Source organism: Ochotona curzoniae, unplaced genomic scaffold (assembly GCF_017591425.1).
Source record: "Ochotona curzoniae isolate NIBS_2020 unplaced genomic scaffold, NIBS_Ocur_1.0 contig_3527, whole genome shotgun sequence".
In the NCBI taxonomy this organism is placed as follows: domain Eukaryota; kingdom Metazoa; phylum Chordata; class Mammalia; order Lagomorpha; family Ochotonidae; genus Ochotona; species Ochotona curzoniae.
Window position 1 is genome coordinate 137,645 of NW_024465897.1, and position 72,089 is coordinate 209,733.

The window sequence follows — 72,089 nt, forward strand, 5'->3', positions numbered from 1 at the left end:
CTCATTGGCTTGGCCAGCTAGCCAGTGATGGGTAAGACCCTTGGAGGAGGGCAACGTATGCCAGGCATGGTCACCCAGGGTCCTGTGAAGCCTGGCTAGCCAATGACGTGTAATACTCTCAGAGGAAGGCAACCTAAAACAGGCACAGCCGCTATGGAACCCTGGCCCATTTAACAAAGAAAGGGGGAGATTTGGGGCTCAGGGGCAAAGAGGTCACTAAGTCCAGGTCACTGGCAGGCAAGATGGTGGCCAAGGACAGAGCTCTGGGTGCGAATCAGGGCAGGAGTCACATAGCTCCAAGGAAATACTGATTGGCCAGGGCCATCTCGCTCACTTACCCCTGGCCTATGGGAGGTGGCTTCCACAGTCATGCTCCTAGCAATTAGCTCCTAGTTTCTCCACTTCTGGAATTAAGTTTTTGACATTCCTGACCTGAGGCTAATCCTTACCCTATATAAGAAATTGAATTTGCCCAATAAATTGGAACTGCTTAGACAGAACCCCTGTCTGTCTGTCTGTCTCTTGCAGGCTGGGAGGCTGGGTGGTGGTCAGCAGGCTCACTCCCTCTGGTAACGGGGTACTAGAGGAATCTGTGGGGGAGACCCCACAGAATTTTGGCCCAACCCAGCCTGTCCTGCACCCTGTTTTGGCTCTCAGACCTGCCAGTGGGTATTATGAATTGGCTCAGCCTGGCTTGCCCTCAGACCTGAGCCACACGTACATTGGAGAATACTGTAACCTGGGCTGATCTGGGCTGCTCCCAACCTTGCACTCACCTGCAGAGACTGAGTTCTGACAGAGGAGTGCTCTAAATTCCTCTATCAGGTCTCCTCCCAGTGGCAGATTTTGAACACACTAGTGGGTCCTTGGCCCAACCTAACTTGGATAACATCTGTTCCGGCAACAATAGTAGTCTTGACTGATTGGCCCACAGCCATCCTGGTTCTTATTGTTGGGTGCTACAGCTCAGCCATATCTGGTCCACGCTCATACCCAGCCCTCACATAGTTCAGTGGATGCCAAGATCTAGCCCATCCTACACCCGCCCTGGCTCTCTTGAGTACCAGTGAGTGCTGGAGTCTAGTCTAATCTGGCACACCGCAGACCTAGCTCACACCCTTGCCTAGGGACACTGTGTCATGTCCAGGAATTTCTGTCTCCATTCTGGCTCTCACACTCACCAGTGGGAACTACAACCCAGTTGGCATGTCTCCTTAACTCCCCAGCCAGGCCTGTTCCCAGCCACAGATCTTGCATATGCCAGTGGTTGCTCTGACCCAGCCCGGCATAGCCCATCCCCAGCTTGGCCTTTGCCATTGCATGCTGCAGGCTGGCCTGACCAGCCGACACCCTATCGCAACACTCGCTGATGCATCCTGCAGCTAACCCTACCCCGTCTCCAGTTGGCCTCATCCATGGCTCATGCAAACCAGGAGGTGTGATAGCCTAGCCCACATGACTTGCACTCCATCCTGGCTCCTGTACTTGCCAGTGTGCTGGTTTGGCCTGGCCCTGCCTGGTCTGCTGCCTCTTCCCTTTTTCCCTTCTCCCAGCTTCAGATACCAACCCACACACTTGGCTACAAGTGGAGCTGCCTTGCCTGATCTGACCAACATCCAGACCTGAATTACATGCTCATCAGTGGGCCAGTGGAAGCTATAATCCACAAGAGGAGTTTCCCAAGCTCCCCCACCAGGCCCACTCCCAAACAGATCTCATATGAGCCAGCAGGTGCTAAGCCCTTATGTGGCATAGTCTGCCTGTTCTATCTCAGCCTTTGTGTGTGCTGTGTGCTACTGGATGTTGCAATCCAGCCCACTCCACACCCAGTTCTTGGATGTACCTACAGGTGCCCAACCCCAGTACCCATGAGTGTTTTGGGGTTCTATGGTCATGCCTAGCTTAACCCATCACTATTCCCAGCTCTTGTGCAAACCAGCAGATATTGCACGTCCACAGGGGTGAGCCCACATATTCCCCACAGGATCTGCCCCCAGACCTCTCTCTCACATGCCCAGCCTAACATTATCTGTCCCCTGTTCCAACACTCACTAACTGGTACTGTGATCTAACCCTTTCATCCATGACTTTGGTGTGCACTAGTGGGTGGTGATTGGCAATGTGCTATGCTGACTAGCCCACCTCAGGTCTTCTACATGCACAGGTGCATTGGTCCAACCTGGAAACATCCTCCCAGCTTCTGCCCTCCAAACTGCTCAGTCTCAGCCCCCTCCTTCACCTGCAAGTACAGTGACCTTGCTGATGGTAGCCCCTCAGAAGTCATTCCTTACCTGCAGCATACTCCCTCAGTGGTCCTTCCTCCCACACATCTCTTTATCCCTTTCTGATCAATCTATAATCCCTGGCAACCCAGCAGTGCATGGGTTCTCTAGCCTAGCCTTGTGAGGCCCAGTAGTCCAGTGATGTGGTGATTCTGGTCTGTAGCTGTCTGACCATTAAGGACTTAAGCTAACTGGCTCACATGCTGGCCCAAAACGCTATTCCTCCACACACCCAAGATTTAGGCCTTTTCAAAGTTCCCCGAGCCTGGTCCGTCCATCAGCACACCAGGCCTACACGATTACCTAGGGTTGTCCCTTCTCCCCCATCCCCCTCTCTTGTTTGGGGCCAAGCACATGGGGGGAAATTCCCAGGCTTGCTCCACCTGCCTGTGTGTGAGTCCCCAGGTCCCTGCACACCCCTGCCAGTGCCATCCCCAGACCTCTCAAGACTGCCTATGCCAGCGCAAGGCAGGCTTCCACACCAGCCAATCCCCAAAGTTTTATGTTAATGGTTAATGGTTAATGTTAATGGCTAATCAGTTAGGAGTAGAGTCATGATCTACTTATGGTGTCTTGGAGATGGGCTGTGGGAGACATTTTGGTCATTGGGGTGTGTTCTCAGAAAGTGACTGTGACAAAGGCATTGGCTTCTTGAGCCCAGTTGGAGTTAGCTTCTCGCTGTGCCTCCTGATCAGCTCTGTGCTGTGTCTTTTGCCTGTGTCTTGCCATCCACTGCCCCATCAGACACCAGACTGAAGGGGCTGCATCATCCAAAACTGTAAGCTGGAATGAATGTTTTGTCCCCCAGTGCTCCTATCAGGTATTTTAGAGAAGATAATGAGAAACTGGTTAACACGCATCCCTCTAGCTCCGCTTATATTCCGCATGTGCTTGGTTCTTTTCCCATCACAGTCTAACACATTCTCAGTAATTTGGAATGTGTGCTGATTGTCCTATCTGAGCTGATCTCTGATGCTCCCCTTGATTCTTCAGATTGTGTTTTTTTTTTCTTCCCCTTTTGGCATAACTTGCAACTTCTTGTAGCAAGTTATGTGATGATGTATTGGATAAGTGGATACCTCTTAGTGTGAGATATAATGTTTATCTAGCCAAGAGGAAGGCTGTTTTTCTTAATGTTTTCTGCAGCTATGGTTGTTAGGAGGGTCAGCTTCCTATTGTGAATTTGATTTTTTTCCTTCCCTGTATCTTTACATATCTGTAAAAATTAATTATTCAGTGAAATCTGTGTCTTGTAGCGCTCAGGAAATTACCGTTACTAGTACTTGGATGTGGTGGTATGTTGTTAGGGAAGGAATGTTCCCCATATTGCCATTATATATTTATCATTAAAGTCTATTTTTTGATGGGCTAGATTAGAAGAGTTCATCTTTTCTCTATTCCTTTATGTGAGACATAAAGTCTGGAAGGGGCTGAGGAGGGCAAATTTCCCTCCCTCAGGTCAGATAAAATGTCTGCTACTCTGGTTTTCTCCAGGTAGCTAAATGTCTTTGCAGAGATTAGGAACAAGACTAGATCCTTCGGTTCTGGGAAGATTACACCACGCTTGCATTTCCTGTGCTCCTCCAGAAAGCCACAGGATATATTTTTTTCTGATCTTTACAATAAGAACATGGCATGTCACCATGAATGTGTGGGGTCCACCCCTAAAACTTTTTCATTTCCCCCTCCCACCCAAGTGTTTAATCCTTAGAATGGTCTATAGGGTGTTCCCAGTAATTAATTATAATTTAAGTGGTTCCATCTGCACCAACTACATCTGGTTAGCTGTGTTTTTCCAGAAGGCACTGTGTCTTCACATGCAGGGATCATAAGTATTTGTCTCTTGAAGTTCACATGTTGAGGGGTTGGTTCTAAGCAGAATGTAAACCTCTCTGAGGTGTGGTCCAGTATAACAACCAGGTCATGGAGAGTGGTGGCCCTGAATGGGACTAATGCCACACTGGTGGGGTGCGTTATTTCTCATGAAAATGGCGGTTGGTGAAGAGCAAGACTGGCCTTCCTGACTGCAGCTTCCCATCCCCCACGTGTGTCCTTGCCATGATGTTATCTGCTCAGATGCAATGCAGCCATGGAGTTCCTCATGAGAGGCTGAACTGAGGGAGCCACCTGATCTTGGGCTTACCCTCCAAAACGGTGAGCTGAATCATCCTCTTTATAAAGCATCCAGCCTCAAGAACTTTGTTGTAGCAATGGAAAATGGATGAATACACATGGGCTTTAATTTTTTTGATAATTATTGTTTTATTGTTCTGCAGTTTGTTTTTACCAGATGTGCAGGTTTTATTGTATTGACAACTTGCAGAACCTTTACAATTCAGAGAAAAGTGAAGTCTTCCCTATTAATCATGTTAGAGTAAGTCCCACAAGTATGATTGTGGGTCAGCGCATGTGAAATTCAAGCTGTGACAACTTTAAGTTACTATGTTGCATTATATAAGCAGAAGATATGATAATAATCATCTTACACTGAACAAAAATGCTTATTTTTAAGTGACATCAACCTATATACTATTCCTTTTGCCAAGTGTTGACCACCAAAATTAAAACAATAGTATTTACTAATTTCCACTTTAGAAATGGTCAACATCAACATAATAAGAAAAATGATTCTGGAATGTGTGAAATAAAATTATGCATTGTCATCTCTTAAAAATATTATGCGCAACGTAAACCCTAAAATACTTCAGTGTAACTGTCAGGTGGAATTTGTGATACAAACAAAAGCCACCCAACTTCTGATTTCTGTAAGTACATTTAATAGATGAACAAAAGGAAGGCGAATAGGCTATAAGAGATAAAAGCAGTCAACTAGTGGGATTTTAAAATGCTTGCATTTGCCCATATCTCATGTGTTTTCCCTGTTTTACTCCAGGAATTTCGTGGTTTCAGGTTTTGCATCTAAGTCTTTGGCCCATTTTGAGTTGAATGTTGTGTAGAGTGAGAAATGTGTGTTTGGGGCAAGGGGATCAAGTTTCAAAGATCAAGTTGCACAGAGATAAGCAGTTGTCAAATCATCACTTATGGAAGAAGTTATCCTTTTCCTAGTATAAATTTTTGGCTCCTTTGCTCACTGTTGACTGTAGATGTTTTGACTCATTCTCAAGATTTCTAGACTGTCCTTTGGTCTATGTGTGTGGCTTTGCATGCCAGCACCATGCTGTTTTGGTTACATAGTTCTGCAATATGTTCTGACATCTGGTGTTGTGATGTCTCCAGCTTTTTTGATTGCTCTATTTAGATTTTTGTGTGTGTGTGTGCTTCTCTGTGCAGTACTTAAAGACAAGATCCTATAAGCACACACAATAAAACAGAACTAGATAGATGAGATTATGTCAAAATCAGGGGCTCCTAGACAGCAAAAGAAAAAAGAAGCAATGAGCAGAGTTGATTGGATGGGAGGAAACATTAGCAAAATACTCATCCAACAAAGGATTAATATTGAAAATATAAGAGAAAGTAAAACAGCAACAAAATCCAGTCAAGAAATGGGCTAAGGATTTGAAGAGACATTTCTCTAACAAGTATGAGAGATTAGCAAATAACAGCAGCCACGAATGAAATGTATATCAAACATGCACTAAGGTATCATCTCATTCCAATTACAATGATTATTATCAAAACAAAGAAACAAAGAAAAAAATGCTGGTGGGGACGTGGGGTAAAGGGAAAGGTTATGCATAGTTGAGAAGGATGAAAATTAGTATAGCCATTTCTGAGAACAGTATAGCAGTGATCCAAACAAAAAGAATTGATCTGTTGAGCCATGCTCTGGCTTCCCGAACAAGAAAAAAATAAATCTACTTATATGAACCAGCTATCCCGCTTACGAATCTATAAGCAAAGGAAAGACATCTACCTTCTGTGTTCATTGCATTATTAGCAATACCAAACATATGCAATCAAACTAAGTGGCCATGGTGAATAAATCTGTGAAGAAAATATGGTATATATATATATATATATACATACAAAGGAATATTATTCAACACTCAGTAAATGAGATTCTGACACCTGCAACAGCTGGAATTCATTATGTTAAGCGAAATAAGCCAGAAACAAAAAAATCCCCCAAAAAACAAACCCCCCCCAAAACAGTTCATGTTCTTTCTCACACAGGGAAGTGAACAACTAGTTGGTCTGAACTTCAAATAGTGATTACTGGAGGCTAGGAAAGGTGGGATACAGGAAGGGGTGGTTGGATAATTGGCACCAAAACCAGTCTTGTGGAAGTAATGGGTTCTGGTGTTCCTAGCATGATAGGGTGATTGTAGCTCTTAATAATGTATTATGTAGTTTATGAAGATTACAGTAGATTAGCTGGTAGACTCTAAGACAAACCAAAGACAAACCAAAGAAAAAGAGATGTGACCAGCTTATTCTATGTGTTGAAATATGCCACTATGCTGTATCAAATGAGTATTATCTGGATAATTCAAAAGGTTTTATAAAAAAGTAATACAAATAAAATGTCTTTGGGGGATAGGCATTGGTTAAACATCAAGTTAGGGTTGGTGTGTGAAGATGGTGTGACAGTCCTGCTTCACAGGGTAAGCAGATCCTCTGGCTTTTCCCTTACTGGTCTGGCTGTGGAATGACTTCTTGTGTCTCTGCATCGCCCCTCACCCCATTTGTTTCCTGGTGAGCTGCAGGACCTGTGTGGAGGAGGACAAGCTCTTCTACTCCATGGCATGTCAAGCAGCCTCTGCTCCTTAATGATGTACTTACTCTCAGAGCACATTTTAGGAAATGCGCCTCCTGGAGCTGGTGATACTGAACTACAACCCGATCATTGTTGACCCCATGGTTTTAACAATTTCTTGATTTCAGCCTTTCAATGTTGATTTCCTTTTAGTAACCACAGGCCTCAATAGTCATTTCTTTTCTCTTTTTCTTTTTTTAATTAGAAAGACAGCTATACAGAGAGAAAGAGATAGAGATAGAAAGCTCTACTCTCCATTGGTCACTCCCCAAGTGGCCACAACTGCCAGAGCTGAGTTGATCCGGAGCCAGGAGCCAAGAGCCTCTTCTGGGTCTCCCATGTGGATGCAGGTTCCCAAGGCTTTGGGCCGTCCTCTACTGCTTTCCCAGGCCACAAGCAGGAAGCTAGTTGGGAAGTGGAGCACTCAGGATATGAACTGGCACCCATACGGGATGCAAGGTGAGAGTTGAGTCAATAGGCTACTGTGCCAGGCCCTAAGCGTAATTTCTTTTCCCTATGTACATTTTCTTTAGAGGGCAGTTTTGAGTTTCAGATCACAGAAATCTGACATTGTGCTAGCATCAAGTTCTAACCTAGCAATCTCTTATCACTTCACGTTAGTTATTACAGGTAACAGTAACCCAAAGACTGAATAAGCCAACACGTCGGGAGTTCCATCAATACCTTTACACGGATAGCAACAGAGATGTACATTACCACCTAAGAATCAGAAGCTGCTCATTCTTTTGATGCTTTTTCTTTCCAAGTCACGTGTATCTATGAGGCACGTATACTCTTACAAACCCCAACTAATTAACATCAAGTCTTAAGGAAAAACAAAACAAAACAACTTTTCCCTGAGTTCTCAGCCTCAATAATCAAGTCAGGTGACATCTGTGGTTCCAAATGTCTGGGGATTTCTCCCCAAGAACAAGCAAGCCATCAGGTTCTGCGATGGACACAGCTGGGTGTTCTCTAATTCAGGGCAGTTTTAAGACTATCCCCATGGGGAGGAAATCAGATGCCACAAATTGTGAGCTCAGTTTCCAAGACTTTCTGCTACTCACTTCATTGCCATTCAAAAGCTCCAGGTGCGTGTACCTGTACTTCTGATGTATGGGCTGAAAAAAAAAAAGCTGAGGTTCTTACAACCCCCTTCTCAGGTTTGACGAACGTGCTAAGTGGCTGATAGGATGCAGGGAAATATTTATGTTTACTGGAGTATTACTGTCAACTTTGAAAGCAACTCCCGGCACTCTTCATATGAGAGAAAGGGATGAAGTGAGCCCAGTCACTGCCAGGCATGGATGCCGATAGCATCTGAGCTGTCAACTGTACCGGTTTAAAACGAAGCAGGAAGAGCAGGCGCTCCCACAAATTGCTGCTGGCATTTAGGCAGTAAAGTGGGATATGGGTCCCAGCTCTCTGCCTTGCAAATACAATAAATAACAAAGAAACTAAAACAACAACAACAGCAACAAACAAGCCAAAAAAAAAAATAACATCAGCCACTGTAAATTTCTGTGGCCAGAACATGAAGAGAGCCAGCATTTATAAGGGAGTTTGATATAGAAGAAGAGGAGGTAGAATTTTAGGAGTTTATGCAGCAAATGGAAGCCAAGAACTTGGTACATTTCTTTTCAACAAGGACACCAGGACTTCTCCATGTAGCAACGAGTGGTTTTTCATTCAATGACATGGGAACTGCATGGGATATCTATATGTGAAAGAATAAATGCCAATACTATCTCATTTATTTTTCACATAGTTACCCATTTTTGAGATTTTGTGTTAACAGGTGGGCACTTGGCCTGGTGGTGAAGTCAGTACCCCACATGCCACACCTGAGGGCCGGGATGGGCGTGCAGGTTCCGTTTGTGTTCCAGCTCCCTGTGAAGTGCGCCCTAGGGGCTGGTCAGCCATGTCAAAGAGCCGGACTGAGCGAGAATGAACCAGTGCACACGATATCTGTCTCTGTGCCTCTGTTTCACTTTATTCATCTATTTCAAGAAAAATTTAAAAATAAACTTAAAAAAACCCCACATAAACCAGAAAGTCTCATGTTTCAAAATGTAGTCTGTAAAAAATAATTTTTAAAAACTACAGACATTTAAGTTGGACCCCAGATTCTTGGCTGGACATTTAAATCACAAGCATCAAAAGGAAAAACAAATAGGCTTTGTACAGTTAAGCAAGTTAAGCTTTAAGATACAGCAGAGAAAGTGTGACCCTACAGGGCATTGTGCTAAGTTAAATAAACTTAACCTAGAAAGACAAACATTACACTGGATCCCATTTGCATTAGGAATCCAATGTAGTTGGTCACAAATAAACAAAAAAAAGATTTCCCATCTTAGCAAAATTTTGAATATTCAGTGCAAAAGTGCTCACCATAGGAATTATGCAGTACAATGGGTCTCTAGAACAACCTCATCTTAGATAACTAAAGCTTTGTACCCTGGAGCAGTACCTCCCCGCTTCCTACCCAGAATTTATAACAATTTTATCCATAATGACAAAAACGATGGAATCAGCCCAATATTTACACATTTTTAGATCTAAAAATTTAGTTCAATTATATAACGTTTGGCAATGCGAAAGGAGCAAGTTAATAATACATGTTGCAATATGGGTGAGGTGTCAAAACAACGCTGTGTGACGAAACCCTTCCTCTAAAGACCAACTAGTGGAACCACAGACCCACATCAGCCAGCAGCGGGGAAGAAAGTTAGCTTCATTCTCCACTACAGGATACAAATCATGTCACAAGATTCCCAGCCAGAATATCTCAGGTCTTAGGACAGAGGCTGAGTGCATCAGGTGCAGAGCTCTGAAAAGCCATAAAGAATAGCAATTCTGAAAACAGAGACTAGAGAAGTGGGGCTGTAGATCTCCAAGTCGGCTAACAACAAAAGCAGAGTGGGCCCAGAGAAAGCCTGGCTGGAATTCGGCGGACTGCGTCCCAGCAGGGGATTGGAGGAATCCTGGGAGTTTGTCCAAACAGGCGCCATTCTGTGGGAGATTTGCCACCTTATTCCTCCAGGAGCAAATCCCATACGAACTTGACCATTCTCAGGTCCCAACAACTTGGCCATCTTGTAAACTGAAAATACTATTGCGGGACCTATGGGCTTAGGCTGCCATCTAATGCCAAAAAGGAAGCAAGGAAACCTGGTGGTCCTCACAAACTCACCAGACAGGCCAGACTTCAAAAACAGACTCCAAACAAGATAGCAAAGACTGCAAAGGGCACCATTTGTTCAGTGCAAAGATACAGACTCATGCCCCAGGAGCCGGTGGGATGCACCACCTCAGCAGCCGCAAGCAGCCAGACGCCAGACACGGATCTACCGCAGAAGAATTCAAAACAGCCGTTAGGGGAAAGCTGAACAGAATCCATGAGAACGCAAGAATGTGATTCAGAAATTTATCAGAGAAATTAAAAAGAGAGAGAGATTGAGATAACAGAAAGAAGATTGTGGAACTGAGGGGCTGGTCGGAGACATAATAAACTAATCCCATATGGGCACCAGTTCTAATCCCGGCAGCTCCACTTCCCTTCCAGCTCCCTGCTTGTGGCCTGGGAAAGCAGTCCAGGACGGCCCAAAGCCTTGGGACCCTGCACCGGCATGGGGGGAGATCCAGAGAAGGCTTCTGGCTCCTGGCTTTGGATCGACTCAGCTGGGGCCATTGTGATCACTTGGGGGAGAGAACCAGCAGACTGGGGACCTCTTTGTTTCTCCTAAGCTGTAAAATCTGCCTTTCAAATAAAAATAAACAAATAAAAAATGCACTTAGAATCAAATGGCTTGATGAAGGTGCCAAGAGCGCACATCCAGACAAGGATCCTGTATTGAATAAATGATGCAGAGAAACCTGCTTGCTCACAGGTAGAAGAATGAGGCACGACAAAGATTTGAATGTTAAACCTGAAATTCTAATGATACTAGAACACTTGGTGGCGGGGAATATGGCCTTGATTTGTGTAATGATGTTTTGAACAAGTACATAAATGCAAGGACAGCAAAATAACATATAGGGAGATGGGATTACATGGAACTACAATTTTTGCACAGCATAAGACAATAAGCAAGTGTGAAAAACAACTATAGAATGAGAGAACATGTTTGCAAGCCACCTGATCAGGGATTAAGATCTGTAATATAAAAGCAAACAACAGCAGGCAAAGCAAAATAAAAGAAACCCTAACGATCTGATTTAATTATCTGAATAGTTAGAGGAGATGTTCAAATGGCCCACAAATATGTGAAAAAAAAAATGTTCTACATTCCTAATAAAAGACAAAAAGAAAGTGACAAATGGTGGCATAGATGTGGAGAAAAAGGAGCGCTTAATATTGACTTTTGGGGAATGTAGGTGAGCACAGTAGCTATGGGAAGTAGTATGGGTTTGCTCCAAGAAATTAAAAATAGGACTACTCTGTGTTCCAGAAATCCCACTAGTGGATCTGTAGCCAGAGGAAATAAAATCCATATACCAAACACCTACTGTACCCCGTGTTTGCTGCAGCACCATGTGTGATGGCAGGAAGTCAGTAAAGCGTATTTCTCACTTCCTTTTTTTTTTTTGCTGTATCCAACAGACTTGGAAACGTTAGGTTTTTGCTTTCATTTGTTTCAAGAACTATGTAAGACTCCTTTCAAGTGTCTTTAATGATTCCTTGGTCATTCAAAAGCGTGAGATAGGATCCACGTGTTTAAACTTTTCCATGTTGTTCTTGCTGATTTCTAGTTTTATTTCACTGCTGTCTGTCAAAATACATGATATGATTTTGATTTCTAGAAATCTATCAGGACTTGATTTGTGACCAAATATACCTTCTCTCCTGGAGAGCATTCTGTCTACAGATGAGAGAACGTGCACTTTACAGCGGTTGGGTTAAGGTGTTCTTATCAACGCTCATTTGAGTCAGTTTGTCCTATCGGATGGTTCAACTTTGATGTATCTTTGGTGATTTTTCCATCTGGATGATCTGTCTTTGCTTATAGTGGAGTGTTAAATTCCCCAGATAGCTTTGCAGTTATTTGGTTAATTTGATGTTGAATGTGTGTGTATTTACTCTTTCGTCTCTTCTTGCTGAATTAATACTTTTATCAATATGCAATGACCGTCCTTGTAGCTTTTTAGTTTTTGTTTGAAGTCTGTTGTTTTCCATTTGTATGGAAAATCTTCTTCCAACCTCTCAGCCTAGTGAATTGGATTTCTTGGTGGCAGCACATCATTCAGTCTTTAAAAAAATCAATTCAGTCTGCCTATACATTTTGATTTGGAAAATGAATTCACATATATTTGTTAAGGTTATTACTGATAAGAACTTTCATTCTCTTCTTTCTCTCTTTACCTTCATTTTTTTTCTTTTTAAAAAGATTTATTTGTTTTTATTGGAAAGACAGATCTGCAGAAAGAAGGAAAGACAAAGATTTTTTCTTCACTGGTTTACTACCCAAGTGGCTGCAACAGCCGGAACTGAGCTGATCCGCAGTCAGGAGCTTCTTCAGAATCTCCCGTGTGGGTGCAGCGTCCCAAGCCTTTGGGTCACCCTCTACTGCTTTCCTAGGCTGCAAGTAGAGAGCTGGATAGGAAGTAGAGCAGCCAGGACATGAACACACGCTCATATGGGATCCTGGTGCATACAAGGTGAGGAACTAGCAACTAGGCAATCACTCCAGACCCTTCTCTTCTTTTTGTAAAGATTTATTTCCTCGAAAGACTTACATAGACAGGGAGAGAGACAGATAGATACAAGTGTCATCTGCTGATTTACTCCTCAAATGATCACAGTGGCCATGGCTGAGCCAGGCTGAAACCAGGAGCTTGGGACTCCATCTGGTCTCCCACATGGGTGGCAGGGGCCCAAGTACATGGGGCCATCTTCTATGACTTTTGGTGTGGATTATCAGGGATCTGGATCCGAAGTGGAGTGGTCGGGACTTGAACTGGTGTTCATGTGGGATGCTGGCATTGCAGGTGGCAGCTTAATGTGCTGTGCCTTTCCTGTCATAGTCGTAACTACTTATTGTTTTATAATTCCTTGTGGCCTCTGTTTCTCTCTGATTTCTCTCTGCTTCTCTTACTAACATTTGTGTTCTCTGTCATTGTAAAATGTAATTCTTTCCTCTTTCTGTTGATGATCCTCATCTGCTGGTATGTTTGAACGCTCATGGATTTTCTTGTAGTCATTAATTTTTTTCTGATAATAAATCTATTTTGGGGCCCGGCGCGGTGGCGCAAGTGGTTAAAGGTCCTCGCCTTGCACGCCCGGGATCCCATATGGGCGCCGGTTCTAATCCCGGCAGCCCCGCTTCCCTTCCAGCTCCCTGCCTGTGGCCTGGGAAAGCAGTCGAGGACAGCCCAAAGCTTTGGGAACCTGCACCTACGTGGGAGACCCGGAAGAGGCTCCTGGCTTCGGATTGGCATAGTATCGGCCCGTTGCGCTCACTTGGGGAGTGAATCATCGGACGGAAGATCTTCCTCTCTGTCTCTCCTCTCTGTATAATCTGCCTTTCCAATGAAAAAATAATAAAAATAAATCTTTTAAAAAATAAATCTATTTTGTTTTTGAGGATGTTTGCACAGTTAAGAAGGAGGCATGCCCGTGTGCACTGATTAGGGTGTGGAAGGTCAAGGAATGGGGAAAGTGGATAAGACAATTGTTTCCACTCTCCTTTTTACTTCCTGCGTCTAGGGAAAGTGAGGAAAGAAGGGGAGAGGGCTGCTCACAGTAGCCCAAACACATTAGTACCCGCAAATAGGGGATGTCCACCCAGTATCATCTCAGGGTCCCTGATGTGGAGTGTGTTCAGAGGGTACTGCTTAGGTAGTTTCAATAGTTCTGAGTTGCTGTTAATTTTGCTGCTCCAAGGATGAGGAAATCCTTCCAAGGTCCATTGGCTGACATAGTCCACCTTAGAGTCTCCACTTGCCTACGATATTCACTATCAAAGCACAGCCAGGAGAGCTGCCCAGCTTATTTTTTCCTTCGTGGTACTAGACATCCTCTACAGGCTCCAATGAAGTGGTTGTCATATTTCTCATGTGCCTCTGGGCCTGACACTTGCACTCCACAGTCAAGCCACACACCATGTGATTTTCCCCATGGTTGGAGTTGTAAGTCCAGCAGTTCAGTTTGGGGAGCGGGTACGCAAAGGCATCTCACCAAAGGTGACCCCAGACCTGACTCGTGCTTATCCAGCCAGTGCAGGGTCTGGCTCAGTTCATCACCCACATTAGCCTACACACATACTGGTGGTTGCAGCCACCCAGTCAGTCTGCCCCCAGCCCCGTCTCATACACAAATCAATGAATGCTATGATTCAGGGCATCTCTTCTCACCACTCATTCGGCTCTAATATGCATCAGTGGGAATTGTGGCCTGGTTGGAGCAGTCATCAGTAACTCCTATCAGGCCCACCTCCCACCCTGGTTTCTGTGTAGGCCGGTGTGTACTATAGACTGGTCTGGTCTGTCCCACATCTCATATGGCCCTTGTACACACCAATGGGTTTTGGTGTGTTTTGCTCACCAGCAGGAGCAGTGGCCCAGCAGCAGATTCCTCACAGCCTCCATACCTGGCTCCTCTCCCCTGGATTTTATGTGTGCTGGTGGTTGCTGCTACCCGGTCTGGCATGTCTTGCATCATATCAGCATACACTAGCGGGTGCTGCAGTGTGGCTTGGTCTGGTCTGCCTCCAGACCCAGCTCATGTTGGTGGTTGCTACAGACTAGCCAAGCCCAGGCAGCCCCCAGTCCCAGGCCTAATGTGAACTGGCTATTCTCCATCCCTGATTCTCACATTTGCCAATGGGTGTTGTGAGCTGGCCTAGCCTAGCCCACCCCTAGACCTGACCTAGACATATGCCAGAGGGTAGTATAACCTGTCCTGGTCTGGACTGCTCCCAGCTTTGGTTCTTGTGCTCACCTGCAGGGATTACATCCTGATAGAGGAGTTCTTCAAGCTCCTGTATCATATCACCTCCCAGTTACAGATCTGACACACTTTGATGGGTTCTTGGCCTAACCTGACTTGGCCCACCTCCTGTCCTGGCAGGTACAGTCACCTTGCCCAACCAGCTCACCCCCATTCCAGTTCTTACTGTTGAATGCTACAGCCCGGCCCTGCTTGTCACACCCCCAGACCCAGCTCTCACGTGGTTCAGCAGGTACCAAGACCTAGCTCAGCATGTCCTATGCCCACGCTTGCTCTTGTGACACAAGTAGATGTTGGAATTTAGCTCAGTCTGGTACACCCCAGACTCAGTCCACATCCATGCCGAGGGATGCAACATTCATGTCCAGTCCAGTTTGTCACACCAATTCAAGCTGTTGCACTCACTAATGGGAATCACAGCCCAGCTGAGGCTTGCCCTTAGCTCCCCAACTGGGTCTGCATCCAGTCACAGATCCTGCATGTGCTGGTGGTTGCTCTGACCCAGCCAGGGATAACCCAGCACTAGGCTTGGCCTGTACTATTGATGTTGCAGGATGGGCCTGGCCTGGCCTGCCCCCTGTCCCAACTCCTGCTAGTGGATGTTGCAACTTAGCCCTGCCCAGCCTGCCCTCTTCCTTTTTACATAAATCAGTAGGTCTGATAGCCTAGTCTACCCAGCATGGTCCACACTTCATCCTGGCTCCAGCTTGTGCCTGTGTGCTACTGCCTGGCCTAGCCCGGACAAAGCCACACCCCCATCCCTAAGCCAACCCACACACCCACTGACAAGTGCAACAGCCCTGCCCAGCCTGACCAATACCCAGCCAACTCACATGCTCACCAGTGGGAGCAATGTACCACCAGGGAAGTTCCCCAAGTTCCCCCACCAGGTTCATTCCCAGACCCAGATCTCATGTGTGCCAGGGGGTGCCAGGCCCTTACCTGGCACAGTCTGTCCCTCAGCGTCAGCCTTCGTGTATGTGATGGATGTTGCAGCTCAGCCTGTCCCACGCTCGGTTCTTCCATGTACCTGCATGTGCTACAGCCTGGACCAGTCCAGCATTTTCCCAACCCCAGTATCCACGATTGTTGCTGAGTTTTATGGTCATGCCCAGCTTGTTGCATCACCGTTCCTAGGCCTTGAGCAAATCAGCTGGGGTGGCAGTCACAAGGAGTGAGCCCACAAATCTCCCACAAAATTTGCTTTCAGATCTGGTTCTCTTGCATGCTGGCTAGTGTCATGGCCCAGCCTGATGCAGTCTACCCCCTGCCCTGACACTCAATGCTGGGTACTGTGGTCAAGCCCTACCATGCAGGTCCCCAAGCCCTAACTTTCATGTGTACTGGTAGATGGTGTTTGAGACCAATAGGCCCAGCTCAGCCTTCCACATGGGCGGGTGTATTGGTCCTGCCCTGATAAGTCCTCCAGTTTTCCTCCTCCAAACCACTTGGTGTCAGTTCCCTCATTTACTTGAAAGTGCAGTAGTCTGGTTGGTGGAAGTCCCCCAGAACTCTTCACCTGTCACAATCTCCCCCAGTAGTCCTCCCTCCCGCACACCTGCAGACTCCCATCCCTGAGCAACTCACAACTCCCCATGCCCACTAGCACGTAGATTCCTAAGCCCAGTCCTCTGGCGGGGTACCGTGCCAGCCTGGGGCTTTGTCTGCCTGCCTGGATCACACATACATTCTGGCCTGGGTTCCTAGCCTCATGCCAATTTTACCCCCTACATATAAAAAAAAACAACAAAAAAACCCCCAAATGAACAAACAAACAAACAAGCAAGCAAAAATAGACAACTATGCTGGCACACTGACATGGCTAACACGAATTTGGCATTAACCAGGCCCAAAATGCCCCCGGCTCTTTTCTGCTTTTCTTCCAGCAACAATGTAACAATGCAATCTAGGTAATTTTTTACTGCTGGGGAATAGTCATTAATTTAAAAAATTCCTTTATCAAAAGGATTTATTGGGCCTGGTGGCGTGGCCTAGCAGCTAAAGTTCTCACCTTGAACGCGCCAGGATCACATATGGGCGCCGGTTCTAATCCCGGCAGCCCCACTTCCCATCCAGCTCCCTGCTTGTGCCCTGGGAAAGCAGTCAAGGACAGCCCAAGGCTTTGGGACCCTGCACCCGTGTGGGAGACCTGGAAGGGGTTCCTGGTTCCTGGCTTTGGATTGGCACAACACTGGCTGTTGCGCTCACTTGGGGAGTGAATCATTGGACTGAAGATCTTCCTCTCTGTCTCTCCTCCTCTCTGTCTATCTGACTTTGTAATAAAAATAAATAAATCTTAAAAAAAGGATTTATTTATTTGAAAGGCTTCATTACAGAGAGAAAGAGAGAGATTGGTAGAGAAAGAGAAAGGGCTCTTCTATTCGCTGGTTTACTCTGCGATGTACAGGGCTGGGTGAAGCCAAAGCCAGGAGCCTGGAACTTTCTATCTGGTGGTAGGGGTACTGTTCCAGGAGCATTAACAGAGAGCTGTATCAGAACTGGAGCTGGTAGGACTTGAACCCACACTCGTACAGGTTGTTGGTGTTGTGGGTGGTAGCTTACCTTGCTGTGCCACAATAGTAACCCCCGATCTTTTATTTCTAGTGTAGGACTCCCTTAAACATTTCTGTATGCTTGCTCTGGCGGTAATGTATTCCCTTAGGGTTTGCTTGTCCGCTGTTTTTGAAGGGTGGATTTCATTCTACTTCCCATCCAGTTCCATGCTTGCAGTCAGAGGCAGCAGTGCAGGATGGTCCAAAGCCTTGGGACCCTGCACCTGCATAGGAGACCCGGAAGAAACTCCTGGGTCTCAGCTTCTGATGATCTCAGTTCTAGCCATTGTGACCATCTGGGGAGTAAACAAGTGGATGGAAAAATCTTTCTCTCTGTCTCTCCTTCTCTCTGCAAATCTGTCTTTCCAGTAAAAACAAACAAATCTTTTAAGAAAGGTCAGAAATGTGGAGTTGTGCAGCGACGTATCAGGCTAATCATCCACTCTGTGGCACCAGCTGCTCCACTCCTGATCCAGTATTCTGCCTATGGGCTGGGAAAGCAGTAGAGGATGGCCCAGTGTCTTGGGTCTCTGCACTCATGTCGATGACCCAGAAACAGCTCCTGGTTCCCATCTTTAGATCAGCTCAGCTCAACAGGTCTTTCTCATTGTGGCTATTTGGAGAGTGAACCACCAGATGGAAGACCTTCTCTCACTATCTCTCCTTCTCTCTGTAATAGCTACCCGGTGTTATTTCTCAAGTATGTTGTGGAACCATATTTGATGCACCTGCTGCAGAGGTGAGGTAGGACCCATGAAGAACAAAGCAGGGTCAGGATCCACACCTTCTGCTGTTACCAAGGGAAGGTACTCTGTCTCTGAACATCCCTACACAAACCTGGGCCTTTGATGGGACTCAGCTGCTCATCCTCAGGAGTCTTTCAGATCCTTTTGGAGCAATCCAGCAGCCCAGAGAAGTTCCATGTCCTCACAAGGCTTTTCTTTATACTCAGCCCTTGTATCCAGTTGGAATTAGTTTTCTGTTGGGGAGATGCGCTTCAGCTTTCCTGGGCCAACAATGCTGGCTACTCCTCCTGGACAGCGACCTGGCTCTGACCACAGCACAGAACTTCTCAGCCAGGACGCTCTCCTGGGAATTTCCCTCACCTTGGACTCAAACCTGAGGCCAGAGAGGCATCAACACTTCAGTCAATCGTGGTGACAGCCGCTTCACCTCAACAGGTCTTTCTTGAACATGAGTAAGCCAGACACATTCTGACTGGGTGTCAACCATCGTGACTGAGACAGGAGCCCTCATCTTCCTCTCGTGAGTATGGTCCTGGGAACTTAGAAATAACACAAGTGCTGGGCATGCTCTAAATCTTTATCACCATGTAGTTGCTTATTCTACATTCAGGAAATATTAGTTGCTTCCCTATTTGATGTCAGCACATACATATTTAATGAGCCCTGTGAATTAAAAATCAGATAGAACTTAACCATCATAGCACTTTCATTTCTGGGAAGATCAGAGTTTAAGCAGGTAATTTACAGAAATTGTGATAAATGTCCCAATTCAGTAAGCTTCAGCCTGATTTCAAAATAGAAACATCTAGGAATTGATCAAAGCCCCAGAAAATTCACAAGAGTGGTTCTGCAGTGCTATTTAATACTCAGTATATTCTTACATGTTGTCAAAGCATTTCACTGTGTGACTAAATTGGAAAACCACCATTAAAACCTGTGTTTGTAGAGAAAACATTCTAAAGACAATCATGCTTGAGCTGGATGGGAATGGTAGGATACAGAGAATGTAGGTAAATGTTTATCACCTAACATTTTAAGGGGAAAAACCCCACGGAGCTCAGGTTTGTGATACATATCAGTTTTCCTGGTGTGATTAATTGCACCATAGTTGACACTGGCTATCAAGCACTTAGCAACTGCCTTGTAAACAACCACCAAGTTTGAAGGACTCCTCTGAACTTGTGCAAACTAACTCCAGAACACCAGAGGGTATGATTTCAGGAGCATGATGTTGCATGCTTTTTGCACACGGTGGTATGGTGATGGATATGTATACATTTGCTTTAGAAGCAAGGCAGGTGAAAGCCATAGAGAAAATGCATCAGTAAAAGTGATGATCCAACAAGCTTCCATTTAAAAGTGAAGTTCCCATTTCCTGAGTAAGGATTCTACTATGTAGGAGGAGCTCTTTGAGCTCCATTATGCTCTCTGGCACCCCCTTACATATATTAAAAATATTTGGTACCAAAATACCTTCATATTGTCTGTGATAATATGTTGGAATAGGATCCAAATCGAGGCACTAACAATCAGGCATCAGCTTGAAAAAAACAATGTGAACTCTACTAAAATTAAATCAGAAACAAACATCAAATTTGTGGTGAGCCTTGGGCAGATGAATCATCGGTACTTTATGAAAAGTACAAAGTGAATGAATAAGTATAGAAAAACAATCCTGAGTTCACTGCTGATTTACTCCTTGACCTGATCTCAGTTCTCTCTTTTCCTTTTTCCTGTTTATTTTAAAACTGGGGAGAGACAATGATGAAAGGAGAAACTTCCCATCTTCTGATTCACTCTCAAAGGCCTGTCATAGTTAGAGCCGAAAACTCAGTCTGGGTCTCTCACATGGGTGGCAGACACCCAATCACTTAAGCCAACATCTGCTGCTTCCCAGACATTGCACTGGAAGGCAGTTGGGATGAGAGGACAGTGTTAGGATTTAACCCTGCACTGTGCTGCTGGATGCGGGCATCCCAAGTGGTACCACTGCCCCAAGCACTTGTCCCCACACGTAATTTAAGTTTGCTCTTGTTCTGACTTAACCTCACTCAGAAAATCGGTTGCCAAAATAAAGACTATACTGTTTACTGGCCCAACATTGGCTCAAGATTATTTCCTTGGGGTCAGAAAAATAATAAAATAATAATCAAATAAATAAAATAGTAATAATAAAATAATAAAACCACTGTCTGTGACTCTGGTATCTGATTTGGGCACCAGTTCGTCTCCGGGCTGCTTTACTTCTGATCCAGTCCCATGCCTAGGAAAAGCGGTGGAGGACAGCCCAAGTCCTTGGGCCCCGCTATGCACTTGGGAGGCCTGTAAGGAGCTCTGGGTTCTGGCTTTGGCCTGGCCTGATTGGCTGACTGGGGAGTGAATCAGCAAGAGAAGAGCTCCATCTCTCTGCAAATCTGATTTTCAAATAAATGAATCTTTTATTGAAAAAAAAAAAGATTATTTCTTTCTCGCTATTTCAATCAAGCAGCAGCACTAAACAAGCAAGCAGGTTACCACTGGTACTTTCTACAGGTGAAAATGGCACTTCGTATTTTATTTTCAGAAACTACTTATTCCCCAAAGCACTACCATATCAAGTCCACATTACTTGCTTTTTTTTTTTTAGTTTTGTTTTGTTTGCTGAGAATGGGGAGATTAAAGTTCAAGCCTGATTTTGGCCACTGCTGACAACCTGAATTTTTACAAAGTAGAAATTTAAACAGCGGTGTTTGTGAGCCATTGGTAATAATCCAATCAGAATGTTTCCCCGCCTGCTTCCTTGGAACTTTGAGGCATCACCGTTCACACAGACCTGTCCGGGTCAGGAGGAGCATTGACTAAGGCCATTTAGTGAAACCACACACTTTCTGTCTTTGCTCTTGATCTGCCTCACGTCCCTGAGCCAGTCCTTGGAAGCACAATGGCCTTCAATGACCTCCTGAAGCAAGCTGGAGGCATGGGGAGATTCCAGATCCTTCAGTTTCTCTTTCTCACAGGCATATTCACTATAACTTTCATTCATGTCCAGATGGAGAACTTCACTGCAGCCATCCCTGGGCATCGTTGCAGAGTTCCCCTCCTAGACAATCACACTGTTTCTAACGACACTGGGATCCTCAGCCAGGACGCTCTCCTGAGAGTCTCCATCCCGCTGGACTCAAACCTGAAGCCAGACAAGTGCCGTCGCTTCACCCAGCCCCAGTGGCAGCTCCTGCAGCACAATGGGACTTTCTCAAACACACACGAGCCAGACACAGAGCCCTGTGTGGATGGCTGGGTGTACGACCGCAGCACCTTCGTCTCCACCATTGTGATGGAGGTAGGTGATCCACCTTCCTCTCTTTGAGTGCCTGGCTGTGATGTCACAAGTGGCACAAATCATGAGCATGCTTCAAGCCTTCAATTGCCATGCGACTGCTTAGTCTTCGTTCTTTCCACGCATGGTAATTGCCTTTCTATTAATTGCTGAACTCCTGTACAAAATAGAGAGAACTCCAGTATCACAGTGCTAGGATTCATGAAGCAGATCGGTCACTCACACGGTGTGTTACAAATGTTAGGCTGAGTCAGTGATCTAAGCCGTGATCTGCAGTTAGAAGCCCCAGGGAACTGAATAGAACCGTGATGCTCATTCAGGTCCCAGGACACAGCATCTCAAGTGAAACTCAGGATTCAAGCTATTCTTAAATGTCCCCAATCAGTTCTCTGTGCGAGCTTTTAACTTTTTTTCTCTTTTAAAAAAAGAAGTGACTATTTTATTTATTTGAAAAGCAGAGTTACAAAGAGAAGGGGAGAGAGGGAGGGAGGAAAAGAGAGACACGAGAGAGAGAGAGAGACTGAGTTTTCCGTCTGCAGATTCCTTCTCCAAATCACCTCAACTCTGAAACTAGGAGACGTGAATTCCATCCGGTTTTCCCATGGAATGACATGGGACCAGGCACTCGGGCTGTCTTCTGGTGCTTTTCCACACATTATCTGGGAGCTAGATTGGAAATGGTGCAGGAGGCAGCTTTAGCGGCACTCTTCCTTAGAGTTTGAGGGCAGACTTTCTGTAGAACGATGCCCAATCTGAGACCTGAATGGTGAAGTGGAGAAGATACGAGTCTGACTTACTGATACTTGCAAGTGAAATCAGGGGTTCTTGATCGGGTTATTCTGAGGGATCCTAAAGTCAGCTGTGCCGGTTCCTTCTCTTACAGTGGGACCTGGTGTGTGAAGCTGAATCAATGAGTTCAATGGTTAGATTCCTACTCATGGCTGGAATGATGTTGGGAAACATCATATTTGGTCGTTTGACAGACAGGTGAGTGTGTGGTTCACTAATGGGTGATTTCATCAGCACGTGAGCCATTCATCCATCGTGAATAATCACTGCACATTATGCTACCTTAGAGCTCCCTGCTGTTCAGGAATCCACAAATACCACTCAGCATTGGCAGCTCACTGTGGTGAGCGCTGCTTGTAAAAGTGTGAGTACAGGACACAGAAATGATAGCTCTGCAATACATGGGTGGGTTTCAATAGAGGCTTATGGAGAGACTGAGAATAGCACACAGAAAGATGAGAAAGAGTTAATTATGGGAATAAAGTGGCAGGTGTTTCAAGTAGTAGCATTCAGCTTATTTGAAGATGCAGATATGGAAATGAGTATTGCTAGCATTGGCCAAGGTCACTGTGCTCTGTTGTTGTTGTTGTTGTTGTTGGTGGTGGTGGTGGTGTGTGTATGTGTGTGTGTGTGTTTGTGTGTGTCTGAAAGAAAGAGAAAGGCAGAGAGCACTTCATTTGCTGGCTCATTCTCCAAATGGCCATTAACACACAGGCTGCGCTGGCTGAAGCCAGGAGTCAGGAATGCCATCTGAGTGATGATAACTCAATTACTTGGTCCATCATCATGGATTTCCAAGACCATTAGAAGGAAGTGGGATCCTAAGTGGAGTAGGCAGGATTCAAATTGTCAGTCTGATGTGTTAAAAAGCAATGGCTTAACATGCTGCGCTATAGCACTGACCAAAGTGTGTTTAGTGCTTCTTGAAGTCAAACACTTGTGGTGTGTTGCTGTTCAAGGTAACACCTGGGGAGTATATAGAAATGTGCCATTGTGGGTGAACTGAAAAACATGCCACTATATGGAATCTTAGTTCTTGCAGTTTTAAAATTAAAAAAAATAATTGTAGGGAAAGATACACCAACTACTGTTGTGACCGTGGTGTCAGAGATTTGGAATATCCTGTGTCTGACAGCACCTCTTCCAAAATAGTCAACTGTTGCCAATGCTAATAACATGTAACTAGAAGGACAGGAAGGAATTAAGGTCCCCCTCTCCATCTTCCAGCATCATGCTGTCTATGGTCTCAGCTGCAGTCTGATACATGTATAACCACAAAAGTGAATGCAATTTTAAAGAGTTGAGAGGAACTATCATTTTAAATAGTTCACTAGCGTTGAATGCCACGAATGCCATGAGAAAAATATAGAAAAATAAATTTTGTTGAGTCATAGTATGGCAGCAGTGGGCGATTTAGAGGGGCATTGTGGGAGATGGTAGTGAAGACCTACATGAATCTGAGTGGCTGCCATGCCCAGGGCAGGATGCCATCCTCAGGGCAGGATGCCATGCCCAGGGCAGGATGCCAGAGCCCGTGGAGCCCTCGATTCACTTCTCCACTACTTCCTGTTGCCAGCTGTTCTCGTCCTCGGACTTCTTCCAACAACTTGTTAGAATTTCTAGATGTGCAGAGACAGGCACAACCTGAATGGATTACCAAGGGATGTTGGAAACTGACACTGAAGTGGCACCCAGATGAAAATCCTGGGAATAAAGCAGAGGCAGAGATAAAATTCAGTCAAATATAGCATGTCAAGAAGTGAAGACACATTGCAATATGCGTCTTTACTCTTAAATAAAAGAAGGACTCCCAATGAGACTGTTAAATATATCTTGACCATAGGATGTTGAACTTTCTACCATTGTCTATACCTGCAATGTCAGAATACACTTCAATAGCAGCATGATGGACTGGGGACTTGTAATATAGGAGAAATTATGAGGGTGGGGGAAAGAAGAATGGGAAGGGTGGAAGGGAAATCTCTAAGCCTGTGGAACTGTGTCATAAAAAATAAAAATATCAGTCAAGTATTTGATGTGTTTTCAGATTAAAAAAAAACATGGCATCCATGACAAATGTGGCAAAGAATGATTAAAGGAGGAGGTGGCTGGGGTCACTGTTACCATCTGAGTTTGGCTTGCTAGTTGTTCAGCTAGGCAGGCATCTGCTGCTATTGAGCTTTTCTGAGAGCCAGTCTGAACTCTTCTTAGACAGGAGACATCCTTAAGAATGCAGTCCTGAGACTACGTCTGTTTATGTCTACCTGCCGTAGACAGGATTTTTTTTAATACAAGTTGTCACTGTGTGTAGATGACGTGATTTTATATGTGAAAAATTCCAAGACTTTGCCCAAAAGCTTTTGAGCTAATAAAGATTCAGCAAAATTGTCTTATAAAAAACCCAGTGTAGCATTGTTATGCATCAATCATAAATTATCAGAAAAGGGAATAAGGAGAGCAATTTCCGGAGTCAACATGATGGTTTATCACGTTAAGCCTGCTGTCTGCAATGTTGGCATCTCAACAGATTGTCGTTCAAGTTCCACCGTTCCACTTCTGACCCAGCTGTCTGCCTGTATGCTTGGGAAAGCACAGGAATACAAGCCAAGTGCTAGGGTTCCTGCCACCCACACAGGAGATCCAGATGGAGTTCCTTGCTCCTAATCCAGCCCAGACTGCTGTGATCATTTGGGGAGGAAAATAGTAGATGAAAAACATCCCTCTTTCAAAAGTAAATAAACCTTAAAAATAATGAAAATAGGACCTGGAGCAATGGTTTAATAGCTAAATCGTCACCTGGCAAGTGCTGGGATACCACATGGGCACCAGCTCGTGTCCCAACTGCTCTAGTTCCCATTCAATTTCCTGCTTATGGCCTGGGAAAGCAGTAGAGGATGGTGCAACATCCTGAGACTTTGCTTTTGTATGACAGTTTTGGAAAAAACTCCTGGATCCTGGATTTGGATTGGTTTAGCTCCAGCTGTTGCAGACATTTGGGGAGTAAATCAATGGATTAAAGATCTTTCTCTGTGTCTCTTCTTCTCTCCATAAATCTGATCTGTCTTTCCATAAAAATAAAATAAATCTTGAAAAAATATTGAAAGCAATCCATTTCTAACAGTTTTTAAAATTTACCTAAGTTTTAACCAAAAAGGTGAAAGATCTCAGTGAAAAGTCATCGATTAAAGAAATTGAGGAAGGCACAAAGAAATGGAACGGCATATCATGTCCATGAATTGAAAGAATCAATATTATTAAAATACATATATTCCACTATTTTCAGTTCTCCTGTCAGATTGGTTGGCTATACAAGCGTGGACTCAATTTTGGGGTTTCTATTTTGTTCCGTTCATCTTCTTTTTCTGTTTATGTACCCATACCAGATCATTTTGATTAACACTGTATTGAGGTGTGGAATTGTTATTCCCTGAACTTTATTCTGTAAGATAGCTTTGGCTCTTTCACGTCTCTTGTGTCTCCAGATGAACTTTCATTTCTTCTTTTCTATTTATGATAAGAGTGTCATGGGGATTTTGATTAGGATCCCATTGGGTCTGCATATTACTTCTGATAATGTGGATATTTTGATGATGTTGATCCAGAAGCATAGTAAATTTCCCCATTTTTTAAAGATTTATTTTATTATTATTTTTTATTAGAAAGGCAGATATACAGAGAGGAGAGACAGAGAGGTAGATCTTCCGTCCAATGATTCACTTTCCAAGCAGCTGCAATGGCTGGAGCTGAGCCAGTACTAAGCCAGGAACCTCTTCTGGGTCTCCCACATGGGTGCAGGGTCCCAAAGCTTTGGGCTGTCCTCGACTGCTTTTCCCAGGCTACAGGCAGGGATCTGGAGGGGAAGTGGGGCTGCCGGGATTAGAACCGGCGCCCATATGGGATCCCGGCGTGTGGAAGGTGAGGACCTTAACTACTACGCCATTGCACCAGGCCCAATTTCCCCATTTTTAAAAATATATTTCTCTATCTCTTTTTTTAAAAATGTTTTTTAAATTTTCATCATAGAGGTCTTCCACATTTTTGGGGAAGTTTACTCCATGGTATTTTTCTTCTTTTCTGTGTTAAAGGTGGGTGTAATTAAGTTCTTTCTCAGCCATGGAGTTATTTGTGTATATTAGGGCTATTAATTCATGTTTATTGATTTTGTATCCTGCTGCATTGACTTATGAGTTTCAATAGTCTTTTTTTTTTTTTTTTTAAGATTTGTTTATTTTATTGGAAAGGCAGAACCACAGAGAGAAGAGGTCTTCCATCTACTGATTCACTGCCCAAATGGCTGCTGTGGCTGGAGCTGAGCTGATCTGAATCCAGCAGGCAGGAGCCAGGAGACTCTTCCTGGTCTCCCATGTTGGTATGTGGTCCCAAGGACTTGAGCCATCCTCTGAAGCTTTCCCAAGCTGTGCATTGGGAATTGGATGGGAAGTCGAGTAGCTGGGACACAAACTGATTCCCATACAGGATCTCAGTGCTTTTAAGGGGAGGATTAGCCAATTGAGACATTGTGCTGGGTTCCAATGGTCTCTTTACTGAATCTTTTCTTCTCCGTTTCATGACCAAACAGGGATAATTTTAATTCCTCATTTCTGATTTTAATTCCTTTAATTTTTTTTTCTTGCCCAGTAGCTATGGTGAGAACTTCTAATACTATGTTGAAGAGCAGTGACAAGAGCAGACATCCTTGTCCAGTTCCAGATCTTAGTGGGAAAGAGTTGAGTCTCCTTCATTCGATACGATGATTGTGCTGTTTTTTCTTTTCATTTATTGCTTTGTTTCTGTTGTAGAATGTTCATTCTATGCCTATTTTGCATAGGATTTTTTTAGCATGTAGTAATGTTGGATTTTATGAAATGTCTTCTCTGCGTTTATTGAAGTGATCATATGGTTTTTATTTTTAAATTTATTGACATGGTGTATCATATTTAATGATTTGCATCTGTTAAACTATCCCTACAGGATTTATCTTTATATAGTTTATATGTTAAACCATCCCTACAGGGACAAATCCCACCTGGTCTGGATGAACAATCTATATGACGTACTACTGGATTTTGTTGGCTGTTATATTGTTGAAGATTTTTGTGTCTATATTCATCAGGGCTATTGGTCTGTAGTTCTTTATTTCTGTTGTGCTTCTATCTGACTTTGATATTAAGGTGGTGCTGGCTTCCTAGAGTTTGGAAGGATTGCCTCCATTTCTATTATTTGGGATAGCTTGTGAATGATTGGCTTAAGTTAGTGAAACATTTGGTAGAATTAAGCAGTGAAACCATCTGTTCTGGGGTTTTCTTTGTTGGGAGGGCTTTGATTACTGATTCAATTTCCATCCTGGTTATAGGGCTATTTAGATTATTAAATTCCTCATGATCAGTTTAGGTATATAGTGTGTCCAAAGTTTATCTAATTCTTGTAGGTTTTCTGATTTGTTGGCTTACAGTTACTTGTACTAGTTGCTGATTATTCTAGGTATGTCTGAGTTATCTGTTGTTATATTTCTTTTTTCTTCTCTGATTCTGTTCATTCATACCTCCCCCCCCCCCCACATTTTTTGATTATTTGGTCTAGTGGAGAATCTATTTTGTTGATTTTCTCAAAGAACCAGCTCTTTGATTTGTTGATCTTATGCATTGTCCTTTTGGTCTCTATTTGGTTTGTTTCCTCCTTTATTTTGGCTATTTCTTTTTTCCTGATAACCTTGGGAATGTTTTGATCTTGTTTTTCTTACCTCCTTCAGGCACATGATTTGCATGTTTAGTTGGTGCTTTTCTTATTTCTGAACATAAGCATTGTTTGAGGTGAACTTTCCTCTGAACACTGCCTTGGTCATGTTCCCTAAGTTTTATTTAAATTTTTGAATTATGTGGTACAATTTTATATAGACTGGGATTCCCTTCCCAAACTCCCACCCCCAAATTTTTCCCCATTTTACCACAATGATATAGTCCTCACAAGGAATCACAATTCCATCATTCTCTTACTTAAGTGCACCCCAACATTGCTGGTACAGACAATGTCAGACAGTCCAGCATCCCATTGTCTACATATTTCCAACAGTTTCTTTGGGAATCCATTTTTTTTGTCTGGAAGCAGGAATGAATGTAGCATTCTACCCCCACATCTGGATATGGTGGACCCCAGCACTCCATTACTATATACATTTCCATATTTGAGAAGCCATGAAACAAGGTCAACAGCTGGTGTGAGTTAGAACAACAACAACCACAACAATGATAAAAACAAATTACAGCACCATGAAAAGATGCACCACTGAGTAACCAACACATGGGTGACAAAAAGGAAGCACAAAAGTCTCTTGGGAAAAATTATTCCATCTGCCAATATGACCCAGCTAACCGCTCCTAGAAATATACCCAATTGAAATGAAATCTGCATATGAGAAGGAGATCCGTAATCCGTAGGTAAAATCTGATTTGTTTTCTTTTGGGGACTCTAGGGTTTCCACCCCATAATTTCTTCATCTGCAAATGATGCATATTGTTGCATCAACTTGATCCAATGTAGATATGCTAGTGGCCCAGACTGATGCGGTTAACACAGGAATGAGGAGGGGAGTGTCCATAATGAGGGCATTCCAGTAATACAAATGATAGCACCTGAATCAAGATAAATATTACTCTTAGCACTACTGGGGTGTGCCCTTAAATCAGAGGAGTTCCTTTAGACTGATAACACAAGTGGGTAGCACCCATCCTCAATTCCAAGGACAAGATAGGCACAGAAGCTGTTTTTGGAGGACAGAAGAACCATACACAGGAAAACCCTGGTTTTCAATCCCAGTGGTGGTAGAGACCCACATGCTCTTTATTTGCAGGGAGGGGGAAGCAGGCGGTCAAAGTACTCTCTTTTCAGTCAGTCTCAGTAAAACAGTGTCACTATAGAAGTAGCTAGTCCAGGAGGAAGACAGTGGCAAGTTTGAAGCTCTCTTGGTACCCACTGTCACGCTCAGCTTCCACCAAAGGCTGCAGCAAAGCCTCCAGCCATGCTAGAAGGGGTGCAGGAGATTGCAGCTCCTCCTTTGGGCAACTACTCTCAATCCCCCAGAAAGAGCTGATCAAGGAGCATGAGGTCTGGGAGGGTACTGCTGCTTGGAGTCTTGGTGGTAGATGGACCCACTTGTGGCTTGTTGGTGGGGAGTGTCAGCTGTTGCTGTGCCTGCTCTCGTTTCCAGCAGTGGTTCCATCTGTCAGAGGCAATGGTGTTGAATGAAAGAGCAGAGATCCTTGGTCTCAGGGGACAAATGCCCTAGACTTTGTACCCCAGGGTGGCACTTGTTGTTGGGGTGCTGAAGTCAGTCAGCCTGAAGGGGATCCAGAGGCCAAGGATGAGGATAGACAGAAGGCTTTGGCTCCTAGGGCAGTAGAGAGGTAGGTAAGACCTCTATCTTAAGATGCCAAGATGTCACTCATCCACCACAGCCTGGCTCTAGAATTTCGTGGTGACATTTCATATGCCTCTGCAAAGTGAAACTGCTATGCTGATTCCGGGTGGCTCTGAAAAGGTGGTTGTAGGCCCACTGGCACAGAGTCTACAGCTAGGTTTTCTGCCATGATGGGGCCCTGTTACGACTTCCTTGTCACACTGCCTGCTGCTTCAGGATCCCTTAGGTGAGGCAGCCAGGCTTATGGTGGCTGATGTGAGAATGGACATGTTCTGTCTTTATGTATCAATACTTCTCCTTTTGACTTTCCAGGTTTCCACCCATTGCTACACCATCATTTCAATAATCAAAGCCATCTTTGCATAGATTTTATTCCTTTTTAGAAAATATTTATTTTTATTTGGAAAGAAAAGTTACACAGAGAGGAGAGGCAGAGAGAGCTCTCCCATTCACTGGTGCACTCTCCAAATGGCTGCAATGATTGGAGCTGAGCTGATTTGAAATGAGGAGCCAAGAGCTTCTTCTGGGTCTCCCATGTGGATGCAGGGGCCCACAGACTTGAACTGTCTTCTTCTGCTTTCCTAGGGTATCAACAGACAGCTGGATCAGAAGTAGCAGCTGGGACTTGAACCAGTGTTTATATGGGATGCTGGAGCCACAGACAGAAGTTTTGCTTGCTACACCAAGGCCTCTACGCAGATTTTATTTAATTGAGACACAAATTTTGAAGTGAGACATATATTGCCATATGAACACTCAGAGTAGAAAGTATTTAGTAGTTCTGTCATGTGAATGTGCTCAGAGAGCAGGCATGATAGCAGAGCAGGTATTCTATCTCAATGTTTGCCAAACAAAAAATTAGTTATAAATTATGTAGAATTGGCCCAGGGTGTTTTATATTGCTGCTTATACAAAAGTCCCCTTTGCTAGAAACCCTTGGGACAGAATTCTTCCTCCATTCACGTTTTAATTTTCCTCTTTTCTGCTCCTCCACACTCACCTTAATGCTTTCCTCTTCAAACTGTCTTTAAACTTCTTTGGACAATGTGGACAGTGTGTAATCTGTTCTAAAGGAAACCCATTACCAAAGGTCTACAACCTATGACTCAGCACACAGAGGCTGTTGTGAGGCTCATCAGCTAATCTGCTGGGGCATTGCTCTATGGATTTTGTTTTCACACAAGTTTTGCCATGGTCTGTATTATGCAAGAGTCCCAAGTGCAGACTTAGATCCTGCGTTGTTTAACCAGGGATGCCATATTAAAACGCCATACTCCGTGGCTTACACAACAGAAATTGACTTTCCTGCAGTTATGGAGGCAGGGGAGTTCAGGATCAAAGTCCTGGACAAGTTGGTTTATACTGAAAGGCTCTCTTCTTTGGCTTGTAGCCAGTTGCCTTCTCCCTGTGTCATTAAGGAGGTGAGTGAGACAGAACAAGAGAGCTCTTGGGAGTCTTTTTCTTATATGGACAATAATCCCACATGCGGGACATAGCTCAGGCCCTCATTATCTTCTAAGGCTGATTTCTGAACATGTAAATGTTGGCAGAGCACAATTCCTTCCACATATGTACCAAGACAATGCATAGGCTTTCTTCCTGTTAAATATATAATGTTGTACAAGGGAACTTTATAATGGGTTAAATGTCTCTATAATGCAGCTGGCCTTATATGGCTTCAACTGGGGTCAAATCTATTGGTGAGGGACTGGAAAACAATCTTCAATACCAGTAGCCATTGTTTACCAACAAGGGTTGGTTACTTCTGAGGTCTGCTATTGATAAAATGCGGGTGTTTTACTGTTAACACATCCATTACATTTAAAAAGTGTGCTTTGTTTTTGATATTTTTTGCAAGCTACCATTCCCATTCTCTAATCTGTCCCCATTTCTCAGGTTTGGGAGGAAGTTAGTGCTCACATGGTGTCTCCTCCAGATGGCCATCGCTGATACCTGTGCAGCTTTTGCTCCCAGCTTCCTCATTTACTGCTTACTGCGCTTCCTGACTGGGATGTCTGCTACGACCGTCATGGGAAATATTGTTATGCTTAGTAAGCCAACACTTTGGATCTTGGGCATTTTCCAAGGCCTTGACTTTGGCCTTGAAACTGAATCTTTGTATGAAGTGAAAATCCTCCTCTTTGTGTTTTCTTTCAGTTATAGAGTGGACATTGCCCCAGTTCCAAGCCCTGGGAATGACATGTGTGAGTTCCGCTAGTAACCTTGGACAGGCAGCCCTGGGAGGCATAGCTTATGCTATTCGGGACTGGCAGATACTCCAGCTGATATTTTCGGTGCCATTTTTTGTCTTTTTTGTATGCTCAAGGTATAAACTTCCTCTCTTCTTTTTTTTTTTTTTAAAGGCTTTTGAGGTGCAAGGCACATGGCAGCAGGAACCATGGACTCTACTGGGCAACACTTGATCCAACACTTGTTCTGCTCATCTGTGCCCCATGCACACTTTGAGGAGCACAACTAGGTTGCCTGATCATATTAAGAACATGCAATTAAAGTATAAATTCAAATCGTCAAGAAACATTTTTCTACTTGAGAGGGTTGGGACTGGTGCTCCTACCCTCTGCTTCACTCCCCACATGTCCTGAGCCAGGACAAAAACTAGGAGCCAAGAGTCAGAAATTAATCCAGGTTTGCCATGTAAATGTCAGGGGTCAGATTACCTGAACCATCATAGGCTGCTATTCAGGGTATGCATTAACAAGAATCAAGAATCAGAGTCAGAGTCAGAGTCAGGCACCCTGAGGTGGAATGTGTCTGAATCAGCTTAACAGACTAAACACCTACCCAATACCAAATAAGTTTTATGTAATAATTTGTGTATTATGTGATTTTTGGGTGCCTTAGTTACTCTCCTTTGTGATTATGAAGCTTATGCTTGAGAGTTTTATTTTTCCTTTGCTTATTGGATAAAATATACTATTAAAATTTTGACATAAATGTCACCAAAAGATTGCATAAGGCACAATAAAGACCTTTTCACTGTATATCTGTGAAATTTTTAAAGACTTTTTCACTGCATATGTTATGAAACATAAAATTTCATAAGGCATAGCATACTTGTGTTTGCTGAGACCAACAGCTGTCCTGAATAAAGGAAGAGCAATATTACTCCTGGTCTGCATTCCCTGCCATTAAGGTGTACTACATGGTGAGGTCGTCCTTGCATTTTCCTAGTAATGGTGCAAGAAATTGCAAGATTATATTCCCTGGATAAACAAATGATGGGAATTAGGATAGGAAAGAAATGTTGGGTTCTATGAATGAGAGTTGACTGTGCACTTTTTTTCCTTTGATCAGGTGGATTGCAGAGTCTTCTCGGTGGTTGATTGTTGTCAACAAACCTGAGAAGGCCCTAAAGCAACTCAAGAAAGCAGCACATAGAAATGGGATAAAGAACGTGGGAGACACCCTAACTATGGAGGTAAACAGGGAAGGGGGCTGGCTATGGGATTCAAGAAGAACATAGCCTGATGTATGCACTTGGTAATGTTTATTGGGTAAATAAAGGGTGGGAGCATAGGGTCTGGCATGGATCTATTTCACTTCACTGTGTCAGCCTTCAGAAGATATAAATATTCACCATTTCACTATTGAACAGTCAGTGAAAGAGAGCGTGCTGTTCAGATATTGGGTTAAGATATTGTATTCAACAGAGGTAGAAGGTAATTATTATTAATAGTTGTAGTGATTGTGCATCAATCTCATTTTACCTGGGAAAAAGCAACAAGAACAAATCCGTACTTTCATGTTTATCACACTTGGGCCTTTTCTTTCCACAGGGAAATAAGGCCCTTAGAAGGAAGGGTTGGTAACATGCAAAGTAGAGGTTAACATATTTTTTTTTTTGTTTGTTTGGTCACATCATCTGTCCATCAAGAGGTATTTGCTGAGCATGTTGCTGTGTCAGGTTCTGCACGACTCGAACATATGGCAGTGACCACTGTGGTCCCAACCCGTGTTTTGTGGTGTTTGAATTATTCTACTTGTATGTTTCTAAGGCATGGCTGAGTGACAATGACTCAGAGAAGTCTTTTCTATTTTTCTATTCAGAGTTCAGAAAGAAAAATATCACTAAGGACCTTAAAAAAACTCATTTATCATGTACTATACATATAAATCATGTGTTGAAAAATATTGTGCTGAGCAGGGTGTTTAGGAATTACAGTGGAAGCCATAGTCCTGGGTTTTAAGAAACATCCACAGAAACAGGGAATCTCTGGTTTGGTTCTTGCATCGCTGAAACACAGCAATCATTGGATGGCAATTTCCTATTCACCTCTTCCTCTGTAATCATTGTCACGGTGTGATTCCCTGAGCGTCACTCTTAGATACCTCATGATGAAGAGATGAGGCATCTTGAAAAGAACAAAGCAACACATTCTCAGCAGTGTAAGAGTCCACATGTATTGCATTGGATCTCTCTTCCTTGTGGACTTTTTCTCCACTTGGCTTTATGGCATTCTTTCATTTGTAGAAGTTAGTAGTATTTGGAGAATATTGATAGTATCTGAGCAGTTAATAAATTATCAAATACCTGGGATGTGAAGGACATCATTTTATAATCGTGTACGTGACCTTGTGTGTGTGGCATAGGAAAATCTTAGAAGACAAATGTTATTTTTTCTCTTTCTCTTACATTTAACCTTATTATTTTTCAGAATTATTTTAGGTCATCAGTCTGTTTATAGATATGTCTACCCCAAATTCCTTGATTTCACTCTGGTCATCTCATTCACAGAGACACAGCCTGCTAGGCTTTCCCTCAGAGGCCAAGAGAAAAGCTAAACAAACTCTCAGGAAGTTTTTTCTTGGAGATATTTTTTCCTACAATGAGCAGTCAGCTGAGAACTAACTCCAGGGATCACCTCTCTAGTCCTCTGTCGTGAAAGGAGCTTTGAACACTGATCCAACTGACTCTACACTTACTTTCTATCCAAGCCTCCAGTGTTTTCAAAATCCTGAAGCCCTCTTGCTGTATTTGAGATATCCTTGTCTATGCGTAATTATCCCAAGATTCCTTCTGCTTTTGATCACTTTTGCACTCATCAATGCTTCTTTCACACCTTTATTTCCCACCAAGAGCAAGAGAGGTCATTAATACCGTCTGCAGCGGGTGCTTAGTGCTCCTTCAGGGGTCATCACTGAGCCGTCTGTCGTTGCTTTGGAAGGTTGTGAGGTCCACCATGAAGGAGGAGCTGGCAGCCGCACAGATAAAGCTTTCTCTATGGGACTTGTTCCGCACATCCATCATGCGGAAACGTATCTTCTGCTTGTGTTTTGTGAGGTAAGTTTCACACGGTGCAGGAGGAACACAAGCCAGGGAGACCTGAGCCTGGGATGTAAAAGGGCCATGTGCTTGGCGGAGCGGGCAGATGTGGGGAGAAAAGATGAGAACAGATGAGACCTCTTATATGTTTGAAAGCAATTGAAAGAAGCACAACACGATTGGGAAGCTTTTTATTCTACATCTCCTACCACGGCCATCACTACCCAGGAGGGTGATTTTCAAAACAGCAAAGATTTTGCCGTAAGTATAATTTTTGGTGTGTTGGCTTTTAGTAAGGATAAAAGGACAAACAATGGCACCTGGCGCGGTAGCCTAGTGGCTAAAATCCTTGCCATGCTCGTGCTGGGATCTCAAATGGGTGCCAGTTTGTGTCCCAACGGCCCCACTTCCCATCCAGCTCCCTGCTTGTGGCCTGGGAAAGCAGTCGAGGACGGCCCAAAGCCTTGGGACCCTGCACCCGTGTGGGAGACCCAGAGGAGGCTCCTGGCTCCTGATTCCTGGCTTCAGATCATTTTACCACTGGCCATTGAGGCCACTCAGGCAATGAATCAATGGATGAATCTTTCTCTCTGTCTCTCCTCCTCTCTGTGTGTCTGACTCTCCATAAAAATAAATATATGTGTTTTTAAGTACAAGCAATAAAGATCACAAATGTATATTGCCCAAGCTAACATGTCCATCAGCTCACATGGTTATTGTGATGCATGTCTTTGTGATAAGAGCATGTAAGATGCATTCTCTTAGCAAAAATCCTGAATCAGATACAGTGCTGCTAGCCATCATCTGTCAAAGTGTCATGTCACGCTTCTAAGCAAGTTTAACAAAAATATGGTCTGCACATGATGGAGAGTGAATGCCTAAGCAGCACTTAATTCAAAATATTGAAAAATTGCAGATAATTCTATCAGCTAGGATCTCATGGCCCACCTAATAAGAAAAAAGCTTAAAAACAAAAGGTGTTTTAGCATAATTTTAAAACAAATGTCACATAAAGTATTTTCTGTTAAAAAAAAGTCACAGGTTTATGCCCTAACATCCATGACTGACTGACTAGACCAATAGTGTCCTATTTGTGGCTCTAGGTTCCACCCCCGACACCATGTATCTTTTTTGGTTCCTCACAGATTTGCCAACTCCACGGTGTTTTATGGCCTGAGTCTCAACATTCATCACTTGGGGAACAATATCTTCTTGATACAGGGTCTCTTTGGATTAATCAACATCTTGGCCAATTTCGTTGCCCTTTTGGTTATGAATCACATAGGCCGTCGAATAAGCCAAGCGGTGCTCTTGTTTCTCACGGGGATCTGCATTGCTTCTGTTACGTTTGTACCTGATGGTAAGGAAAGAGGCCACGTGGAAGGAAGGAGATTATCTCACCCTTTTCCTCAGCTATTCCACTGATCACACTTATCCAGAGTCTGGAGAAAAAGAATTGGGTCGTACGGTTCTCAAAAGCCATCTGTGATTGTAGGGCACAGTCTGTCATTCAGTTGCTGGGAACAGTCCGTGGTTGGCAAAGCTCAGTGTGAACAAGTGGTTGTCTTCATCACATCCAAGAAACATCTGGAAATTGGTGCCACTGATTCCTGCTACTTTCTTGAGCACATCCATTTCTCACTTGCCCCTGGGCCAATCAAACTTGTCATTATGTGTGACGATGTTGCATACTCTGAGGAAACAATATTGTCACTACCTCCACCTGAGCTCTTTTCTCTTGCTAAGCCTCAGGGACAGAATCCACGACTCACAGTTGTGTGTCAGGGCACCATAACTGCAGCCTTGGCTTAGCAGTGTCTTCTTGACTTCAAGGAATTAAAGGTCCTTTCTTTTTATGCTGGGTGTAAATGTCCAGTAGGAACAAGGTATGGAGAGGAAGGCAGTTTAAGCAGACCTTCATACTTCCCTGGCTCTCCTGTTCCCAGTCCCTCGTTCCCTCCCTCCCGTCCCTTTCTTCAACAATATTTGCAGAGTCATAGTTTAGTTCAGTCTCGTCACGGGCTCAATGTCTGTGTTTGGTGTTTTGGGGACAGTGATTCTTTCCACTGTGTTTATTTTTGTTTTTAAGTATTCCTGGTCTTTTTCTCCAGAAATGGAGACCCTGCGTGTGACACTGTCTACTTTTGGAGAAGGAGTCAGCGTGGCAGCGATCCTCTGCTCTGTTACCCATGCAAACGAACTGATTCCCACTTCATTCAGGTATAAAATCTCAGGGATACTCAAGGAGGCCAACATGGATTTTTCTAACTCCTTGAGACTTACACAATAATGTAGAAAAGTTATGTAGACAGCAATTCCGATAGGCACATTGCAGTACTTTTAAAGGGGGGCAAATGTAATGTATTATATAGATCAAATTCTAAGACTTTCTTTTCCTTATTTTTTGAGATACATTTTCAATTTATATTGTAGTGAAAGGCTTAGTGCTTCATTATGTAAAGAGTCCAACAAACACAAAGTAAAAACAGTACTGTTTGGTTTGAATACAGACAGGCTATAGACAATATTGAAATAAAAATGTCAGTATCAGTCATGCAAAGTTTTTCTGCAGTTTTTATTCCTCTCTGCTCACTACCACAAATAAGAGAAAACTTTTTTTTAAAAAAGATTTATTTTTATTATTTTCTTATTGGAAAGGCGGATATACAGAGGGGAGAGAGAGAGAGCAAGATCTTCCATCCGATGATTCACTCCCCAAGTGAGCGCAATGGCCGGTGCTGTGCCGATCCGAAGCCAGGAGACTCCTCCGGGTCTCCTGCGTGGGTGCAGGGGCCCAAAGCTTTGGGCTGTCCTGGACTGCTTTCCCGGGCCACAGGCAGGGAGCTGGATGGGAAGCGGGGCTGCCGGGATAGAACCGGCGCCCATATGGGATCCTGGGCATGCAAGGCGAGGACCTTAACCACTTGTGCCACCGCGCTGGGCCCAGAGAAAACCTTTGATATTTGTCTAACTTCAAGCATGATGATCTCCAGTTGCATCCATTTTGTTGCAAAAGTCACAAATTCCTGCTTTTTTTTTTATGACTGAGCAGTATATTCTGGGACATGAGCTGGTGTCCATGTCGGATTATGGCACCACAGGGAGAGGATTAGCTTGATATGCCACTTTGCCAGTCTCATATCCTGAATATTTTGTCATGTGTCCATTGGCCATTTGTATTTCATTATTTAAAAAATGACTACAAGAGTATTTTGAAATTACTGAAAATGTGTTTGGTGTTCTTGAAAATATTTGCTATTGAATAATAGAGTTTATTTAAAATGCAAGATTATAGCGTGAGCAGCTTGCATCGCATCTTCCATAATAAAAGAAAAATACTGAATCATGACATGTACATATGCATTTGTGTTGTTTGCATCCAAAGGGCAACAGCTTCAGGAATAATTGCGATTGCTGGTAACACTGGGGCTGCCCTGTCTCCCTTGGTGATGATTCTAAGAACATATTTTGAACCGTTGCCTTGGATCATCTATGGAATCATATCCATCCTCTCGGGCCTCACTGTCCTCCTTCTTCCTGAAACCAGAAACAAGCCTCTGCCCGACTACATCCAGGATTTGGAGAATGAGTGAGTGAACCCACTCACTACCTGTTCTGCCTCTGTGCCACAGATTTGAGACAAGAACAACAAACACCAGGCTGGGCTGCTGTTCTGGCACAGCCTTGGACCGGGGCCTGTGAACCTGGCTTCTTTTCATGTGACCCATGGCATTGGCTTAGGATAGCATCACTGCATCTCCCACTGACCTCCATCATCCACAGGGGCTCTCTGATCCTCTAGGCCAGGACTGGCCAGTTTGCCCCTGTAGGACTAGTGGTGAGGAGCCCAAAATAAGGGTTCTTCTGTGGTGTCTGTGTTGATGGGATGCATACATTCCTGAAGGTATTTAAAAATCATGTCCCAAATCTAATGCTGCATCTCAACCCCTAGACACTGACTGTCCACAGCTCAGAAATTATTATAAGCTGTCTGGAACTACAGAGTCTGCAGTTTGCTGAGCAAATGAGGGGAGAGTACATGCGGGATTAGGACTTCTACTACAAATGACACTACTATGGAGAGCAGCTGTTGTGTTGCCTGGAAGAGTCCTTCCTTCTGGATTTCATTAGGAGGACGCGTTCAATAAAGACAGGAAAAACATGGCAAATAAGATAAAAGACTTTGCAAATGATTATGAATTGGTTAGGACCGTCAATGTTTTGTGGGCTTCCCTGTTACGTCCAAGGAGGTCACTGAAGAATGGCAGGATGTCTGAAGGCCAGAGGATAGGAATGGTCAGATCTGCTTTCCCAGCCCCTTTCAGAGAATTCCTTAAATCTTTAGGCAGGGGTGGTGGTTTCTGCCAAAGCTTGTGGGTGAAGGATGAGGGTGCTTGAGGGAGCTGCCATCTCCATGGACTTCCACGGCTTGTTTATTTGCTTGTGGTTTTGATTGTGTCTCTCCCAGGAAAACGACCTCAAGGAAAGCACATGGGGAAGACACCACAGACAAGGTGACACGGCTTTAAGGAACTGCGGCAACTGATGGCTCACAACAGTGCAAGAGATGCCGAGAATGCTTCGATGAGCCACCCCGGGAGAAGCGATACGTTCCTGCAGCAGGAAAGCAAGGACTTAATTTACAGTTGTTTTACCAAGTTACTAATATAAATTACCAATAATTAATCACTGTAAGAAGTTGAAAAGGAATCATGATTTCGATTTCATGTTAGGCCACACAGTTGCCCACAGCCCTAACTTAATTTATGAGAGAAGATACTGATTTTTTTTTATTGGTTGTTTCCCATAAGTATAGTTGTTGATGTTGTATCTTATTACATGCATTTTTTTGTTTGTTTTACTGAAATTATGTAAAATTATACATTTTTTTTCCTAAGGAAAAAGATCAAATAAACAAAAATTGAAGCATCAAAATAATCTTTTTTTTTTCCTGTTTCACAATACAGTTTTTTTTTAACTTTGTTTTAAATTATTGTCATCATTCTATGGTATAGTTCCATAGGCCTTGGGATTTTTCCTGCCCTATTCCCAAATATCCTTATCTCACTACTGAATTCTCCTATATTATTACTATAGCATAGCTATTCATAAACAGTCACATGCTCATCATTGCGGACATGGGCAATGGCAGAGAGTCCAGCATCCTATTGTCAAGATAAAACTAATAGTTTCATTAGTAGTCCATCTTTGATCTGGAAGTAGGGATGAACACTGCACTGCATCCTCACATCTGGACATGATAGTCTCCATCACACAGCACACATAACCTTAAATGAAAAGCCACAATATGAAATCAACAACAGGAAGAAAAAAAGAAATTTACAATGCCATGAATTTCTCAAGAGGTTTTGATAGTTCAACAGTCCTGAATAGCTGGCAATCCTTCCACTCCAATCACAATGAAATCTCTCCAAATAAGTTCAACGGCTTCTTGTGGAGACCATCTCGCCTAAAAAACTGTGTCATATAATGCAATGTAATAAAAAAATAAATAAATAAAATGAAATTTAAAAAAAAAAAAAAGAAATCTCTCCAAAATGCACTGGCTGCTATAGGCCACCTAAGGTCTCTGTCTGCCCAGATCTTCACTGCCAATGCTTGGCTGGTTAATTGATCAATTTGTTCTGTCCTCCGTCCTCTGCCATGGTACCAGCTGTCCTCTGGAGACTCCAATGTACTGCCATATCCTCCATGTACATTTGAATATGATGTCCACTGCTCCATCTAAGTCACTGAGGAGGCCTGGCTCTGACACATGCGCTCCACAGTCAGACCATGGAACCTGCAATTCTTTCCATGGTTGGGGTTTTGAGCTCAGTGGTTCAGTTCAGGGAGTCACCAAAGAAACCTCACCTGGGGCCATCTCAGACCTGATTCTTATGTGTGTTTGTCAATCTGTCACCCAAATCAGCCTACGCACACACTGGTAGTTACATTTGCTGGGTCAGTTCTGTCTCCAGCCCTGTGTTTTATGAAAACCAATGGGTTTTGGAACCCAGCATGATCCTGTCCACCACATACTTGGCCTTCACACAAACTAGTGGGAGCTGCAGCCTAGTTGTAGTGACCTGCAATAACCCCCAACAGGCCCGCATGCTTCACTGGTTCCTGTGCTTGCCAGTATGTACAGCAGACTGGTCCCATCTGTCCCACATCCCAGTCAGCTCTGGTACATGTTAATGGGAATTGGAGCCCAGTTCATCCCAACCAGCCCCACTATCCAGTCCACACTAGTGCCAGCAGGTGCCACTATCTGTCTAAGCCATGCCTTCCCTGACAGAATTTGGCCCCTATGGCAGCATCTGCCAGCTGATGCTGCAACAAAGCCCAACCAACACATACCCACACTGGCTTATGCATGTGCTAGAAGGTATAGTCAGCCCAGCCTGGCTTTTCCCTGATCCAGGTCACATGTACCCCATAGATGTTATGGCCTTGCCATCCTGGTCTGCCTCCATCCCAGCTCTCATGCTCACCAGTGACCCAGTAGGGGGAGCCCTCGCAGCACCCCCACCCCACTGGGTCTGTGCCCACACTGCCACCCCGGGTTTCACAAGTGCTGGTTGGGTGCTGTGGCCCAGTCTGGCACAGACCGTCTCAACTCAGCATTTGCCAATGGGTGTTTGTAGCCTGGTTGGGCGAGCCCACCTTCAATTCCAACTCTTGCTGGTGGGGAACTATAGCCTAGCCCTGCACTGCCAGCCCCAAGTCCCTGCCCTTATGTGGACTGGCTGGTATTGCGCACTGACCTGGACCAACCAACACTCCATTCTGGCACTTGGATTTGCAAGCAGCTGACATGGATTGACCCAGCCTGGCCTGCCCCCGACCTGCACCAAATGTACGCCAATGGGTACCGTATTTTGACCTGGTCTGGGCTGCTTCCTATCTTGGTTCTTGCACTCACCTGTGGGGAATGTGTCTCAACAGAGGAATTACCTAAGCTCCTCCATCTGGATCTCTCCCAGTGCCAAATCTCACAAACAGTGGGTCCATGGGCCAGCGCTACTTAGTCCACGTCCTGTCCCACAGGAACAGTGGCCTTCTCTGACCAGCCCTCATCCATTCCAGTTCTTGTTGTTGGGTGCTACAGCCCAGCCAAGCCTTTTCCACAACCAGACACAGCTCACGCATGGCTTAGCAGGGGCAAAGACCTAGCCTAGCTCATCCTACATCTACCCTGGTTCTCATGAGCACCAGTGGGTGCTGGAGTTCAGCCCAATCTGGCACATCCCAAACCCAGCCCACACACATGCTGAGGGACACTGCAGCCATATCCAGACCAGACTGCAGCCCCGACCCTGGCCCTTGTGCTCACCAATGGGGATTACAATCAGGTCAGGGCATCCCCTTTGCTCCCAAACCACTCCTGTTCCCATCCATAGATCTCATGTATGCCAGTGATTCTTCTGAACTGGCCTGGCAGAATCCTCATCTGTCAGCCTTTGCCTTTGGATGTTGCATGCTGGCCTGACCTAGTCAGTCTCTAGGCCCTACTCTCACTGGCAGGTGCTGCAACCTGGTACTGCTCAATCTGCTCCCATCCCTGGCTCATGTGAACAAGTAGGTGTGATACTCCAGCCCATCATCACCTGCACGCCAGCCTGGTTTCTGCACTTGCCAGTTGGCTAAGGTCTGCTCGGCCCTGCCCAGTCCACTCCCTTCCAAATCCTACCCACAAACTTGCCAATAGATGAGACTACCTTGCCCAGCATGCTCAACCTGTAGGTTTGGAACATGTGCTCACCAGTGGGAGCTATGGTCCCATAAGGTAGTTTACCAGGTTTTCCCTCTCAGCCCACTCCCAGATCTCACATGCTCCAGCAGGTGCTAGGCCCTTAACCGGCACAGCCTGCCCCTCCATCTTGGTCTTTGTGTGAGCTGGTGGATGTTGCAGGCTGGCCCACCCCACACCTTGTTTTAGTATGCACATGCAGGTGTTGCAGCTTGGACCTGCACAGCCTCTTCTCAGCCCCAGCATTTATGAATGTTGGCAGGTTCCATGTTCACACCTAGTTCAGCCCGTCACCAATTGTTGAGCTAAGCAGCAGGACTTGTATTTCCACAGGGTTGGGCCCACTTATCCCACACAGAATCTACCCCTGGACCTGGTTCTCTCACATGCTAGTAGTGTTATGGCCTTGCCTAATGTGGCCTGTCCCCTGATTCGACTCCTCAATCAGGTACTGGGATCTAGCTCTGCTAGACAGGCCCCAGTCATGCCTTTCATGTGGTCTGGCATGTGTGGTCAGTGATGCTCTGTACTAATAAGCCCATCTCAGGACTCCCATGTGGGGTGGTGAATGAGTCTGACCCATGCAAATCTTCCAGTCACTCCCCTCTATACCACCAGGTCTCAGTTCCCCCACTTAGTACAGTGCCCCTGTTGATAGGCATCCCTCAGGATTTATTCCTCACTTACACATATGGAGTCTGTATCCATGGATATCCCTAGGCAATAATTCGTCACACCCAAGACCCCAGAGCTCATAGGCAGGCAGCCAGCAGGCAAAGCCCGGCCCCCAGTGGGTGCACTGGCCATCTGAGTTAAGATGCTGCTGACTGCTTTTGAAGAAGTTGGGGGTGGGCCATGCCCTCCATTCATCAGCCAAGAGTAGCCAGCGAAGCAGAGTTTCCGTTCTGCATGCCAGGCCTGCCGCTTTAAAATAACTTTTCCTAAGTTTTCATGTTATGCTTTTCTGGGGGATTTTTCTACTTCCTTCCACATTCTCAAATATATTGGCATCAAGTTTTTAACACTTCCCTTTAGCTTTTCTGTATCTGATTGTTAAAGTGGTCTCTGTAACTTGATTTTGCTATGGTCTGTTAAATCGAGTAAAAATCAATGTCAGTGTTTGAGTTGAAAAAAATAATAATCTTCACCATTCTCTTGGTTTTCAACCACTCTTCGGTTTTCTTCTTGTAGAATTCAACAAAAAGATTCCCTTAGAATAATGCAATGCACTTGTATTCAAAGAAAAAGGACTCATGACATAATGTTTGTATAATTGTGGATGTTCAGCATGTTTTTAGATTAAAGGAAACATAGATTTTAAGCACCAATTCTTCCCAAATTTTTGGTAGGGTAGTTGGAAAAATTTTTCCAATTAAAAACTCTGTTTTTAAAACAAATTGATAAAAGTTTTAAATTTATCTAAAAGTGAACAGATCAGAAGCCTTAGAAAATGCTATTCATGAAATAATGCCGGAGCAGATTGGTGTAACTTGGGATGTTTTTATTAAAAGTTTTTGTTTTTATTATTGATTTCCTCTCTGACTCATAGGTCACACAGTAGCGTCATTTGCTTCCTGAAGCAAATGTAATAGCAGATAAACGGTACAAATGAAACAAGTCCATAATCACTGAAGCCTTAACTGGAGCAACCGATACATATCACTTCAAAGAAACGTTTCCCCAGAATCTAGAACAAAAAGCATGTGAATAATACATCAAATGCCAGAAGCTTAAAAGAAGAGAATTTGACTGAATACTTATATAAAACTAGTGAAAGATAAAATACTCCTAGGTTATGGGGAAATCTAGATAAATATTCACCAAGATATTAAAAGTTTTGGTAGTGTGACTATACTTTTTTTTTTTGACAAAATTTTTTTTTTGGTTTCTGTAGTAGAAAGGATTATTCAGTGCTTAAAAACTATGATGGGTTACTGCTAAAAATAAAGTATGAGGACAAACTGTTGTCAAAATAAATATAATGCTTATGGAGATTCACAAAGAGGAAGACACAGTGTAACACTTAAATGTTCAGAAGGCAAGAAAGTGTGATTCACAAAAGGATGAATCATTGAAAATTCAGTATATTAAAAATCTGAGAGATGGGCAGGCATGTGACATGGTAAAGGTGTCATTTGGGAATCTCGCATTGCACATCAGAGATTTTGGCTCTGCTTTCTGCAAATTTGCGTCCTGGGATACAGTGAGGAGTGCCACAACATGTGGGTTCCTGCCACTTATACAGAAGGCCTGGATTTAGTTCTGGGATCCTAGCTTGGAACTGGCCCGATGCCAGCTGTTGTGGACATTTGGGGAGTCAATCAGAGAAGAGAAAATCTTTCTGTTCTTCTGCCTGTGTTTCTCTCCTTTAACTTTTTATTTGCTTTTCAAACATAGAAAAATAAATTTTGAAAAGAAAACTCGTTTAAAGTAATTAAAATCAAATACCAGATTTTATTTTGCAAAGATTTCTTTTTTAAAAAATTCTAATTTGTTTTGTTATTTATGAGCTAGTGGATTTCCCTTCCCCTTTGTCCAAGATCCTACCTCCCACTGAGTTCCCTTGTATCATTAAAATAAGATAGTCCTTCACAATCAGTCTAAAGTCCATCGTTCTGCTATTTAAGTGTATCTTGACATTATAGGCATGGACAATGGCAGACAGTTCAGCATGCTCTAATGTCAAGATACATTTAATAGTTTCAATGGGAGCCCATCTTTAATTTTAAAATAGAGTTGCATACTGCTTTGTATCTTCACATTTGGAGATGATAACCCCTATTACACAGTTACTATATATCCCTATAAATAAAAAGCTGTAAAACAAAATCAACAACAACAGGGAGAATAAATAGAAAATTAGCAACACCATGAAATGAAATAACATGCTACTGAATTATCAATGTGTTGCTGAAGAAATGAAAAAGAAAATCAAAAGCCTGCAAGAAGCAAATGATGTTACCATGTGACATATGAGTCAGAGAGGAAATTAATAATAAAAACTTAATAGAAACAAAAATAGCAACCCCCCCTGAGATGTAGCAGAAGCAGTTGAAAGAGCTATGATCTTGTAATTTGCATGAAGGTTGCCTTATATCAGAAAGAACATATGATCTTTGTCCTTTTGGGATTGACTTATATCACTGAGCATAATGGTCTTAAGTTGGGAGCATTTGGTTGCCAATGGTAGAATTCCATTCTTTTTAATGTCTGAGTAGATGTACCACAATTTCTTTATCCACTCCTCTTTTGACGGGTATCTGGGTTGTTTCCATATCTTTGCTATTATAGATTGTGCTGCTGTTAATATAGGACTACAGTTCCCTTTTTCATATATAGATTTCATTTCTTTAGGGTATATCCCACAAGTGGGATAGATAGGTCATATGACTGGTCTATTTTCAGCTATCTTAGCATGCTCCATACTGACTTCTGTAGTAGTTGTACTAGCCTACACTCCTACCATTAGTGAAAGAGGGTACCTTTCTCCCAACATACACTCCAGCATGTGTTTTTAGTAGAGTTCTGAATGTAGGCCAATCTCACTAGTGTTAGGTAGAACCTTAATGTGGTTTTCATTTGTATTTTGCTGACAGCTAGAGAGCCTGAATCTTTTCTCATATGTTTATTTTTTTTGAAGTTTATGTGTTTTTATTTAAAATGAAAATTTATAAAGAGAAGGCCCAGCACAGTGACCTAGTGGCTAAAGTCTTCATCTTGCACACTCCAGGATCCCATATGGGCACCAATTTTAACCCCGGCCACCCCACTTCCCATCCAGCTCTCTGCTTGTAGCCTGGGAAGGTAGTCAAGGATTGCCCAAAGCCTTGGGACCCTGCACCTGTGTGGGAGATGCGCAAGAAGCTTTGGGGGCTTCTGACTTCAGATTGGCACAGATCCGGCCACTGTGGGCACTTGGGGAGTAAGACTTTGGCCGAAAGATTTTCCTCTCTCTCTCTCCTCCTCTGTATATCTGACTTTCAAATAAAAATAGACTAAGAGAAGTAGAGACACACACACAGAGAAAGATCTTCCATCTGCTAGTTCACTACTCAAGAGGCCACAATGGCTGGAGCTGAGCCAGTCTGAAGCAAGGAGCCAGGAGCTTCTTTTGGATCTTCTAATGGGTGCAGGAATCAAAGACTTCAGCCATCTTCTAATGCTTTCCCAGGCCAGAAGCAGGGAGCTGGATCGGAAATGGAGCAATCAGCACTTAAACCAGCTTACACTTGGAATGTTAGTGCCGGAGGGTAGAGAATTGACCTGCTGAACCACCAAGCAAGCCCCTGCAAAAATTTCTTCATGTGTACTTCCCAAGGCTGATGAGGGGATTAAAAATGGAAGCTTGGTAATATTGGGATTACAAAATAAATGTTCTAGAGATCTGAATAAAAGACTATAGGATGCTATTATTAAGAATTTTATGCAGTGTGCATCTCTACTTTCAAATAAAAAATGGACTCCCAATGAAGCTGTTAAATATAGCTTGACAATAGGATGCTGAATTCTGCCATAAGCTATATGTACAAGAACAGGATACACTTAAATAGCAGAATGATGGACCTTTGGTTTTGAAGGACTGTAATATGCTTATAATACAGGGGAAATCAGTAGGGGGGGGGATTTGAGAAGAGGACAGGGGAAATTCCAGAACCTATAGAACTGTGTCATAAAACACGTACATTTTTAAAAATTAAAAATTCTTTAATTCAGGACCCATTTGTTATGCATGAGGAATGAAAAACAAAAAGAATAGGAGCAGATGCCCTTATGAGCTTATGTGGAATAACATTTTTGTAAGCTACTGACAATTTTTGTAAGGTTTTCATCCTCTCTAGATCAGTGTAAAATCACAAATGAACTAATCTGTGGGTGGGGAGATGTCTAAAACCATATTACTTCAGATCTAGAATGGGACTATGTTTATAAATTATATTTAATGTAATATCAGAAGCATTAGCAGGAAAAATTAGAGAGGAGGAAGAAATAAAGGACATTAATATTGGAAACAGTAAGCCAAGATATCTATGTGTTCAGATGACATGCTATGGTATGTGTAAAAATATAAGCACTTTACCAAAAAAAACTGTTCGAATTGATACACCAAGTCAGTAAACTTGCAGGTTAAAAAAGTTACAAAAGCCAGCTTTTCAAAATATACCAATGATGGAGTCACTGAAAGAGAAACCAAGAAAGAATTCCAAGCCACAAAAGCCACAAATGAATCATATAATCAAATATCCATTCCAAGACATGACAGATATTTGCAATGAAAAAATGCAAAATATCCATGAAAGAGATCAGCAAAGTCATAAAAATGGAAAGGTATTTGTTGTTCACCGAGGGTAAGAATCAATATCATCAAAATGTCTATTCTGTGATTAAAAATGTTTATTCTACCTAAATCCATTTTCAAATTCAATGCAATTGCTATGACATAAAAATACTGCCCCTTATAGAATCAGAAAAATAATCCTAAAATAATATTCAATCACAAAAAACCCAGAATAGCCTAAGTCATCATAAGGGAATCAAGCTAGAGTCATTAGCATACCTGACTTCAAAAAATATTGTAAGACTACAGTGATTAAAGCACAATGATGCTGGCATGATGACAAGCCATATATCTAGGGAACAGAACAGAGAGACCGGAAGTTAATTCACATAATATAGACAACTGATTTTTTAAAATTAAAACTTAGCAGTTTATAATATTCAAGCGAGATTTTACAGAACTTCGTGCATTTTAGGGTAATCAAAACAGTGCTATAACTCTAATAAGCTATATATTAACAATTGAAGAGTAGAAAAGTCTTAGGCAGGTGAGCAGAGAAATCTCTGATAACTTAGTAAGTGAGGAATAGCTGAACTCTGTGTCCTGCCTAGTGAGTTTTGGGAAAAGCCAAAATCGGGAGCCTGACCAGTAAGATACAGGCTGAGCAATTATAGGCCAGCTGACTCTTTCCTTTCTGTTCAAAACTTTTTATATTACTCTCTCTGTGTCTATCTGAGCTAATTTTGGGGCTCCTGTGCAAACCTACTGGTCAGTGCAAGAGAGGATGGGGAGTCAAAGGTTTGGAACTAAGTAAGGACCAGAGAAAGCTCCTCTCCTGATAGACAACTGATTTTTACAAAAGGGCTCAAACTTCTACATTAGAGTAAGAATAATCTCTACAAAAAAGTGATGCTGGAAAAACTAGATGTTTAAATGTAGATGAATGAAATAAGATCCACATACAAAGATCAATTCAAGATCGATCAAAGACTTAAATGTAAGACCTGAGGCTAGGAAGGTACTAGAAGAAAATGTAGGGGAAACACTCCAAGTCATTGGTGCAGGGCGTCGGCTCAGACCCCCAAAGCAAAGGTAATGGGGATGCTGTCTTCGTAGCTCTATGTTTCTGGGGTTGGTTACCTAGAATAACATCATGTCATGTGGTGAGCATATTTACTGGTATAGATCCTGCTGTCACGAACTGAGCTTCCTCCCAAAAAATAGCCAGGAAAGGAGCCATCTCAAAAGTAAATTTTCCTGTATGAAGTCAAGTTCTTAGGTAACTCCATCTCCCGCTAACAGCTGGACTTTGCCTTCAAAAGAGAATTTAAGCCAATTGCATCAATCTATTCCAGAATTATCAACCTTCAAGAACTATAAAGGACAAAATAAAATTGCCACCGAATCTGCTAGATTTAAGTGTGCTTCTATTTGTGTCATACCTAAGTAATATAGACTTTGCTACCATGGGTGAAATGTTGCCGTAATAAATTTCTGTAAATGTTCTCATGCTTTTACAGTAAGACAGTGAGTAAAAACTAAATAGTTTCTTTAGAGGGGCAGATAAAAAATCTTGTGTTTTTTCAAATAAAAAATCTGCAGATCCTTAAAAACAGGTTATCTTTTCAAAAAAAACTATACAAGAGGGCTAAAGAGAAGTGAAGAAAAATAGATGTGATTTGGCTGAAGGGTGGGAGATCTTTGTTAAGTAACAGTAGATCAGAAAGAAGTGTCCTGGAATAGGAATTTAAAAACTATGATCTATTTGACTTGTAAGAGCTGGATTACATTATATTATCATATTTTGATTTATGTATTGTTTGTGTTGTATGCATCTGATTTATGCAAATCTAATTTAAATAATAGTCTACCCTTTGAGCCTGCTCACTTTGAGCTGATATTATAATGATGAGGAGAAGTTTGGATCCTTGAGATACATAAGTGCAATTTTCATAAAGAAGAAAAATAAACAGAAGCCATAAGGAAGACTCTGATGGATTTTTAAAAATACGTACATGCATTTTTTATTCCTCCCAACAGCAGGCAGAGCCTAATTCACATTCTCAATAATACAGACTAGACATACTGGCACAATTAAAAAAAAAATGAAGTAAAGCAAAGGTGGTATATTTGTCTTGAGATCACATCAAGAGAAGATAGTGGGTTTCAGCCTGGATCTCATCCTTTGTCATGAATCCTGCTCTTTGTCAGAGGTCACAAGGGAACACCACAGAGTTCACGCAGAAATGGAAATGAAAGGTAAACCTAAACAATGCAAACTTCATGTCTCAGCGTAGTCTTCATGAAGTTTAGGACGTTGTTGTAAGCGATGATACCAGCTGCCTAGTGCATCCCTGAAGCACTTGAGGCTTTAGGAATTTAGCCATGTCAGTACAATCATTTTTACACTATTAATTGAAGAAATGGGGACTACCTTTTAAAGATTTGTTAATATTGGAGAAAAAGAATTCAAAAGAAGCACAACTGGGATGTCTGTTTCTTTTAAAAAGTGTCACAAAATTGCTTTTATTTAAGCAGGACAACTACAATGGTGAAGGACCTTGAGTGTTTTTCTTGTCAAAATCCCATCATAAATGAGCACATGGGATAAGTCTGGTCCTCCAAAAAGTCAGAGTTACCTTGAGCAATCTCCCTAACTGTCACTACTGTCTCAGCTCTTCTCTTGTCCTTTGTGGTAATACTGCTTTGAGATTGCTTTGTCTTGAAGATCATTGCACTGAAGATATGCTTTATCTCTCATTTTAATTCTTTTTGGAACTCTTAAGCGTTTCAATAGCACTTCTTACAGTTCCTTGGAAATTGCTGTATCGGTCTGCAGCTGATTTGGGCACAGCACTTTCCAAATCCACTTAAGCAGAACACCTGCTCCATTTAAATTTTTCAGTCTGAAGTGGATCAGTTGGATCAATGGAGAGTCCAGAGTTTCTACTTTTATTCACTGTGCCACTTTGATTAGGGGATAGAGAAGATTGTTTTTTCCCTACAAGTTCTTTGGGTGGTTTGCTGCTATGAGCTCCATGGTCAGTATCACCTCATCCCTTCTTCAAACAAGTCATCCATTTGTAAATTGCTTTCTTTGAGGCATTGTCCTAATACCGTCTTATAAAGCATCATGGATTTCATTCTGCCATTCATGCTTTACCAGGAATTTGAGGTTTCTTCTTGCTTTAATTTTAGCAGAGTGCATGTTGCTCTTTTCAAACCGATGTGTTATCCATATTTGTGCCTCAAACAAAACCCTGTCCAGATATGTTAAAATAAGATTTCATAAGTTTACTTGGATGTAAAAATAAAAATTCTTCAAACCAGTACATATCTTTCTCATAATGTATTTCCCATTATCCTTTTTTTTTCTTGCTAAGACTCCTTTGTTTGATAACAACACCCAAACAGTCTTTTGGTAAAAATCCATAATTGGAAATCTTCTAAATGTCTCAGAAAAGCTACTTAAAAGCTACACATAGGTTTCAAAATTTTATGTACCAAACAAAGCTTATCTTTTAATTCCTTTTCTCCACAAATTTTTTTGATGTCCCTCAGACTTGACTACATAACCCTTTATTCAGACTGACAATTTGTGATGACAAAATAACCACATCCAACTCCGGCTTGTTCTCTCCTGACTTATCCTTATTTCATGAAACTCATTTTTTAGGAATCATTGTGTTAATTATTCATTTTTAGACAAGTTTTGAGCTACTACATTTTTAAGTTGTTTCGAAACTGTTGGCATTCACACTAGAATGATTACATCAATTATTATTATTAATGAATTGGAAAAGACTCATTGCTTTAAATCTACTCTACTTTTCCATCCCACAATATGTTAAGTATTTACCATGGCACATCGTGTCATGATTTCCTTTAGAGTAGGATTTTTTTCTAAAATGTTTTACTGTGTTCAACGATGAATATTTTATAGACAGTAAGTTAGTGCCACCATCCTAGGTGGGAACCGTTTTTCTGTCATAGCTGTTTATTCAGTTTCAAGTTTGTGAATATTACGGAATGATCCTGATGGCTTTGCTTTGTCTTGCGCTTTGATCGATCAGCAGTCGGCTTGTGGAATCCGCTAGAACTGTGTCACTTTGATGAGGCTGTTTTCCTGATTGGTTTTTCTCCTGAGACAGACACAAAGCAAACCACGACTAAGCACAAACATGGAGGGCCACGGGGAAAACAGGCAGTCCCTGCACTCTTTGCTGACGGGACGCCAGCTTTGGTAAGAACTGGGACCCACCCGCCCACATCCAAGCTCTACAGCGAATCTTGTGATGTCAGAGACAAGCTCGAAGTCAGGAGCTGAGAAGGCGTCACCGAGTGCCCATGCTCACGCTAGGACATCCTTCCAGTCTCCAAAGGGGTCTTTGGAAATATCAAAGCCCGCAAGAGATTTACAATCCTACCCAATCTTTTATCATTTTTTAAATGTTCCTTTATTGTACCTTTCTTGTCTTTTGCAAACTTGTTCATTCCCGGGGAGAACCACAAGGACTCAATCTCATAGGCAACGTAATAGGACTTTATCCCTTAGGTACACTGCCATTTCGGAGAGTGACTACAGCTTAGTAGTTAGCCACGTCCCCGACCCACGCCCCCGCCCGCGTTTTTTTTAAATGATTAATATATACTTAAATAGCATCTTCCCAACAATCTTGGAACCACAGGATTCCAGCGACTGGGGCAACCTCTTGTGTGAATGTGTATGCTATACTACAGAAGGGAAGACAGAAAAAACTCCATTTCAGCTCTTTTCTGCTAAACCTAGAGGTGCACAGCAGCAGGGGAGAGCTGAGATCACTGAGGGGTGACTTAATGCAGCCTGGTGCTTTGTCTTTTTCGTCACAAGCTCCTGGCACGCAGATGCTCTCAGCACAGCTACCAGATTCACTCACTCATTCTCCAGATCCTGGATGGAGTCAGGTAGGGGCTGGTTCTTGGTCTCAGGAAGCAGCAGCACAGCAAGGCCAGAGAGGATGGAGCAGACTCCATAGATGATCCAGGGCAAGGGCACATAGTAAATCCTTACAATCATGATCAGAGGAGCCAGGGCAGCCCCGATACTACCGGCGATTGTGATAATTCCTAAGGCTGTTGCTCTTGGAACACAACACAAAAGCAATTCAGTCAAAATATATTCCTATGTACTGTGGTTTGTTATTTGATCATGTTTAGACACATGCAAGTTGACAATCCAAAACATTCAGATCATTGCTGCAAGACTCCTGTTATTTTATTGAGTATCTTTGTGTTTTATGGATACTTTAAATATACAAGACTAATATTTTTATATCTTGTCATGTTCACTTGATAGCTTTAGATATTTATCCAAATCACTTAAAAATGCATCCTCTTCTTTGCTAATTATTTTCAAGTCTATTAGTGCATTCAGATATGTTCTATTTTAAAATATTATAGGCAAAAAAGGCAGTTTTCAGAAAACTTGAGCTTAATTAGGATTCATACTATTGTAACTGATAACTTCTAAGTGAGAATTTTGGTAACTTACAAGTCTTAGTTTCCATTCCCCACACAAGTCCCAACTAGCTGGAAAGATCCATGTGTAACCCTGACAGATTTTCCGTACGTTTCTACCTGATTGCTGTGGGAAGAAGTTCGTTTCCATGGGTAACACAACTGCTGGTAGCTGCACTGGAAAGTCCTCCTCCGAAAGCTGACAAAGCCATACGCAGGGTCTCCATGTCTTGAAAAGAGACCAGTGAAATTCAGAAAATCAACGCCCTACAAGCTTTACAGCCCCCCAATTCCAGTCGTACACACCCTGCAGCTTGTAGAGTAAATACAGATCCGAGTGTTTGTGGTGTAAAACGCAAGGACCAATAGCTGTGTGATTTCTCTACCTGCTGTGACTGATATATTTAAATAAAGCAGCTTGATTGATTCCATGATTTATCCCTGCACAACAGAGACTTGCCAAACCGGGGGAAGACTACGAGAGCAGCAGGATCTTGCTCTCATTTTTCCTTCTTGAGCCTTCGGTTTCTTCGTGGGGAAGGACTGCCATAGAGGAAAAATTACTAAGGGCTAACAGGCTCATACACGTCCCAGAGGAGCTGAGCAACGAAGTGCAAGTACGACATTGACAAGAAAATGCTGTTGTAGGAGAGAGTGAAAAGTCAAGAGGATGTAGAGGACCAGTTCAAGAGAATGTTGATCTAGCATAGGAAGGGATCAAAAATTCGGACCTCCATTTGGGATTTTTCTTTTCAAACTTTGTAAAACATGATGGGGATTTCAGAGTCTACTTCCAATGCAATTAAAAAACAACTCTTCTGGGAGATTTAGGACTTCAGAGTTCTGTTGCAAGGCAGCAAGCATGAGGACATCCAGGAGCAGGGGCGCTCCTGTGGAATGCACTGCTTCTCGGGGATGTAGTTGAAGTGTACAGGATACAGTAGCTACTTATGCCCTAGAATGCACGACCATACAGTCATGCCATGTGGAATGCATCCTGTGATTTAGGTGAGGTATGGTGACAACCCTATTTCCCCAATTCATTACATAGGATCATTCATTCTGTAAACTTGATTCTAAAAGTTATAATCACTTAACACTTTTTATTCTGGACACTTTACTGTGTGTTGATAAGGAAATTTAATTTCTTTTTCTTTTTTTTTTAAAGATTTATTTATTTATTGGAAAGTCAGATATACAGAGAGGAGGAGAGACAGAGAGGAAGATCTTCCGTCCAAACATTCACTCCCCAAGTGAGTGCAACGGCAGATGCTATGCCTATCCGAAGCCAGGAGCCAGGAACTTCTTCCAGGTATCCCACACGGTTGCAGGGTCCCAAAACCTTGGGCCATCCTCAACTGCTTTCCCAGGCCACAAGCAGGGAGCTGGATGGGAAGTGGGGCTACCGGGATTAGAACAGGTGCCCATATGGGATCCCGGGCACATTCAAGGCGAGGACTTTAGCTGCTAGGCCACGCCGCCGGGCCCAGGAAGTTTTATTTCTTGAATTCGACTCTTGCAAATCAAGGTGCAGTGCATGACCCACAAATGGACACATGCAGATGGAGGAGTGTATTGTCTCCAAAGCTGGAATACCATGAAAGAGGAACTGAAAATATTGTTTCCTACATGGGATGAGTCATACTTAGTAGGTACAATCATGTCATGTATATTGACAAGTTTGCTTAGTGAAAAGTCAAGCGGAAAGTCTCTGTCTACCAGCAGGGTCCCAGATTCAACAGCACCAGTGTACAGGTCCTTCTCGGATGTGGGGAAGGTAGCCATATGTTCACACCGATTTTACTGATTTTGAATTCTTTTACCAGCAACTCAATGGCACAATCAGTGCTGAATTTTCAGGTTAGGAAATCTTCACAACTCAACTACCTTGTTCCTTCTTGTTCCAGACAGGTACAGCCAGTGTGGCAACTGAGTGAAGTAAGGGTGGTGGGCCCAGCACCATAGTGCAGTGGTTAAGGTCCTTGCCGTGCATGTGCCAGGATCCCATATGGTCGCCGGTTCTAATCTTGGTGGCCCCGCTTCTCATCCAACTCCCTGCTTGTGGCCTGGGAAAGCAGCTGAGGATGGCCCAAAGCCTTGGGACCCTGCACCCCCATGGGAGACCTGGAGGAAGCTCCTAGCTCCTGGCTTTGGATTGGGTCAGCTCCAGCCATTGCGGTCACTTGGGGAGTAAACCATTGGAAAGAAAATCGAAGATCTTCCTCTCTGTCTCTCCTCTTCTCTGTATATCCACCTTTCCAATAAAAATAATAAATAAATCTTAAAAAAAAAAAAAGAAAGTAGGGGTGGAGAGAATAATTTCTTCTTCCTGCTTGTTTTATTCTCTTACCTTGGGGCATGATTGTGAGGGACAGAATGGAGATCCCCAGAGTGAAGCAGAACATGGCCTGGCTTCCCCGACGGCCTAAGTGGTTCAGTGCCAGCAGTGCCACAAAGTTACCCAGGAGGTTGGCTATCCCAAAGAAGCCCTGCAACAGGAAAATATTGCTCCCAAAATGCTGCAGGTGGACATTTAGGCCAATAAAGACCATGATGTTTGAAAATCTGTAGTGAACAAAAGAAGAAAGATGTATGTCACAAAACCTAGAGCCTGTGTTCTACAAATACCAACATTTCAGTCCAGGCGGTCACTTCTTGGGGTGAAAGTATAAAGGTGCTACTTGTGTTGTAGAAAAAAAATAATTGAATGGCCATTATTTTTAAATCATCAGAAGATATTGTAGAATGAGAAAAGTCCTAATTCTTGTTAAGGTTTTTTTTTTTTTTGAGGGTGGAAGTATGATAATGGATGTTATGTGGTAGAGCCTTCTAGAATTCTAGATTTTCTACATTTTTCTACATTTTGACCTGTATATTTGTAAATATTCATGGGGCAGCATGCTGTATTTATTTAAAGTTTGTGACATGACATTCTGTGAGATGAACATATTGAGACATAATCGCTAGTGTCCTTTACTGTAATTTTGCCCCCGTTAAGAAGGAAACAAATCCCCCTAAAGTTAAAATATATATAATTATAAAGTTAACGTGGTCAGTTTCTTGTAATATCTCTAGTAGAGCTATGTGAAAACAAAGTTCCCCATCCTGTACTTACTTGGTTCCATGTCAGTTTTACATCCCTTTGCTCATCTCCAAACATGTACGATCTTCACAGCGTTCTTACCTTTTCTCCCCAAGTCTGTCCCAACCACTTGTTGCACCCATTGAAATAACAGCTTTCATGTTCCTCAGGCACTCTGTGACGCCTACCTCACAAAGGACAAGAGTATGATCCGTTTCCGCAGGATGGGTTTTTGGAATGAGTCACACACAGAAGGTTTTATCTGTGCAGCCACCAGCTCCTCCTTCATGGTGGATCTCACGACCTTCAACAACATCAACAACACACTACTCAGTTTTTACAAAGAGTGGGCCAGGATGGGAGCACAGGGCATGACTAGGGCACCCATAGGACATGAGATCTGCTCTCTTGCTTTCTGGTAGGAAATGCAAACATTAGAGATGCATTGACAAGTGCAAAAGTGGTAGAAAGCTAAAAGAAACATCAGAGTATTTAGGCAGTGATAGCCCAAGACTGGAAAGCACTGTAGGGCTGGAGATTCAGGTGGGGGATGGGATGCACCTGGGAAGTACACTTGTATTAGGGTCCGAAGTCCATTCGGACCTGGTCCCTGTGCTTAGTTCTCAGATGGCTATTTGCTGTGTAAAGAAAAGCAAGTTACATTGTGAAATCTGATTTCGATTCTTCTGTTAGCCTCTGTCAGGAAAATTCTAGCGTATCCTCTTTCCATGAGTGAGAAACCGACAATGATGCCTAGGCAAGCGTGTGGAGGGGAGATATTGGAGTGGCATCCTCTGCTGCCAGGCTTGATCATGATCAAATGTTAGCTCTGCATTTGCCGGGCATATGCCTTGAGGGAAGTTCTCAAATACCTGTAAGCATCTATTATCTTGCCTTATTTCTTTTTAAAATATTTATTTATTTGTTTGAAAGACCAAGTTACTTCGAGAGAGAAACAGCAAGAAAGGGAGATACAGAGACAGTAAGAGACAGTAAAGTGAAGAGAGGGAAGGAGATGGAGAAGGAAAATCTTCTTGTGTACTGGTTTACTCCGCAAATGACCACAATGACTAGGACTGTACATGGGCAAAGGCAGAGGCCAGGAACTTTTCATCTGGATCTCCCACGTGGGTGGCAGGGACCCACACACTGGGTCCATTTTCTTTTGCCTCCCCAGGTATATTAGCATGGAGCTGGATCAGAAGCGCAACAGCTGGCGCTCAAATTGGCGAACATACGGCATGCAAGTGTCACAGCAGCTGCTTACCTTGTTGGTCTTCATAATTTTGTTTTTAAAAAGAAGGGCTAAAAATAGAAGGGTCGAAAACTGGAGAAGTTGACAGAGAAAACAAATAACACCTCTGTCAGAAGAATTTGCTAGTCCATCAGCAAGGACCCCTCAGTGCCACTCTGGACCCCTTTCGTGTTCCTTGTATCCACAGTGGAAACTGAATATTACCAGCACTGTTTGAAATCTTCTAGAGTCAGCTCAAAATTATGTACTTTGAACTAGACTGCATATAGATGAAATGGTCATTTTTTTTTCCCATGGAGTTATTGTTTATAGTCTGTATTTCCACAAACCAAGGTCTTTTTGTTTTTGTTTTTGTTTTTTTTTTTTACCTTTTACTAATCCTTATCACTGTAAAGTTAAAAAAATTACCCCCAAAACTATAAAAAACATAAGGAAGAAGGAAAGAGGGTGGGAAAAAGGGAGAAGTGGGAAGGGGAAGGTAATATCATTAGAGTCCTAGAATTATATCTATATATCAGATTAAATCTGTTAACAATTAATTCAACTTAAAATTCCATTTAAATTTGTTAAGGGAGAATATTTCGTCTTATTTCGTCTTGATCACACTCAAATATTTAAAAAACTATTATTTTTTTCTCTTATTATTGTGAAACCACCTTGATATTGGGACCCTGACGTAATAATACAGTTATTCATGATTAAGCAATGTGCCTACTGTACTATAATTTTTCAATACTTAACATACTATGTGATGAACTATTTATGTTGCTATCTAATGGTTTACTTCTATGTAAATAATTTTTTCATGACATACAGTCCTATTGCTTTCTAAAGGAGAGGTCTGAGAAGAAGAGAAAGACTTTTGAAGCATGTCCACTCAGTTGTGGGCTTGGAACTTTTAATAAGTAAAATGTAAGCCTCTTAGGACAGAGGTTTGGACTGACACAATCACTTCTGTGGTGCCATGAGAAGAGTGCCAAGTATATCTTGAATGAAGGGTCATGAGGTGAGTGATTGGATACGTACATTTTCTTCTGTGCTATTTTCAGCATCATGAACCCATCCTTCCTAGCCCCCCTGAGGAAAAGGACCAAAGACTATTAAACAGCAAGGAGTGATTTGTTTGTGTTACTTTCTGTGACATAGAATGGGATTCGTGCGATTTTCACAATTAATACTAAGTGCCCACTCTCTCTGTAAGTGAATCACCCATGTCCGCTCTCTTTATTAACATGCATTCTCTTTCACTATATAAACGGTGAAATAGTAAGTGTCAATATGTATTGGGAATCAGGATAATGAAGCGAGGCACTCCCATGCCCAGTCCCGAACTCCCACCCTTATTCACCTGCTGAATACTGACTAGTGTGTATTTCAGGTAATGTTTCTCCTACACTCCGTTACCAGTTCCCTTCCTGGTTCACCTCTATGGTTAAGGTGTCTTCCACGTTCTTCCCATTCCTGCGTGCAGTTTCCCTGAGCTCCTTCAGGCCCTTCTCTGGTTTGTTGGTAATAATCAGCCAGCGAGCAGATTCTGCCAGCCACCTGTCCAAGAACAGGAGAAACATGCAGCCAGTTTTTGCTTCATCATTTTCCCCTGATCAATATCCCGAGACAGCTTCCCTTTCCTGTGAAATGCCCGTCACTAGTTAGGTTATATGTAGAGGCATAAATACATTGTCTCTTGCAACATTACTAGGGAATTACAAGAATGACCTCACCACTTATTGAACTTTCTTTGCAGATGTTACAGAACAGGATTCATTTGTCCTTGTCTTATCCAAGGATTTTTTGTTGTTGTTTTAGCAAATAAAAATGCACTCTGCTTAGGTAAATATTTACATAAGTAAATAATGAATAATTCCTAAATAAACTACATATCAGGCAATGTTTTTGTTGTATTTACACTAATCACCACGTATTTGAAATTTGGACTTGGTAATTAAGCATAAAATTAAAAGACACTTGGATACATAGAAAATTTCATGCACACAATGAATAACACTCAGTGTAGCTGTGGTTCAGGCAACATATGGAGTAGCATATGGAATATATTTGTCTTTTATCTGACAAGCAAATGTAAATCTGTATTCTTAATGTTATCTGACAACTGTATCTGTTACGCTTCCCAAATTGGACACAGAGAATAGATTAGTATAGCACATGCTCAAATGTTGACCAAGGACATAGCAATTCACATGTACACAAATTCCACATGTATTGCCTATACCTTGCACCTCCACATCCTCTAATATAAAAAGTGAACAGGCGTATACCTTGAGGACAGAAAGAAGATGAGAAATGGCACAGAAAACACCATTTGGAGGATGTGCCACTCACGGATGAAAAAAGCCAGGCCACCCAGAGCTATCTGTCCAATACTGCCAGCACTGGTTACCAGTATAACTCCCATGGCTTGGAACTGGGGCAATGTCCATTCTAGAACTGAAAGAAAACACAAACAGGAGGACTTTGCTTTACACAAAAGTAGAATTTCAAGGGCAAAGGCAAAAGTTTGTAAAATATCCAAGATCCAAAATGTTGACTTACTGAGCAAAAAACTATTTGATATGATGACTGAGATAGCCACCCCAGACAAGAAGCGAAGTAAGCAGTAAATGAGGAAGGTGGGAGAAAAGGCTGTACAGGTGCCAGCGATGCCCAACAACAGGAGGCAGAATCTGAGCATTAACTTCCTCCCAAACCTGAGAAAGGAGAACAGGTTAGCAATTGGAAACCATAACCATACATAAAAGTTTTCGAAAAGTAAGCCTGCTTTGACATTTGGTGGGTTTTTAACAAGCAACTCTGCACTTCAAGTGTTAACAGATTATCAACGGCAGCTCTCAGAACAAGCCTTCTCCATTTGTAAGTAGACATCAAATATTTCAAACATTCTTTGCTAATGTGCTACCAGTAGATCTCGAAGATCAACTCAAACTACTGAAGATGGGCTGCAATGGTGGAAAATAGAACTCATCACAACTGTCTTCATATTAACAAGATCAGTTGGCATAATGCAGAGTCTGTACAGTGTCTAGAATGGGAGAATTCTGATATGGAATGAGTTGGCCTATTGAACACTGGTTTTCAAAGAGGTGGCGTGTGGAGAGGTTGTCTTTGGGAAATGAGCAGGCATAGACAGGAATAGAGGAGTAAGGGTTTCATCTGACATTGGTGCCCTTACAGGTAGAGATGACAAAGAGCTTGTTTGCAATCCCATTAACACCTCTATGTGAGGATGTAGGGAGAAATCTGCTACCTACAAACCAAAGAGAAAACCTTCAGTAGAAACCAAATTGGTCATGACCTTGATATTGGAATTCCCAGCCTCCTCTATTGTGAGAAGTCATTTCAAATCATCCAGCATGGAATTTTGCTATGGAAACCCTGGCTAAGTAACACAAGCTCTGAATCAGGAATTGGGACTCCGGGGCCACACAGGTCATGTCTAAATAGGTGTGAAAAGAATGGTGCATCACAGTTGCCAATGGGCTTGTTAACAGACCCTGTCTTCTGATTCTGAAATTACAGATCCTGCAGGTTATGTTTCCAGTAGAACAGGACGCAAGACAGCCTCCAACCATAGAGGTAGAAGTGGAAAGAATTGGGTAGGGTGAGCATGAAGAAACAGAGAAAAGATCTTGAAAAATACACATGTATCCATTGTTCCAGGGGTGCCTGGGAAAGTGGACACCTCCGCAGACAACTTGGACATGATGACATGTGCTATTTCTGCATGACCAGTAACCCAGTCCAATGAACAAAAATGGAGACTCAGAAAATGATTACACACTTGTCTGTTCTCAGAGCACAGTCACATGGTGGCACTGTTAAGTCTTGTGTAGTTTGAGCGTTTACCACACGTATGTCTAAGTTCTATGTTCATCTTTCAGTTCAGACTGGAATAGCGTCTATACAAACAAGGCTATGATGAGACTATAATAAAATCTCACAATATGAGAAATATGATAATTGCTCATGCTTTACATTAAAAAATTGTGTTGTGCACAATGTAAAGAGTATTTCCTCATTGACTATTAATGCACAATCTGACTAGATATTACACTCTGTTTTTCTTACAACCTGAAGGTATAACAGGATTCTGTTTCTGATTCTTTTAATCCAGTTGGATTCATTTAATGGCATTTCAACATGGGCTGCAGAATCACTTTCATGTGACTTCAGGTACATCTAGATAAATTCCCTTTTGGTTTTATCCATTCTTTCTAATGAAACTAGAAATGAATTGGACTCTTCACATTTGAAGGTTTTTTTTTAAGTTTATTTATTTATTTGGAAATGATAAAGAGAGAGCGAGGTAGAAATCTTCTATTCATTGGTTCACTCCCCAGTCAGGTGCTTCTTCCAGGACTCCCACATGGGTAGCAGGGGATCAAGCACTTGGTCCATCTTCTGCTACTTTTCCCCTACCATTAGCAGGGAGCTGGGTTGAAAGTAGAACAGCTGGGATTTGAATTGGAAAGATTATAGGGTGCTGGCACTGCAGGTGGTGCCCTCTGCATTATGTCACAACACAGCTCACAAATTTGCAGATTTCAAACACATAGAATGGAAGGAGCGTCTTCCCTGACCCCTGCTTAGAGGATGGTCAGCAAGGCTATCTAAACCTACTCTGGACTCCAGCAGTAGAGAACATCAACCTTTATTAAAGGAACCAACTGTGACCTGGAGCTGTTAACTCACACAGCAAGGTTATTATTAAGTTGTTATTATACTTGGTATAATAATATTATATTTAATAGCTTGAGAATATCTATGTGAGTTTATTTTAAATCATGTTCCCCAAATTTATTTGAAAAGGCTGTTCATTTGAAAAGAAAGTGTGAAGTGCATCTGTGAGCATCTAAAGATGTTACAAACTTACATAGACCTACATTCCAATCCTATTTAAAACATACACTGGTGAATATATAAACATATCTACATATCAGCAAGAAAAACTATCTGTACTTGCAGACTGTATGGCTATGTAGAAGACTTGAAGGAATCCATAATAACATGACTGGAACTAATGAGTGAATTTATTGAGGTGGCAAGATAAAGGCTCAATATAGAAGTCAGTTTCATTTCATATAGCAATAATTACTAATCAGAAATTAAAGTTACAATAAATTTATTACCTCAACGATTAGTTAAGTAGGAATAAATTTGATGACTTAGAAGCCAGAGAACGTTACAAGAACAATTAAATTTAGTGAAAATGGCGTAATACTATTAGATTAGAATATTCAGTATTTTTCTAAATGAAAATCTTATCTGTTTTGGAATAAATAAGACGACACCCAAACTCATGTAGATCTGTAAACCCCTCAAAGTCTTGTGCTAACATTTCATGGATTAATGCTGATGTTGATGTATTAGTGTGGACTATTGATCTAATTACAGCACCGGAGAGGTAGGTCTGCTGGGAGGTATTTAGGTCATAGGGTACTAGCTAATTCAAAGCAATCCTCCTGGGAAGACTGGTTCCTCTCTCTCCCAGTCTCTGTCATTTTGCCTTTCAAAGACAATAAGTCTTTAAAAATGGCTTGATACTCACATTACTATGCAGAGTAGTTTATTCTCCCCCTAGGCTGTGTCAAAAACCCACTAACAGAATAGTTTCAGTTTTATCTAAATTTATGCATTCTATAATGAGAGTAATTCTAGATGATTTTTAGTTCCAGGTATTATGCAATGTTACCTATGTTATTTTAAACATGTTCATTTCATCAACTTCATCATGTCCCTCTGTTCACAATGTCATTCAGTACTCTCAGCTTTATGGCACATTTAAAAATACTTAAATGATCGTGACTCTGCAGATTCATTTAGTTCTTCATCACTAGCAAGTAGCAGGCTCCTCCAGTTCTCCATTTTTATCGCCTGTGACCAATCAGAATTTAACTATCTCACACAGTGCCAGGTTACTGAACTCTTAGAATGAAAACTCTTGTCTTTCACTCACAGCTCTAGACAACACAGTCCACAGCTAAGTGGCATAATGATGGAGAATGGTAAGGATCCCTTTAAGGTAGGAATCCATTTTTATTTCTCAGTGTTTACATGGCTGGTTAATGGTTGTCTGTTTGAGGAGACAAAATTCCCCCACTCTGTAACTCCACAACTGTGACATCCATTGTTAGATCAGTTTCTTTGCATGGTTGTGAAGTTTAACTCTAGGGACTGGTGTTGAGATGTGGCAGATAAGGCTCCTGTCTGTGACACCTGCAACCCCTATGGGTGCAGATTTGAATCCCAGATGGTCCATCACCACTCTAGCTTCCTGCCTGATGGCCTGAGGAAAGCAGCAGAGAATGGCCCAACTGCTTGGGCCCCTGCCACATACTTGGGGGACTCAAATGAAGGTCCTTCCTCCTAGTTTCAACCCGATCCAACACTGACTGCTGTGACCATCTTCGCGAGTCAACCAGCACATGGAAGATCTTTCTCCCTTTTTGTCTCCCTCTTTTTCTAACTCTGACTTTGAAAATAAATAAATAATGTTTAAAAGATTAAAATGGTTTTTGTGTTTTAACAATTAAGAATGCTGATAAAAGGTTTCAATGCTCCACCAGTGACACGTGAGTGTTATAAGAATGTCTGTTCAACAGACTCAGTCAACAAAGATGTGCTGAATATTCTCTGTTCCACAAGCATTCGGTACCTCGGATCCAGAAAGGGCTAATGCAGTAACTCTCGCCAATGCTAACAACACCATGTTCCTTCTGTGTGTGTCTTTGCTTAGGCTGAATCCCAAGAATTGCAACATAATCCTCATGTCTCTAAACCACATGCTCTGGTACCTTTTTAAAACACTCTCTTAAAATACCACCATGTCTTATGAAAATGTCATTTTGTGTCCCATGGTTCTCAGAACACAAACCTCAGAAAACTGCCCTCACTACAATTGACAGTAGTTTTTCAGTTGTGCTTGCAGGTGTCTGGAGAGTAAGTTCTCCCCAGGACAGCATGATTTGCCAAAAACATTTTATTGTTGATGAACAATTCAGAAATTGCATTCTAACAAAGAGAATGGTGAAGCAGTCACTCACTTATCTGTTAAATGGCCGCAGAAGACGCCTCCCAGGAGCATCCCCGTCATGACAGAGAATCGGACCACTGAGTTTAGTGATTCTGACGCACACACCAGGTCCCACTAGAAGAGAAGGAACCAGCACAGCAGAATTCACAGGACCTCAATATGGCCAGATCAAAGCCCTTTTAACAAGAACGCAAGCTTCAGGATGTCAAGTGCCTATCGTCTTGTCTAGCATTCCTTTTCTATAGTTACTGAATTTTGCCACTTAGACACAGCTCAAACATAGTTTTCTTGAGGCATCCTGTCTAAAGCTGCAGATTATATTAATGACCTCATATTAACTTGTTCTCACAGGTGTTCACAACGTGCAATCATTTGAGGATATTTATGAACTTACTGAATTTTCCACATGTCACTATAGGCCTCCTTTGTATAGACCACTATGACTGTTCTGGGGATAGGATTCTGAGAGTGAAGATTTTGATCAATTTCCAAGATATTTTTCATTCAAGATCAAGGCTGAGCTTTCTTTAATACATCATTTACAAAAAATATAGGACTTGCTGAAATTGTGACAGGAAGCACGTGATGGCACAGTCATATCTACTTTTGACTTTATTAGACTCATCGAACATACTGAACATTAAACATATAGAACATTAAACATATATGACCTTTAATATAGAAGCGATGGCTGGCTGAATAAATGAACAATGAGTACCTACATGATATTCAAAGGCTTGAAGTATACTCATAACGTGTGTTATTTGTAAGTACCCAGGTCACATACTCATTAGAGAAAAATGGGTTCTCTTACTTTTGTCACGATGGTAGAGTAGAAGGAGCTTTGGTCATACACCCAGCCATCCATACAGGGTTCTGTGTCAGATTCACTTATAGTGAGGAAGGTCCCGTTCAGATGCAGGAGCTGCCGCTGTGGATGAATGAAGCGATGGCATTTTTCTGGCGTCAGGTCTGAGTCTAGCGGGATAGAAGCTCTTAGGAGAGCTTCTTGACTGAGGAGCTCTGTGTCATTGTCAGAGACAGCGTGATTGTCAAGGAGGGGGACCCAACAGCGATGCTCAGGAATGGCTCCAGTGAAGTTCTCCAATTGCAGATGTGGATAAGCGAAAAGGGTTGCAATGACAAAGAAAACAGTCTGAAGGATCTGAAATCTCCCCAGTCCACCGACTAGATCCAAGAGATCAAGAAAGGCCATGGAGGCACAACCAATGATCCCTGAGAATTGGGACACTGGCTCCCAGGGGGGAAAAGAATCCAACAGATAGTGTCTTTTTACCAGGTGATTCTAGCCCTGCGAAGGGAAACGGATCTGCACATGATTTTGGGCTGAGCTAAGTTATTGTGTGAATTCAAGTCAAAAAGAGATGTTTTGATTGGATAATTACAACTGTACACACATCTGTTTAAATTTCTACTTTGTGAAAATCCGTGTCAACAGTGCCCAAAGCTAGCATTGGACTTTGTCCTGCACATCCTTGTATAAACAAAACCAATGTGCTACAAGATATACTGTCCTTTTTAGACAGTCCTGTGGGAAATGCTGAATGTACTTTACTAACTGTAGTAGTGAATTCTGACTTAGGGAGCAAGAGAAAACCATCATGAATTAATTTCAAGCATCAAAACATGGCACAATCTTTTCTTTTTGCCAAATGACATTTCGCTCCAGATAAATGTATCCGTGAAACTCTCAAGTGACTCATAATGAGATGATGAAGGTGGTGATGGAGTCCAGTGGTACCCACAGTCTGATGTGTTTTCTTTTGCTTGTGTATTTATTCAGGGTGATCCAGGAACACTCCAAATGAAATGAAAAGGTAAGTTTATTTTAGTACCAAAAAATCCTAACCTGATAAATTTTCTTAGGATATGTTTTTTTTTTTTCATGAACTTTTTTGGAGACCCCCTTATAAGTATAGATCTAAAACCTTGTTTTGCACTCAAATAAGTTTAGCTTTGAATTCCATTTTCCATTAACTTTTTGGCATCCCTCTGCATTCAAGGACCTTGGTAGAGTGAGTGGTAAGGCAAGAATGTGATTTGACTTCTGAACCCACGCAAGACTTTGAGTCTCCATGTCAATACATTAATAGTATTAGAAGGGTAATAGTATTAGAAGGGTAGGAATTTGTTCACTCAATTGCATCCCATATGTCTCTTAAGTTTCCTTCATGAATACGTTAAGCCATTCATGAGATTAATGGATCAATGTGTTATGGGTTATGACTAGAGTAAATCTGCCATAAAAGTCAATTTTATAACAGGTGGATTAGGTCTTTTGTGTACTCTTTCACATCATCATATACTCTGTGTTGCTTCAGGACTCAGCTCTCTTAAGAAGGCAGTGCTGATGCTAACCCTTGACTTTCGAACACAGCGATGAGCTAAACCAAGCCCATGTTATTTTTAACTTGCCATGTCATGTGGTATTGTGTTATTAAGAGCAGGAAATGGACAAAGACAGAAACTCTTTTTTTTTAAAGATTTATTTTTATTATTTTTTCATTGGAAAGGCGGATATACAGAGAGGAGAGACAGAGAGGAAGATCTTCCGTCCGATGATTCACTCCCCAAGTGAGCGCAACGGGCCGATACTATGCCGATCCGAAGCCAGGAGCCTCTTCTGGGTCTCCCACGCGGGTGCAGGTTCCCAAAGCTTTGGGCCGTCCTCGACTGCTTTCCCAGGCCACAGGCAGGGAGCTGGAAGGGAAGCGGGGCTGCCGGGATTAGAACTGGCACCCATATGGGATCCCGGGTGTGCAAGGCGAGGACCTTTAACCACTTGCGCCACCGCGCCGGGCCCAACAGAAACTTTTAACACTGAAAATGGACATCACTAATAACTAAACCAAGAGATTTCCAGAAAAATTGATAGTGACTACCAAATAGTGAGGCTTGGCTGTGCAAAGTGAAAAATGATGAGTACGTTGGGCTAAGCCCAAACCAGTCCTCTGCTAGCACAAGTCTGTGATCACATTGCTTAGCTAGTTGTCTCTGTAGCCTTAGCACATGTTCAAACACTCAACAAACCTTGGGGCCTGGAGGCCTGGCAAGGAGCATGTTTCTACAGTTTGTTTCTATGAGGGAACATCAATACAGCTTCATTTCCTGAATCTAAGACAATCACTTTGTCTGAGAATCTAATTATGCTAACAGGTAAAGTGTTATCATCCTAGTATAGCTGCAAGAAAATCGTTAGTAAATGGACATACAAGTTAAGGAACAAAAATAAAAGAATGAAAATATTCACAGAGGAAGAGAATAAAAGATCTGCAGAGCAATCAGAAGACATTTAACAAAATGGCATTGTTAAGTTCTTATCTATCAAAAACTACTGCAACACAAAAAAAGGAAAAACAATGTAAATTCACAGCTCACATTTACTCAATAGTAACAAGTCATCCTTTGGGGTGAGGGGGAGTTAAGAATGACCACTCTTGCTACATCAAGTCCTTCACAGAACAATTAGATGGGGAAGAAATCGGAAAGAAGTCCTTATCACATTATTTCATTTATGAAAAAGCCAAAACAGATCGTAAAAATTGCTGCAACCAATGACTGAATTCAGGAATGCTGCAAGATATCAAACTAATACAGAACTAGTAACGTATCTCTACACACATAATGCCCCAAACAGCAACAAAAGAAGCAGTTTTATTTATAATGCATGAAAACAGAGTGCTTAGGAACAAATTTAAACAGGGAGATGAAAGACTTATACCAGAAAAAAATTAGAATATTGTTGAAATAGATTGAACTGGATTTACATAAATGGAAAGAACCAACATTAATGCATTGAAAGAACTAATTTCATGAAAATATCTCTGTGATCCATAGTGATCTATGGACCTAAAGGATTATCAAAATTCCAATGACATTTTTATACAGAAATATTCTAAAAATTTCTAAAATCTGTATAGAACCATAACAGACTACAAAGAACCGAAGCAATATTAATCAACAATAACAAAACCAGAGAAATTGCATTGCCCAGTGTTATGCCACAAAGCTAAAGGAATCAAAGTAACACAACACTGACAAAAGCTGAGTCAAAGACCAATGAAACAAAATAAAGAACTTGGAAGTAAAGCCAGATGTTCAGTCGAGTAATTTTTGACAAAATATCAAAAGTGTACAGTAGAGAAAATCTATTGAACAAGCTGTGTTGGGTAAACAGAATGTCCACATGGAAAAGAAAGATATTAGGCACTCTTTTCACACCACATACAAACTCCATGCAAAACGGATGAAAAGTTTACACATAAGAACTTAATAAAATTACTAGAAGAAAACAGGGGGATCTCCCATAACCTCAAAAACAAAACCACAAAAATAAAAATTGAAAAGCTGGAATACACCAAATTACAAAGCTTATGCATGTGAAAGGAAACGATGAATAATGTGAAGAGAACCTACAAAAAAAGAAGAGAATATTTGCTGCCTCACATCTAGCAAGGTGTTAATAAGAAACTCAAGCAAAACAACCCAGTTGAAATTGGGCAAAGCACTTCAAAGGACATTTCTCAAAGAAGCCATAAAAATGGCCAGCAGATAGGCACAAAAATTTTCAACACCACTAGTAACCAGAGAAAAACAGAGGAAAACTGCCTCACACCTGTTTGAAAAAGCCGTTATCAAAAACACAAGCGATGGAAGGTGTCACTAGGTTAAAAGAAAACTCTTCTAACACCATAGGTGGGAATGTGAATAAGTTGAGCCATGACAGAAAACATTACGGCAACTCCTCAACTAATTCACTGCAGAAATACCATGTTATCTAACAAGCCCTCTACTAGATGGCTGCGCAAAGTAATCAGCATGTCAGAGCGGCACCTAATCCCACGTGCTCAACAATATCATTGCCAATAGTCTGGGAAATGGATATACATGGTCAGTGTTTCAGTCCAGTGTACAACATGGTGAATGCAGTCATGTACAAGTCATGCATATTTTCAAATTGCCAAAAGGTGGAATGTAAATATGATTACCAGTAAAAAAATGTCAAGAATATGAGGTGTTGAATATGTTCTACCATGTATACATATAGCATTAACAAGCTGCACCCTGTTTGTATGCATAATTAAAGTCAACTTAAAATAATTAACAATGAAACATACTTTCTTCAACTGTAACAGTATAGCATTTTCTAAAAGATTTATTTACACTTACTAGAAAGGCAGATTTACAAAAAAAAAAAAAAAAAAGATTTCCGTCTGCTCGTTGACTCTGCTCTGATTCACTCCCAAGGTGCCAGCAACAGCTCGAGCCAAGCTGATCTGAAGCCAGGAGCCAGGAGTTTCCTCTGGGTCTCCCACATGGGTCCAGGGTCCCAAAGTTTTCGGCCATCTTCTGCTGCTTTCCCAGGCCACAAGTAGGGAGCTGGATGGGCAGCGGAGCAGCCAGGACACAAACCCAAGCTCATATGGGATCCTGGTGAATGCAAGGTGAGGATTTAGCCACTCAACCATCACCAGACCTAGCAGAACATTTTCTAATCTGGCTTTCCATGTCTCAGTTTCGACACAGTACTCCTGCTCTGATGGTGTTGCCTCAAGTCCACCAGTGTCCATCGCTGGGCCCTTTGTCCTGTTTTCCTTTCTTGTATACTTTCTTCGCTGGTTTTCCTAGCTACCATGACTATCAGGGCGGGACTAGGCTCAGTGGATAATACTTTTCACCATCTGCATTGAATTTCCATTTTATTCTCAAGTAGAGTCTTATGTATGGGTTTCATTTGAAGGCAGAGTGGATGGTATCCAGAGTAAAATCCATGGCATTGAAGTTGGTAGCTCTTACACTAGAATCAGTCAGATAACCCAGAGATACCTGGATTTTGCCATTCAAGACTGGCATATCTGCTAGTGCAAGGTGTCTGTAGCTTCCTTCTGTCCTTAGGGTATGGGCACATTTTATTTTTGAGCTTTTTCTTTTTCTGAAAACAAATTGTTTTAATTTTTTGAATTTTGGGGTTAATATGAAATACACGTACACTTTATGGGGAAAAATGGGACATTTCCACAGATGTATGGGAATGGAAACCCCTTACACCAGACAGCCAATTATACAGATAACACTAACTGCTAACCTTCTCAGGGGGAAGTTTTGTTTGTCTGTTTGCTTGTTTAATATTTACATATACTTATTGAACAGGCAGATTCACTGAGAGAAGGGGATATAGAGAGAAAGATTTTTGGTCCTCTGATTCACTCCCCAAGTGACCACAACAGCTGAAGCTGAACCAAACCACAGCCAGGAGCCAGGAGATTCGTCCAGGTCCCCCATGCGGATGCAGGGTCCCAAGTCTTTGGGCCATCCTCCACTGCTTTTTCGCTCCACAAGCAGGGAGCTGGATGGGAAGTGGAGCACCCAGAACAAAACCCAGCACCCATATGGGATCTCAGTACATGCAAGGCAAGGATTTAGCCACTGAGCCATTGTCTTAGGCCTGGGGAAAGTTTTTGAGAAAATCACTTCAATGGGGTTCCCTTTCTGAGTGAGTAAATAGGCTGTTGTCCATAAGTGACAATTAAAAGGAAGAAAACAGGAGTGGTTTGTGGAAGGGTGATGTTTGCTGTCTGACATCAGCAGACACCTGTCCCTGAGTAATGAAACTAGAAGACAATGATATCACGTGTGTCCTTTGAAATGAGAAAAAGCATCATGTTAAAATGCTAATATTTGGGAAAATAGCTTTACGTTATTGTATGTGTCTCCTTGCTTGAATGTGCACGTGTTTTTGTCAGGCTGTGTTCTGTTTTTCTGTGGGTGAAGGTTTATGCTGCAAGTCCCATCAATGGGCATTTAAATTAAATCATCGCAATCAATGGCAAAAAAAAAAAAAAAAAGAAAAGAAAAGAAAGACGAAGACAATGAGGAGGAGTCTAGTGGCCTGGAGTCACGAGACACCAGCAATCTTTGAGAGGACAGAACAGACTGTCTGTCCTCCAATGTCATCAAATTTTATGAAAATTCTATCTGCAGGATGAGGTCTGTCCCTGAAGATGGCGGCAGATCCCTGTGTGGTTCCCAGATGAAAGGCTGGTTTGCAAGGCTTTGTGCCTGAGGTTGTGAAACATTTCACAGGAGCTGAGGAGTGAGCAGAAAT

The 72,089-nt window shown here is 42.4% G+C and overlaps 2 protein-coding genes across 2 annotated transcripts; one reads left to right on the forward strand and one right to left on the reverse strand.

Annotated features, from left to right (window-relative positions):
• Positions 1–21,168: 21,168 nt before the first annotated feature.
• On the forward strand, positions 21,169–38,644 carry LOC121157561 (solute carrier family 22 member 9-like). The gene is made up of 9 exons (XM_040981847.1): positions 21,169–21,567; positions 22,448–22,551; positions 31,664–31,818; positions 31,925–32,093; positions 33,083–33,206; positions 34,954–35,069; positions 36,197–36,411; positions 37,163–37,271; positions 38,437–38,644. The coding sequence occupies exons 1-9, from the start codon at positions 21,169–21,171 to the stop codon at positions 38,642–38,644; spliced, it is 1,599 nt and encodes a 532-aa protein (XP_040837781.1).
• A 12,813-nt stretch (positions 38,645–51,457) lies between these two features.
• Positions 51,458–66,179, reverse strand: LOC121157576 (solute carrier family 22 member 9-like). The gene is made up of 10 exons (XM_040981861.1): positions 65,778–66,179; positions 64,974–65,077; positions 60,466–60,620; positions 60,192–60,360; positions 59,340–59,460; positions 56,849–56,964; positions 55,929–56,143; positions 53,699–53,807; positions 52,999–53,202; positions 51,458–52,224 (listed from the first exon to the last, which is right to left on the reverse strand). The coding sequence occupies exons 1-10, from the start codon at positions 66,177–66,179 to the stop codon at positions 52,176–52,178; spliced, it is 1,644 nt and encodes a 547-aa protein (XP_040837795.1). The 3' UTR covers positions 51,458–52,175.
• Positions 66,180–72,089: the final 5,910 nt, after the last annotated feature.

What these genes read in the sequence shown, in the direction of transcription:
- LOC121157561 (XM_040981847.1), top strand. Translation starts at nt 21,169, where the DNA reads ATGGCCTTCAATGACCTCCTGAAGCAAGCTGGAGGCATGGGGAGATTC. An exon ending in TCTCCACCATTGTGATGGAG is followed by an intron (nt 21,568 to 22,447) that starts GTAGGTGATCCA and finishes CTTCTCTTACAG; the next exon opens with TGGGACCTGGTGTGTGAAGC. An exon ending in TGTTACGTTTGTACCTGATG is followed by an intron (nt 36,412 to 37,162) that starts GTAAGGAAAGAG and finishes CTTTTTCTCCAG; the next exon opens with AAATGGAGACCCTGCGTGTG.
- LOC121157576 (XM_040981861.1), bottom strand. Translation starts at nt 66,179, where the DNA reads ATGGCCTTTCTTGATCTCTTGGATCTAGTCGGTGGACTGGGGAGATTT. An exon ending in ATACTCTTGTCCTTTGTGAG is followed by an intron (nt 56,144 to 56,848) that starts GTAGGCGTCACA and finishes TGTTCACTACAG; the next exon opens with ATTTTCAAACATCATGGTCT. An exon ending in CCTCACAATCATGCCCCAAG is followed by an intron (nt 53,808 to 55,928) that starts GTAAGAGAATAA and finishes TCTCTTTTCAAG; the next exon opens with ACATGGAGACCCTGCGTATG.